The sequence below is a fragment of the Ovis canadensis genome, chromosome 17 (genome assembly GCF_042477335.2).
Source record: "Ovis canadensis isolate MfBH-ARS-UI-01 breed Bighorn chromosome 17, ARS-UI_OviCan_v2, whole genome shotgun sequence".
Classification (NCBI taxonomy): Eukaryota; Metazoa; Chordata; class Mammalia; order Artiodactyla; family Bovidae; genus Ovis; species Ovis canadensis.
In genome coordinates, this window is record NC_091261.1 from 12,529,367 (window position 1) to 12,601,455 (window position 72,089).

Consider the following 72,089-nt stretch of genomic DNA (forward strand, 5'->3'; position numbering starts at 1 on the left):
TTACCCTGTATGGAGCAACTAACTGCTTCAGGATTGAGAAAAGGGTATGAGAAAACTGTTTATTGTCACCCTGTTTATTTAACTTATGCATAGAGCACATCATGTGAAATACTGGGCTGGATGAGTTACAAGCTAGAATCAAGATTGTCAGGAGAAATATCAACAACCTCAGATATGCAGATGATACCACTCTAATGGCAGAAAGTGAAGAGGAACTAAAGAGCCTCTTGATGAGAGTGAAGAAGGAAAGTAAAAAAGCCAGCTTAAAATTCAATATTAAAAAAAAAAAAAAAACAACTAAGATCATGGCATCTGGCCACATCACTTCATGGCAAATAGAAGAGGAAAAGGTGGAAGCAATGATAGATTTCCTCTTCTTGGGCTCTAAAATTAATGCAGATGATGACTGCAGCCATGAAATTAGATGAATGCTTCTTGGCAGGAAAGCTATGACAAACCTAGACAGTGTGTTAAAAAGCAAAGACATCACATTGCCAGCAAAGATCAATATAGTCAAGGGTATGGTCTTTCCAGTAGTCATGTACAGATGTGAGAGCTTGACAGTAAAGAAGGAAGAGTGCCAAATAATTGATGCTTTCGAACTATGGTGCCTGAGAAAACTCTTGAGAGTCCTTTGGAAAGCAAGGAGATCAAACTAGTCAGTCTTAAAGGAAATCAACCCTGAATTCTCTTTGTAAGGACTGTTGCTGAAGCTGAAGCTCTAATACTTTGGACACCTGATGTGAACAGTTGACTCACTGGAAAAGACCCTGATACTGGGAAAGACTGAAAGCAGAAAGAGAAGATGGTGACAAAGGATGAGATGGTTGGATGGCATCACCAATTCAATGGACATGAACTTGGGCTAACTCTGGGAGATGGTGAGGGATGAGGAAACGGCATGCTGCACTCCATGAGATCACGAAGATTCAAACATGATTTGGTGACTGAATGACAACAACCTTTCTAAAAGCTCAGGTTCAGGTTCTATTTTGAAATTAGACTTGAAAATAAATTATAACAAAAGTGATCAATATTATGGCAAAGGAAATCACAGCACATAAACGGCAACATTAAGAAGAAGAAGCATCTGAGCACGTCGGAATACCTTGGGAGTTCAAAGCAAATGAAAATATCAGACCCTACCTCAGGAAATTACATGACACTTTTTTGGCATAGACATTTTTAAAGTGCCTTAAAAAGAATACTGAAGGATCCTAACATAGAGCCAGGACTGAGAACACTCATAGAGGAGATAATTTGATACCAAGCAAAGAGCAGTGGGAAGGTCAGACATTTTAGAAAGTGGTAACAACACAAGTGAACTCTGGAAGCCAAAGATATGTGGCTTATTTAGGGAATCCCAAGTAGTTAAGATCTCTGGCAGAGTAGATTTTGGACGAGGGCTGATGGGTATAAAGTATTAAGAAATAAGGTTAGTAAGATAGTAGGAGGAGAGAGCACACCACGATGGTGTGTTCAGGCTCTCTCGCCCCACGTTTTGTAAATAATGACTAAGTAACAGCTGAGATCATTCGTAGCACTGCCATGCGCGTCAGGAGGCACTCGCTCAGTCCCAGGTTGTGTGGAGTACACGTGTGAGCGCCACCTGAAGAATGACGGCAGTACTGCTGCCTCCTGGCTGTGTCTGTTGGGTCGGCCAGGAGAGGAGAGAATACAGCGTGTCTACCGCTATGCCTGCCGCGTCAGCCGGGAGAGAATACTGTAATGGCTGCTGTGTCAACCAGAAAAGAAGTTGTGTTGGGTTAGTTTTGTTACGGCTGCTGATACAGCTGCTGCATCAGCCAGGAGAGAATAAATATGTCTGCAATTCCTGCAGCTCCTCGAGTCTCCTTCCAGCCTCTTAGCTTGCACCTTGCCTACACTGGGCTCATTGAACAGTGTGGACAATGTGAACAGTGAAACAATTGACGTCAAGAACAGAATCAGCAATACAACTGGTGTTGTTAGCAGGATACACAGGAGGTAGGAGAGCCTGTGGCCCAGTTGGATGGAGGAAGCCCGTGGCCACCATACAGCATGTGGTACCATGTGGCTGTGATCCTCTTGGTGTGGGCTCTGGTGGAAGACTGGGAAGCAATGGACAGTTCACCAGAGAGAATTGAAAAGGCATTAGAGGTGGTGAGTTCCTGTTTACTGAGCAAGGCAGCGTGGACTGCCACTGGCACTGTGGGCGGATTTTCCTGACTGCCCTGAAGGTTAATGTGGATAGTGCTCTCTGTGATGTTACACCAGTGCACAATGTGCAGAGACACGTGGAGGAATTAGAGCAACGTATACTGGCATTAGAGCAAGAACCCCGTGGCCCTGAAGAACCCAGCATCTCTGACAGCGAGGCTGTAAGTGACGACGATGATGAACATTATGAGACTAAAGGTCCCTGCTTGGCAGCGAGGTCCATTGTGCAGCAGAAAGTGGAGCATGAGCAGCTATGGCCCAGGGGGGTGCATCCTCAAGGGGCCCCCACACGACTGAGTTCATGACATATCGACCATACACTCAGGCAGTTGATTGACTTGGGTAAGCAGTTTCGGCAAACGCAAAGGGAACCCTTGGCAGCTTGACTTTTGCAACTCTGGGACAAGGGGTGGGCCCAGCGCCTAGGGATTTTGCGGGTCCTCACTGACAGAAGTAGAGGGAGAGCATGTGAGACACCATCTGGAAGTGTGAAGACCCTGAAGGGGGCCCGGGCTGGCAGGGGCCCTCTCCAGTTTACGCAGATGCAACTGTGGGCTTATTTGCATGAAGGTGTACTATTAGTAGTGTCAGTCGCTCGGTTGTGTGTGACTCTCTGCGACCCCACTGACTGTAGCTCGCCAGGTTCCTCTCTCCATGGGATTCTCCAAGCAAAAATACTGAAATGGGTTGCCATTCCCTTCTCCAGAAGATCTTCCTGACCCAGGGATCAAACCTGGGTCTCCTACATTGTGGGCAAATTCTTTACAGTTTGAGCTACAGGGTGTACTGCCAAGGCTGTATTCTACGATGTAGACAATATGTTGTAAAGGCTGTGTCCTCAGATTTGGAAAAGGGTGATCATGTGGGAGGACTGTGAATGCCACAAAAGATACCCTCCTTGGAGAAGTGGACCTGGCACCTGTAGTGCTTTTGTGGGTCCTTAATAAAAACCCCTGAAGGGATGGAGTTGCCCCTGTGGAGGCTTTCTCACAATTTCACAGGATCAAATGGTGAAATGGACTTGGCCATGGAAGATAAAGGCACTCCACACATGGAGGGTGGCTCTTCTAGCCCCGTGAGAGCAAAACCTGCAACACTGAGTTCCAGGTGATACCTGGCTATGTGGGTTTTGCTACTTGTTTGGGATGTAACTGGGTTTCGCTATGTGTTTGGGATGTAATTGTTTGCTGTTGTAGCATCTAGTGTTGTTGCAAGATGTAAATTCAAGGGTCACTGTTACCCACCAGGGGACAAAACAGAAAGTGGAGTGCACACAGAATGTGAACTGAGTGACCCTGAAGGGGTGAAGTGTGGGGAGAGAGCAAACGAGCCACGACGGTGTGCTCAGGCTCTCTCGCTCCACGTTCTGTAACAGCTGAGGTCATCTGTAGCCCTGTGCATGCGCATCACGAGGTACTGGCTTGGTCACAGGCTGTGTGCATTATTACGTGTGTGAGCTCCACCTCACACACGTGGTGTGTGCGGAGTGGTGGCATTACTCCTGCTTCATGGCAGCGTCCGTTGGGTCAGCCACGAGAGGAGAGATTGTAGTGTGTCTACTGCTATGGCTGCTGCATTAGCCATAGAATATTGTTCTGGCTGCTGGGTCGCCCAGGAGAGAGGCTGTGTTGTGCTAGGTTTTGCTACGGCTGCTGTTATTCTCAGCCAGGAGAGAATAAACATGTCTGTAGTTCCTATGGCTCCTCGAGTCCCCTTCCAGCTTCTTAGCTCATGCCTTGTCTACGCTGGGTTTAGCAAGCAGTGCAGACAATGTGAACAGCGAGACAATTGGTGTCATGGACAGGATGAGGAGCAATACAGATAGAAAGTAGCCGAATCATAAAGGGCCTTGTGTGCAAAGAAAATGATATCAGATTTTATTCTGTAGCTGCTGAGAACCCCCTGAAAAATATTGAGCCGCAGAGTAACAGAATCATGTCCATGTTAGAGCCATTGTCTTGGCATCATTATGGGGCATGTATTCCAGGGAGGCAAGACTATATGACACCAACAAGGGCCTATTGTAGAAGACCAGAAAGGAGAATAAAAGATCTCAAGAAAGCCAGTGGAAATAGGAATGGAGAAGGGAGGAGGATGGCAAGAGACTTTTATAAGGGGCAATGTGGCTTAGTGGAAGGAGCAGCCTCTGAGATACAATGCTTCACCATCTGTAGACAGAAGGGTTATTGAACAGGTTAAATGTGATATGGAGCTAAAATAGCATGTCATATCAGGAAAGTAGTCATTGTTTTCATTTGCAAGTAGATTAGGTGAGCTCAGTGACAAAATGTTATAGAAAGGGTGGGAGAATGGGAAGAAGGGTTGGGGAGAATTCTAGGAGGATACCATGTTTCTAAGTAGGAGACAAGATTCTTGGCATTATGAGGATGCCTAGTATTAAGATAAGAATTCACTTAAGGGCTCAGTTTTGGGATGGGGTAGGTGATGGTAGGTATATAATACTTGTGAAAAGGTCTAGAAGGAGGGATAGAAGTTTACAAATTGTTTGAGATCAATTTGTATTTCAGGGACTCACAAAGTATCCGGTTGAAGATATCTGGGAAGATGAATATCTGAAGCTAGAGTATGGATGTTTATATGAAGCCCTAACATGAGTAACAGAGATATGAATTTGAATTTAACATTGTCATCAACATCATTTTTGTCATTATCATCATCGTCATCATTATCATCATGAACATCACTACCAGTAATATTTAGAGATGTGTCAAGCAACTAATTGAGTCATCCACAATATTTGTTCTAGAAGGATTCTGGAGGTTATACTCTGATTCCATGAACAAATTTGTAAACCCAGTTTTCAAGTCTCAGAAACAAGCTGTATACAAATCATTTGGGAACGCATGTAAGAATTAAAGATTTTAAAATTAAAAAAAAATTTTTTTTAAAAAAATTAGACTGTCCTTTCCAAGTTGCCTGTCTCCTCTGCTGCTTCAGTTCAGTTCAGTTCAGTCGCTCAGTCGTATCCAACTCTATGCGACCCCATGAATCACCGCACGCCAGGCCTCCCTGTCCCATCACCAACTTCCGGAGTGACCTGGGGGAGTTCCTCTTTCAGTATCCTATCATTTTGCCTTTTCATACTGTTCATGGGGTTGTCAAGGCAAGAATACTGAAGTGGTTTGCATTTCCCTTCCCCAGTGGACCACATTCTGTCAGACCTCTCCACCATGACCCGCCCGTCTTGGGTGGCCCCACGGGCATGGCTTGGTTTCATTGAGTTAGACAAGGCTGTGGTCCTAGTGTGATTAGATTGACTAGTTTTCTGTGAGTATGGTCTCAGTGTGTCTGCTGCTTACCAAACTATATAATTCCTTCTTACTTATGAAAATGCTCAATGTTGAGAGGAATTTCTTACCCTTGGAAATTTTGATATGAGAATTATGTTTCTTTACTAAAAATGTCAAGATATATCGAACAAAAATTCACAAGAGGCACTAGTTAATGTTAGTTTGGATAATATTTGCATTGTTGCTTCATCATATTACAAATATTAATAAGAGCAGAAAATTCTCAAGTAAATCTGTTTCAAAGAATAATAAGTATGAATAACCTGTTGATCTGAAACAAACAGGCTGCCAGATATCTCTCTAGCAAAGATGGTTTATACAAGATCAAAAGAGAACTGCTCTTCAAGGTCTACAACCATGGCAAGCCATGTGTAAGTCCTGCACAGAATGGGAACAACACTGTTATAGAAAGGCAAAGGGAGTCAGGAGGCTGTGTTAACAAAGAGGCCATGGGTTTTCGTTGGCTGAATCCTTTCCAGGAAAGAAGAGGAGTCCTTCCTCTTTCTATTGGGCTCTACTATGATCAGAGGACATGATAATTCCCCTGTAGGTCACCCAACTTTATTTAGTTAAGGTTTTCATTAAAAAAAAGAAAACAAAAGGAAAGGAAAAATTAAAAGGAGGGATGAGGAAGCATGAGGGGAACTTAAAAGAGGAAGGAAGAGAGGAAAATCTGTGGGGAGGTTAAACAGAAGAATAGGGAAATGGAGAGGGGAATGGGGAAGAATAGGAAGTGGATGATAGATATAGATAGATGGATAGATAGTTAACAGGTTGATAGATATTGGATAGATACATAGACTAAAAGCTGTATATCACCACCCTGCTTATTTAACTTATATGCAGAGTACATCATGAGAAACACTGGGCTGGATGAAACACAAGCTGGAATCAAGATTGCCAGGAGAAATATCAATAACCTCAGATATGCAGATGACACCACTCTTATGGCAGAGAGTGAAGAAGAACTTAAGAGCCTCTTGATGAAGTGAAAGAGGAGAGTGAAAAACTTGGCTTAAAGCTCAACACATGACATCCAGTCCCATCACTTCCTGGCAAACAGATGGGGAAAGGTGGAAACAGTGACAGGCTTTATTTGGGGGGCTCCAAAATCACTGCAGATGGTGATTGCAGCCATAAAATTTAAAAGATGCTTACTCCTTGGAAGAAAAATTAAGACCAGCATAGACAGCATATTAAAAAGCAGAGATATTATTTTGCCAACAAAGGTCCATCTAGTCAAGGCTATGGTTTTTCCAGTGGTCATGTATGGATGTGAAAGTTGGACTGTGAAGAAAGCTGAGCACCGAAGAATTGATACTTTTGAAATGTGGTGTTGGAGAAGACTCTTGAGACTCCCCTGGAATGCAAGGAGATCCACACAGTCCATTGTAAAAGAGATCAGTCCTGAGTGTTCATTGGAAGGACTGATGTTGAAGCTGAAACTCCAATACTTTGGCCACCAGATGTAAAGAATTGACTCATTTGAAAAGACCCTGATTCTGGGAAAGATTGAAGGCAGGAGGAGAAGGGGACGGCAGAGGATGAGATGGTCACTGACTCAATGGACATGACTTTGGGTAAACTCTGGGAGTTGGTGATGGACAGGGAGGCCTGACATGCTGCAGTGCATGGGGTCACAAAGGGTGGGACACGACTGAGTGACTGAACTGTACTGAACTGAATAGACAAAAGATAAATAGATTGATAGGAAGATGAGGTATAGAAAATAGCTAAAAGATGATGTATTAGATAAATGGATATGTAAAGATTCAGTTTTATTTGTAAAAATATATGTTTCTGGCATACAAATATTTGTACTATATATTGACTCAGTGGACATGAGTTTCACCAAGCTCCAGGAGATGGTGAAAGACATGGAAACCTGGTGTGCTGAAGTCCATGGGGTTGCAAAAAGTCAGACATTACTGAGCGACTAAACAACAGCAACACAATGTATTTGGTATAAAAATTAAAAAAAATAATAAAGCCTGATCATGTTCAATTTTCCTGATCAAAAAATTTTTGAACCATAAGTCATTAATTACAACTAAAGACAATGAAAAAAACTTACTAGGACATGTCGTGGTAAAAATGTTATTTGTTCTGGTGCTTTAAGAAGATAAAACTTTCAGTTCAGTTCAGTTCAGTTGCTCAGTCGTGTCCTACTCTTTGCAACCCTATGAATTGCAGCATGTCAGGCCTCCCTGTCCATCACCAACTCCCAGAGTCCACCTAAACTCATGTGCATCGAGTCAATGATGCCATCTAATCATCTCATCCTCTGTCATCCCCTTCTCCTTCTGCCCCCAAGCCCCCCCAGCATCAGGATTTTTCTAATGAGTCAACTGTTTGCATGAGGTGGCCAAAGTGTTGGAGTTTCGGCCTCAGCATCAGTCCTTCCAATGAACACCCGGGACTGATCTCTTTAGGATGGACTGGTTGGATCTCCTTGCAGTGCAAGGGACTCTCAAGAGGCTTCTCCAACACCACAGTTCAAAAGCATCAATTCTTTAGCACTTAGCTTTCTTCACAGTCCAAATCTCATATCCATACATGACAAATGGAAAAAATATAGCCTTGACTCGATGGACCTTTGTTGGCAAACTAATATTTTTGCTTTTTAATATGCTATCTAGGTTGGTCATAATTTTCCTTCCAAGGAGTAAGCATCTTTTAATTTCATGGCTACAATCAGCGCCTGCAGTGATTTTGGAGCCCAAAAAAATAAAGTCTGTCACTGTTTCCCCATCTATTTCCCATAAAGTGATGGGACCAGAGGCCATGATCTTAGTTTTCTGAATGTTGAGCTTTAAGCCAACATTTTCACTCTCCTCTTTCACTTTCATCAAGAGGCTTTTTAGTTCCTCTTCACTTTCTGCCATAAGGGTGGTGTCATCTGCATATCTGAGGTTACTGATATTTCTCACAGCAGTCTTGATTCCAGCTTGTGCTTCATCCAGCCTAGGGTTTCTCATGATGTACTCTGCATATAAGTTAAATTAGCAGGGTGACAATATACAGCCTCGATGTACTCCTTTTCCTACTTGGAACCAGTCTGTTGTTCCATGTCCAGTTCTAACTGTTGCTTCCTGACCTGCATACAGATTTCTCAAGAGGCAGGTCAGGTGGTCTGATATTCCCATCTCTTAAAGAATTTTCCAGTTTATTGTGATACACACAGTCAAAGGCTTCGGCATAGTCAATAAAGCAGAAATAGATGTTTTTCTGGAACTCTCTTGCTTTTTCCATGATCCAGCAGATGTTGGTAATTTAATCTCTGGTTCCTCTGCCTTTTCTAAAACCAGCTTGAATAGCTGGAAGTGCATAGTTCATTTATTGCTGAAGCCTGGCTTGCAGAATTGTGAGCATTACTTTACTAGTGTGTGAGATGAGTGCAATTGTGTGGTAGTTTGAGCATTCTTTGGCATTGCCTTTCTTTGGGATTGGAATGAAAACTGACCGTTTCCAGTCCTGTGGCCACTGCTGACTTTTCCAAATCTGCTGGCATATTGAGTGCAGCACTTTCACAGCGTCATTTTTCAGGATTTGAAATAGCTCAACTGGAATGCCATCACCTCCACTAGCTTTGTTCATAGTGATGCTTTCTAAGGCCCACTTGACTTCACACTCCAGGATGTCTGATTCTAGGTGAGTGATCACACCATAGTGATTATCTGCATCGTGAAGATCTTTTTTGTACAGTTCTTCTGTGTATTCTTGCCACCTCTTCTTAATCTCTTCTGCTCTGTTAGGTCCATAGCATGCAGAAGCTCTATACAGTCAGCAAAAAGAAGACCGGGAGCTGCTGTGGCTCAGATCATGAATTCCTTATTGCTAAATTCAGACTTAAATTAAAGAAAGTAGGGAAAACCACTAGACCATTCAAGTATGACTTAAATCAAATCCCTTATGATTATGCAGTAGAAGTGAGAAATAGATTTATGAGACTAGATCTGATAGACAGAATACCTGATGCACTATGGACAGAGGTTCGTGACATTGTACAGGAGACAGGGATCAAGACCATCCCATGGAAAAGAAATGCAAAAAAGCAAAATGGCTGTCTGGGGAGGCCTTACAAATAGCTGGGAAAAGAAGAGAAGCAAACAGCAATGGAGAAAAGGAAAGTTATTCCCATTTGAATGCAGAGTTCCAAAGAATAGCAAGGAGAGATAAGAAAGCCTTCCTCTGCAATCAATGCAAAGAAATAGAGGAAAATAACAGAATGTGAAAGACTAGAGATCTCTTTAAGAAAATTAGACATACCAAGGGAACATTTCATGCAAAGATAAAACTTTGGATTAACTATTATAATTGTTTATAAAATTAAGAAAACATTGGTGAGTGTTTACATGTCATCATAACATTTGAATTATTATTTGTTGTTTTATTATGATAAAGTTGAGTTTCTAAGTCTGTTTAATAAAGAAAGACAAAGAAAATTTCTATAATATTGAATGCCATGGCAGAAAAATTTCTATCAAGTGATGATTTGTGATGCTGAGACTTATAAATGTTTGTTTCAGAAAGCATATATGTTAGCATTTCTTTTTTGTAGAAAACTGTTTACATTCCATTTTGTATTGATAAATATGTTTCTCACAGGGGATTTTCTTCACCAAACTTTTGGCAGTTAACCCACTAATTCTCACCTCACAGGTCTACACAGACCTAGTTCTAAAATGTCCAGCGAGTAAAAAACAAACAATCAAACAACAACAACAAAAAAAAAACCAGGACGATCTATCACTGGAAGATTGGAGGATTTGCTAAGAAAAAGTAAATTTTCTGCATGGCATTTCTCCAGTGTCTATAACTTTTTTTTTTTTTTAGTGAGACTACATGCTGTGACACGCAGCGCTTGGTTTATGAGTAAGCAGATGAGTTTCAACTCCAGATCTGCACGTAGCATGCAACTTTGAGTTGGTTACTTATTTTTGAGTTTCAGTCTCACCTTTGGTAAAAGAAGGATAAAGTACGATAATGATAATGATACTTCTTATTCACAGCTTTAAATTATTTAAAACATGCAGCCAAATAGCTAATGTCCAAAATTTCCATGTCTATCGTTTCTTTTCAAATTCAGCCCAAACCATTCTTTCTAAGAATCTCTCAAACTTGGAGCTCCATTGTCTCCTTTTGATACTTATGTTCCTCTTGTAACACAGTGCTTTGCTTTTGTTGACTTTCCTTATTGTTTTCAAACCATTTTAAGTGTCTTCTTTTTTTCTGAATCATACTACATCTTTAAAGACCAAATATATATATTTTACTTATATCACTATCAAAAAGGTTATGTCTGGACACACAGCAAGCAGACAGAAATAAAATGTATATTATCTAGCCCCAGGTGGTACACACAACTTCTTCGTCATCCTCAGCCTAGCTGAGATCGCATGTGACATGCCTGACTTCAGCAGCACAGACTGAACAGTTTTGAACAATGATGGCAATATTTTTCTGCTATGATAGAGACCTATAAATAACTTTGATGCCTGTCTTATCTAAAACATAAGATCACTACAACTTAAGAAAAACTGAATACACTAGTTGCACTAAATCAAAATGAGAAAAAAGAAAAACAACCATTGGCATACTGAAGTGGATCAAGCTAATAGACCTTGATAACAATACCAATTTTTTATATTTATTATATGCTCAACTGACTGCTTTTAAACATTGCATCATTGAATGCTCCTTGTTGCAACCCCCAAAAGTGGATGACTATCCTTACTTTACAAATGAGGAAAATGAGACGCAGATAGGTAAAATATATTTTCAAATTCAGCCCTCTCATAAGTGGTAGAGTCGGGATACACTCGTGTTTCTAACTCCAGAGCCTATTTTGCTTTTCCCATGGTGCTTGACTGCCTTTCACAGTTTACAGGCATTATTTACTTAGAAGAATATGCAGTGTTTATGTTAGTAGCTGACACAAAGCTACCTTGTGTACTTCCTGATACATGAAGTACATCAAAATGAGACACTGAGGTACATCAAAATGGAAAGATAAGGGAGGATCGCTTTCTGATTCATCTCTAAAAATGAAGACCTCCAGTTAAAACTAACAGGGTAAAAACTGAGTCATTGTTTGCTAGGCTGCAAAGATCTAATGAGTCTGTTTCTACTAAATTGTTCTCACTCTTGGAGGACTGATAACTTTGAGTCTCATGAGTTCAGTTTAATAGCAGAACTGCACAAATTTCACACGTTCAGAACAGAAACTGTGACTTTCTAAAAGGAACTGCTGACTACAGTTCCTTTTATTTGGGGGGTTCGTCAAAGAGCCATCCATAGGTTTACAGTGTATGTCACATAAGGAAGAAGGCAGAGCAGACAGTGTCATAGATCAGTTGTATCTAAAGATTTCAACCGAGACAGAATGCTTCACCCAAACTTCTTGTAAGGGCTAACAGTTTCAGTGTGGTGGCTAACCTTCCTACAACAATTTAGACCACAATCCTCATTTAAGACAATTGCATTCCAGTGTTAGTAAGACACAGGTGACTTATGACTCAGGATGGATATCACATTCTGATCATTATTACTGAAAGGTGAGGTGTAGGGGCTGAGTCATCTGATGTCCCACCTTGTAGTCCAGAAAATATTACTTCAAGCCAATAACTAAGGTTAATATTAATGAAAATCTCCATTACTCTGTTCTAAAGTTTATAAAATAATGCTTTTTATAGACATCTTACTTTCAAAACCAAGCCCCAAATCTCCAATTCAAAACAAGGTTGAGAACGCCAGGCCATGACAACTTAGTTTCCTTTAGTGTTAAAGGTGCACTTCCTTGATCTGGCTGATTAGGTGTGTATCCTCTTTCCTCTTACTGCTCCAAAAGTTGCACTTCAGTTTAGGGTAATAGCTTTTTCCTCAAGAACGACATTATTCTTTGGCAAGTCTATATGCATGAGACTCCAATTCTTTAAGTTGTTCATCAGTGAAGCATGGTTTAAATAATAAACTCAAGTCCGTGATTTCACAACAAGTTCAACAGGATTTCCCATTTTCCTTTTTAATTGAAATGTACAGTCTTAGTGTATCTCCCCAAAGGCTGAAATGCCCAATTTGAGAATTCTTTGAGATTATCCTGTGCTTTGAGTAGTATTACACATAACTTCATTTCTCACGTTCAGTTCAGCTCAGTTCAATTCAGTTCAGTTGCTCAGTCATGTCCGACTCTTTGCGACCCCATGGACTGCAGCATGCCGGGCCTCCCTGTCCATCACCAACTCCTGGAGTTTACCCAAACTCATTTCCTTTGAGTTGGTGATCCCATCCAAGCATCTCATCCTCTGTCACTCCCTTCTCCTCCTGCCTTTAATCTTCCCCAGCATCAGAGTCTTTTCAAATGAGTCGGTTCTTTGCATCAGGTGGCCAAAGTATTGGAGTTTCAGCTTCAACATCAGTCCTTCCAATGAACACTCAGGACTGATCTCTTTTAGAATGGATTGGTTGGATCTCCTTGCAGTCCAAGGGACTCTCAAGAGTCTTCTCCAACACCACAGTTCAAAAGCATCAGCTTTCAGTTCTTCAGTTCTTCAGCACTCAGCTTTCTTTATAGTCCAGCTCTCATATCCAGACATGACCACTGGGAAAACCATAGCCTTGACTAGACGGACCTTTATTGACAAAGTAATGTCTCTGCTTTTTAATATGCTGTCTAGGCTGGTCATAACTTTCCTTCCAGGGAGTAAGCATATTTTAATTTCATGGTTGCAGTCACCATCCACAGTGATTTTGGAGCCCTCAAAATAAAGTCTGCCACTATTTCCACTGTTTCCCCATCTGTTTGCCATGAAGTGATGGGGCTGGATGTCATGATCTTCATTTTCTGAATGTTGAGCTTTAAGCCAATATTTTCACTCTCCTCTTTCACTTTCATCAAGAGGCTTTTTACATCTCTTCTTCAGTTTCTGCCATAAGGGTGGTATCATCTGCATATCCGAGGTTATTGATATTTCTCCCAGCAATCTTGATTCTAGCTTGTGTTTCATCCAGCTGAGCGTTTCTCATGATGTACTCTGCATATAAGTCAAATAAGCAGTGTTAAATTCACCTTTATTCCTTGCTTCACCAGCTTCCGAACTTTTCATGAATTAGGAAATAGGCTAAAATTTGTAGGATCAGGTTTAGGTTGAGGGTTACAGAGGGAGGTACCATCACAGGATATGGAACAACTTGCTAACCAATCTTTTAATTTCTCTTGTGCTCATCTGCCAGGAGGGAAAAGGTACCACAGACTGGGTACTTGTACAGTGGACATTTATTTCCTTACAGTTCAGGAGTTGTGCTAGCATGGCTGGTTTCTTCGAGCCTGTTCTTGGCTTAGAGATGGCTGTCTTTTCCCTGTCCTGTTGATAATTCCTATCTCTATGTCTTGATCTCCTCTTCTTAAACGTCAGTCATTGACTTAGGGCCCATCCCATTGACACCATTTAACTTAAACTACCTGTTTAAAGGTTGGAGAAGACTCTTAGACTGGATGGAGATCCAACCAGTCAATCCTCAAGGAAATCAGTCCTGAATATTCATTGGAAGGATCAATGCTGAAGCTGAACCTCCAATACTTTGGTCACCTGATGTGAGAACTGACTCATTGGAAAAGACCCTGATGCTGGGAAAGATTGAAGGCAGGAGGAGAAGGGGCCAACAGAGGATGAAGATGGCTGGATGGCATCACTGACTCAATGGATTTGAGTTTGAGCAATCTTTGGGAGTTGGTAATGGACAGGGAAGCCTAGTGTGCTGCAGTCCATGGGGTCACAAAAAGTCGGACACAACCAAGTGACTGAACTGAACTGACCTCTTTAATGAATTTACCTCCAAATATACAGTCACAGTCTGAGATACTAAGGGTTAGGACTTCAACATATAAATTGGGTGACAGGGATATAATTCAATCCATTAGCCTCACCTCACTTTTTCTTTCCTCTGTGTGCCCAAATTTTCTTCTGCCATCACTTCTGACTCATCTCTTCCATAAGCAACTGACTGGTAAGTGTAATTCAGCACCCTTTCCTCAGCCTGCTTCATCCACCATCTTTCCCTACTCTCTCTAAACTCATTTTGAGACAAATGTGCTAAAAAAAATTTGAATTTATTTCCTTTTTGCCTTCTAATATCAAGAACAATGAAATGAAGAAGTAATAGGCAAGAAGGCAAGAAAATAAGAGATCCATTTGCCCTCTGAACAAGCTACTGTTAATTTTGGGACTGGAATCAAACTGCTAAGTATCACATATGTGTCCATGCTTACTCACTGTAGAATATTTTGTAAATGAAAAGAATCTTATAGTCACATGTTTACAAAAATGAAAAGAGTTTTTCCTTTGCTCATTTTCATACTGCTTTAAATCTACACATTTATTTCATTTTGGGGTAAAAATACAGCTAAAACAAAATAGCTAACATTCATTTCCCCTAATTAGTGACTTTGCTTGTAAAGTAAAGATTCCATTTAGATAATTAGCAAAGTAAACCATTAGGATTTAATTGAATTTTGAGGTTGCTTCCAACTCTTGGAGTTTTGATCACTGAAATATCTATGATTTAATATTTGGCATTCAGGTAACCAAGGTGAAATGAAAGCATACTCTTCATTAGCACTGTGGTGTTTTTTTGGGTTTTTTGTTGTTGTTGTTGGTTTTTTTTTCAGATGAGCAAAAGGTATCCATGGGAACATATTATATGTTGTAGTAGAGAAAAAAAGTTATGACTCTGTCATAGCAAAATAAATATTGGTTATTTCTCCCCCTTAGATAATCAACTTAATGATGACAGTCTTTAATGTAGCTTCTTTCTTATAATGAAACTCAAGGGTATCTCTATTCACACACATTATCTCTATTCACACAGTATATCTATTTGGGTTCTTCAGCAGGTAGTTTAAAGTGAAAGTGAAGTCGTTCAGTCGTGACCAACTCTTGGCGACCCGTGGACTGTAGCCCACCAAGCTCCTCCATCCACGGGATTCTCCAGGCAAGAATACTGGAGTGGGTTGCCATTTCCTTCTCCAGGGGATCTTCCTGACCCAGGGATCGAACCCAGGTCTCCCACATTGCGGCCAGATGCTTTAACCTCTGCACCACCAACCATTCATGTTTTCCAACCTGATACTTTCATCACTCCTGGATAAATTATTTGGAGTAAAATTAAGGAAAGTTTAAGTTCTAGGTAGTAAGAAGTCTCATGAGAGCAACCTGCAATTTCTACCCCAGATCATTTGCCTTTATCATGCAATAGTTGAGATATTTTTAATTCTTATTGAGGTCAGTGTGCAGTAGATGCCAAGAACACTAAGTGGATCCTGCTTCTTATTTGCCTGTGCATGTTTGCTAAGTTGCTTCAGTTAGTTGTATCTGAGTCTTTGTGACCCTGTGGACCGTTGACTACCAGGCCCCTCTGGCCATGGGATTCTCCAGGCAAGAATAGTGGAGTGGATTTCCATGCCGTCCTCCAAGGGATCTTCCAAAGCCAGGAATCCAACCCACATCTCTTATGTCTTCTGCATTAGCAGGCAGGTTCTTTACCACTGGTGCCACCTGGGAAGCCCTCTTATTTGCCTAAAATGTCTCTTTTTGTGTCATGATGGTTTTGAATTACATTACTCTGAAAGTAAACCTGTATGAAAGAAGAAGAAAGAAATTCAATAGGTGAAGCTGAGCAAACATAAAGGAAGGTTTGTTAAATGAAAAAAAAAAAAGACAGAAAAAAAAAATCAGAGCAGATGCCTAATGATTTACTGTGGAAGTGGAAGTACTGACCAGTCTGGGAGTGTCCCTATCTTTGATCCTGGCCCCAGGCAGCAAGCTGATCTAATGCATAAATGTTCCCATCTCTCAAGTTAAAAATCAAACAGGTGAAACTTGGAAGCACCTGTGGGAAAGGGTAAGGATACCCCCTGACCTTTCCGCTGCCCCTGATAAGGACTGGTCTTGTTTGTCCACGCCCCGCTTCTCTGAATGCCTGAGACAATGCTCTTACCTTTTATTATCTAAAGCCTATGTGTTCTATAAAAATACAAAAGTTGGGGGGAGAGTCTAGAAACTGAATGTTTGTGTGCCCACACAGATCATCTTAAATTTTAACATCCAATCTGGTGGTCTTTCAGAGGTGATTAGGTCAACAGGGTGGAACCTGCCTAAATGGGATTTGTATTCTTGTAAAGGAGACCCCAGGGCACGCCCTCATTCTGCCAGGCAAGAACACACCAAGGAGACAGCTGTCTATGAAGCAGGAAACAGGCTCTCACTAAATACCCAGACACTGAATCTGTCAACGCCTGGAACTTAGATTTCCCAGACTCCAGAACTGAAATTTCTGTTATTTGTAAGCCACCAGTCTACAGTGCTTTTGTTTTAGTAACCCCTAATGGAGAAGGAAATGGCAACCCACTCCAGTGTTCTTGCCAGGAGAATCCTAGCCACAGGGGAGCCTGGTGGGCTGCCATCTATGGGGTCGCACAGAGTTGGACACGACTGAAGTGACTTAGCAGCAGCAGCAGCAATGGACTGAGGCAAAATGAAAAATAGAAAGACTACATGGTTTTGAATACTTACTAGACATTTCACAAGAAATGTCTCAGAATTCTGTGAGCTAATCAATGTTGCTGTTCTCATAATAAGGATGAAGACATGGAGGCTCATAGGGCATAAATAACTTTCCTAGGGCCATTGAATTAATAAGCTATAAAAACATCTGAACCCACATCTGTATGACTCCAAAACATATACTCATCCCATTCACCCTCTCCCTGCAGCTTCAGCGAGTAACATGTACAAAGACGTAAAGTCACAAAAAAGCATGAATTTAGAAAACTAGAAAATAAAGCATGCTAAGGACATAGGTTATAATCTCAAATTAGCAACCCTCACAAAGGAACTTTCTGAACCCTTGAACCATGACCAGAGGAAAGTTGTCTACTCTTGAATTACACTGTCACATTGTATGTGTGTTATGCACATATGTTGTATACTTTACTTTCATGAAAATTTCATGAGAAATTTAACCAGACTGATTTGAGATCATGGCACCAGATAGGCATTTTGATTTATTTTCATAGAGTTTGATTTTCAAAGAAATTAATTTATATTCTGATTGAGCAAACAAAATTCAATATATATTTAAAGTATCACATGGAGAAAGGTCATTTCAAGGAAAAGAGCCTTATCTTCCTAACCTCCACATCCTGTGCATGGGTCTCCATTGAGATGGTGCCTTCATGAAAAATGAGCAAAACAAACTCATTCTTTGAAGAAGCAGACTTTTGCAATTAGATGAAATGAAAATAAGTTTATTGATAGAAAAACGTGGGGATAAAAGCTGAATTTTTTCTTTTGAAATAATCATAGTGAATAACAACAACTTGATAAATGCATGAGCTTATATGCACGAGTTTTACCTATTACATGCTTTTTTCCTTATTTGGCAAGTCAAGTTATGATCACAATAAAAATAGAGAAAAAGACAACTAAAAATCCTTAATTTTATTTATTTAACATGCTTGCATAATGTAGGATCACATAGAATTTTACACACATCTGTCAAAAGCAACAGTTTTGAAAATGTGATTTATTTCTTATGATTGGGCTTTGATTTTTATTTATTTTTATTTTATTTATTCCTTGTGACTGGGCTGGAATTAAAACCAGCAAGTTCATTTTAAAGAGAGCACTCATAATTTGTCTTTGCAGTACACTCTTTCTGATTAGAAAAGAATCATAAAAATGTAAAAGTATTAAAAAACAGAAAGCTTGTTCTGCAGTCCCAATGTTGTCGTTCGCAAAGTCTTGTCTGACTATTTGTGATTCCATAGACTGCAGCACGCAAGGCTTCCCTGTCTTTCCTTATGTCATCCAATCATCTCATCCTCTGTCACCCCCTTCTCCGCCTGCCTCAATCTTTCCCACCATCAGAGCCTTTTTCAGTGAGTTGGCTCTTCCCATCAGGTGGCCAAAGTTTCAGCTTCAACTTCAGCATCAGTCCTTCTAATGAATATCCAAGGTTGATTTCTTTGAGGATTGACTGTTTTGTTCTCTTTCCAGTCCAAGAGACTCTCAGGAGTCTTCTCCAGCACCGCAGTTTGAAAGCATCAATTCTTCAGTGTTCAGACTTCTTTATGGTCCAACTCTCACATCCACACATGACTATTGGGAAAAACCTTACCTTTGATTGTACATACCTTTGTCAGCAAACTGATGTCTCTGCTTTTTAATACACTGTTTAGTTTTGTCATAGCTTTTCGTCCAAGAGGGAGTGTCTTAATTTCATGGTTGTGGTAACCGTCTGCAGTGATTTTGAAGCCGAAGAAAATAAAGTCTGTCACTGTTTCCATTTTTCCCCCACCTATTTGCTGTGAAGTGAGGGGACCAGATGCCATGATCTTAGTTTTTGAACGTTGAGTTTTAACCCAGTTTTAATCTTGCAGATTAAGAAACCTCAAAGGAAACAGGTGCTCAGCCTGGAAGAAGCATAGTCTCACTTCCAGCAGGCAACCTGAGAATTTCTCAGTGCTGTTTCTACTGTTTTATGTCTCTAGAACTTGGCTAAAACCCAGTTGTCATCCATCAGGGGCCTTCTCCCTCTGAACAAATAAAACTAAACACAGCAAGTGACCACTTTGATCAACAGGCAACGTTTACCAGAGTAATTGTACTCATAAGGAGTTAAGGAAGACACATGTTGAAGGCACTTACAGAGGTTATGTTGTCTGCCAGAGACAAACCAATGATACAGAGAAAAAAAAAAACATGGAAGAGATTAAGATGCATATAGTTCATAAGATAACTTTAACACTCAAGAGATCTCTTGAGTCAAAATGTCTCAAGTAGAGTTAAGCAACCAGGTTTTATACATCACTATCAGAGGTGGAGATAAAGTGTCAACAATTTGAAAATAACACTGGCGCCTAATTTTAATAAGGGAACAAACTGATGAGGATGTCTCTAATACATGTCCTACCTACCTTGGCATGTAATTCTGTAAGGTATGATCCTTACAGAATTATAAAAGTAGGAGATAAAAAGGAGGTAATGTCTAGTCAAAACTATGGTTTTTCCAGTAGTCATGTATGGATGTGAGAGTTAGATTGTAAAGAAAGCTGAGTGCTGAAGAATTGATGCTTTTGAACTGTGGTGTTGGAGAAGACTCTTGAGAGTCCCTTGCACAGGGATGAGATCAAACCAGCCAATCCTAAATTAAATCAGTCCTGAATATCCATTGGAAATACTGAAACTCCAATACTTTGGCCACCTGATGAGAAGAGCTGACTCAATGGAAAAGACCCCGATGCTGGAAAGATTGAAGGCAGGAAGAGAAGGAGGATGAGAGGCTGGGATGAGATGAGGATGAGATGGTTGGATAGCATCACCAACTCAATGGACATGAGTTTGAGCAAGCTCTGGGAGTTAGTAATAGACAGGGAATTCTGGCGTGCTGCAGTTCAGTGTGAAGCCTGGGTCAGAAAGAGCTGGACATGACTGAGCGACTGAGCTGAACTGGAAGTCCTAAAGCCCCGCTGACCATCCCCAAATGGATTTTATGCAAGTGCCCCAACCAATGAACTATAAATTTCTTCCAGTTTTGTTTACTTTTTCTTAGAATGACTCAAGTGCTTTCCTGACCAGAGAGCTATGGTCCTAATAATAATAAATAAATAATTTGACTTTATTTTCTTGGGGATCATAAAGGTCAGGAAATTCAGTTCTGTCTTCATTGACATAGGCACATATTTTGCTGGCATTGCTTTTAGATAATTCTGTAAATATTCACCTTTTATTAAGAAACTTCATGGTCACTTTCATACAAAAGCATCAAAAAATTAGAGTACCAATGGAATCCTAAAATGATTATAAACAAAGCCCTCAGAACTCCTTGAAATTCGAAGGCCTAAAGTATTACCATTTAGACTTGACCAGAACGAGATTAACACCTTTCAGGACCCACAGGTTGTCCTTTCCATATGTTTGGGACTTTCATTTCCAATATCTGATTCCACTTATTGCAAACAGATCTGATTAAATAATACAGGAGGCTCATATTTAGCTCTGTTGACAAGCGATTCAAACTCCATTATTAGAACAGTCACCTAAACAGCCCCAGGATGATCTGAAGCCTGAAGAGCTGATCTTCAGGGAAAGACATCAAGAACTCTGCCCTTGATCTATGTTGGAAAGAACATTATGATGTACTGTTAACAACTGACATGACAGCAAAACCCCAAGATACTTGTAGATTCACGTTTCTTGATTAAGAAGACATACACCACTTCCTCTGCAGCACTGGCTGCCCAGTCTGTCAGTAGTCCTTAAACTGATAGCTATTGGCGTAGAGTATCTTCTCAAGGCTCTGTTCAAGTTGACTCCAGAAGACATAGACATTTTTCTGTCCAAGGCAACATGCTTTTCTGATTCCTTAGTATACTTCTTCTTTGGTCACTTCTTCTTGCTTATTATTATTATAGTTTGACACCGTCTGTTAAGTGAATACAGGTTTTTCAGCATACTCTCCATTATTTGTGGCTTCTCTTTTCCAGTAGTCATGTACGGATGTGAGAGTTAGACCATAAAGAAGGCTCAGCACCGAGGAATTGATGCTTTCAAATTATGATGCTGGAAAAGACTTTTGAGCATCCCTTGCACAGCAAGGAAATCAAACCAGTCAATCCTAGAGGAAATCAAACCTGAATAGTCATTAGAAGGACTGATGCTGAAGCTGAAGCTTCAATATTTTGGCCACCTGATGCGAAGAACCAGCTCACTGGAAAAGACTCTAATGCTGGGAAAGATTGAGGGCAGCCGGAGAAGGGGGCAATAGAGGATGAGATGGTTAGATAGCATCACCAATTCAATGGTCATGAGTTCGACCAAACTCCAGAAGATAGTAAGGGACAAGGAAACCTGGTGTGCTATAATCCATGGGGTCCCAAAGAGTTGCAGAAAACTTAGTAACTGAATAATAATAAAACTCCATTTTTTATATTCTACTATTTTTTCACTCCCTAAGGAAAACATTGGAAACAGTGTCAGACTTTATTTTTGGGGGCTTCAAAATCACTGCAGATCATAACTGCAGCCATGAAATTAAAAGACGCTTACTCCTTGGAAGGAAAGTTATGACCAACCTAGATAGTATACTCAAAAACAGAGACATTACTTTGCCAACAAAGGACCGTCTAGTCAAGGCTATGGTTTTTCCAGTGTTCATGTATGGATGTGAGAGTTGGACTGTGAAGAAAGCTGAGTGCCAAAGAATTGATGCTTTTGAACTGTGGTGTTAGAGAAGACTCTTGAGAGTCCCTTGGACTGCAAGGAAACCCACCCAGTCCATCCTAAAGGAGATCAGTCCTGGGTGTTCTTTGGAAGGAATGATGCTGAAGCTGAAACTCCAGTACTTTGGCCACCGCATGCGAAGAGTTGACTCATTGGAAAAAACTTTGATTCTGGGAGGGATTGGGGGCAGGAGGAGAAGAGGACAACAGAGGATGAGGTGGCTGGATGGCATCACCGCCTCGATGAACATGAGTTTGGATGGACTCCGGGAGTTGGTGATGGACAGGGAGGCCTGTCATGCTGCGATTCATGGGGTCGCAAAGAGTTGGACACGACTGAGTGACTGAACTGAACTAAACTGAAGGAAAAACAAACTCTGTTGCTCATTTGTCTCTTAGCTACTGTGGTAGTTAATTTTATGTATCACTTGACTGAATCAAGGGATGCCCAGATATCTGGTAAAATTTTATTTCTGGGTTTGGTCTGTGAGGGTGTTTCTGCATGAGATTACACCTGAGATGGTGAGCTCAGTAAAGTAAATTTCCCTCCCTAAAGTGAGTGGGCATCATCCAATCTGCTTAGGGCCTGAATGAAACACAAAGGTGGAGAAAGGAGACAGCTGCACCTTTTTCCTGCCTCATTGCTGGTGAGCCAGGACATCTCATCCCATCCTCTCCTGCCCTTAGGCTGGAGTTTATTCTATTGGCTTCCTTTGTTCTCTGGCCTTCAGTCTCAGATTGAGCTATACTACTGACCTCCTGGGTCTGCAGCTCATGAATCATGGGCTTCCTCAGCCTCCAGAGCTACATGCCCAATTCCTCATAATAGATCTCCCTTCATATCTTATTGGTTCTATTTCTTTGGAGAACCTCGACTAACACAGCTACAATTTTGAGTTAATTCATTGCTAGGCTTGTCTTCCTCCATCTGATTCTGCTGACAGAAAAATGTAATAGTAATTCCTTTTAACATTTCAGAAGGTAGAGTTCATCTTATCAGCACCTTCTTATTCTTAAATGTCAATCACATAGTGCACCCGAGACCTCAGCCTTCTGAACAGTGGACATTGCCTCAACAGAATGACTTTTCTCAGGTCATCCCAACCCTGTCAACGAAACCTACCTCAGCAGGAATGGGAAATATTACTGGAGCTAAAATAACTGTAATCAGTCTGTGCTCTTCTGAGAATTTGTAGCCAAAAATCTTTTTATTTTATTTTATTTATTTTTACATTGATTGGATTGATACACATTTTTTTAAACTTTATTTTTACTTTATTTTACTTTACAATACTGTACTGGTTTTGCCGTACATTGACATGAATCCGCCAGGGGTGTATACGAGTTCCCAATACTGAATCCCCCTCCCACCTCTGATGATTGGCTCACTATTGTTGATATAAACAGGATGCCCACCCCCAGTAGTGTCTGTGCCCCTTTCTGGTACTTCTTATGAGACTGCCTTCTGCTCTGGAAGCCCCGCAAACTAGTTTAAATTCATTACCCAGTTGATGAAATAACATTTATGTTTTAATACAGGACAAGAAAAAATTAAACATAAATTCTCTCTGTGTGTTAGTTTGGGCCTTCTCCCTCCCGAATGTGCAGTGTGCATCTGCTTTACATGATAACCAGAGCTCCTCATAGATGAGAGTGTCGACTTAGCTGTAAAGATCAATTTTTTTCTTCCTTCTGATGAAATGTAATTTCTTAAAAGAGTAATATTCTTCCCCAGCTCAGTAGGGTGTCATGGTGAGTTGCTGTTTGCTTTGACTGTGTTTACCTGGACTATGTATCATTAGTGAACTTTATATAAACTATCATATTTGATGTTTGATCTTTGTATCAAAATGTATCTGTTTATGCCTTTGGCTTCCAACAGATTTACTAGTTCTCAGAGCTTTCTCAGAATCTGTCTCCTAGATTATAATCATCAGTTTGCCTTGAATAATATTCCCTTTTATTTCCTTCTTCTTAATTTGATAATTAATTGAATTTTCATCAACACAGTATTGTCATAGATAATCACATAGCCATTGATTTCCTCTCTGCTAGCCAAAGGAAAATTAATGATATAAAGAAACGCTTCTAACATAAATATTACATCTGAGTAATTAGAAAGCATCACTGTGAACAAACCTAGTGGAGGTGATGGAATTCCAGTTGAGCTGTTTCAAATCCTGAAAGATGATGCTGTGAAAGTACTGCACTCAATATGCCAGCAAATTTGGAAAACTCAGCAGTGGCCACAGGACTGGAAAAGGTCAGTTTTCATTCCAATTCCAAAGAAAGGCAATGCCAAATAATGCTCAAACTACCACACAATTGAACTCATCTTACATGCTAGTAAAGTAATGCTCAAATTTCTCCAAGCCAGGCTTCAGCAACACTTGAACTGTGAATTTTCCGATGTTCAGACTGGCTTTAGAAAAGGCAGAGGAACCAGAGATCAAATTGCCAACATCTGCTGGATCATGGAAAAAGCAAGAGAGTTCCAGAAAAACATCTATTCCTGCTTTATTGACTATGCCAAAGCCGTTGACTGTGTGGATCACAATAAACTGTGGAAAATTCTTCAAGAGATGGGAATACCAGACCACCTCACCTGCCTCTTGAGAAATCTGTATGCAGGTCAGGAAGCAACAGTTAGAACTGGACAAGGAACAACAGACTGGTTCCAAATAGGAAAAGGAGTACTTCAAGGCTGTATATTGTCACCCTGCTTATTTAACTTATATGCAGAGTAGATCATGAGAAATGCTGGACTGGAAGAAACACAAGATGGAATGAAGATTGCTTGGAGAAATATCAGATATAACCTCAGATATGCAGATGACACCACCCTTATGGCAGAAAGTGAAGAGGAACTATAGAGCCTCTTGATGAAAGTGAAAGTGGAGAGTGAAAAAGTTGGCATAAAGCTCAACACTCAGAAAACGAAGATAATCCTGTCCCATCACTTCATGGGAAATAGATGGGGAAACAGTGGAAACAGTGTCAGACTTTATTTTGGCGGGCTCCAAAATCAGTGCAGATGGTGACTGCAGCCATGAAATTAAAAGACGCACACTCCTTGGAAGAAAAGTTATGACCAACCTAGATAGTATATTCAAAAGCAGAGACATTACTTTGCCAACAAAGGTCCATCTAGTCAAGGCTAAGGTTTTTCCTGTGGTCATGTATGGATGTGAGAGTTGGACTGTGAAGAAGGCTGAGCACTGAAGAATTGATGCTTTTGAACTGTGGTGTTGGAGAAGACTCTTGAAAGTCCCTTGGACTGCAAGGAGATCCAACCAATCCATTCTGAAGGAGATCAGTCCTGGGATTTCTTTGGAGGGAATGATGCTAAAGCTGAAACTCCAGTACTTTGGCCACCTCATGCAAAGAGTTGACTCATTGGAAAAGGCTCTGATGCTGCGAGGGATTGAGGGCAGGAGGAGAAGGGACGACAGAGGATGAGATGGCTGGATGGCATCACTGACTCGATGGATGTGAATCTGAGTGAACTCCAGGAGTTGGTGATGGACAGGGAGGCCTGGCGTGTTGTGATTCATGGGCTCGCAAAGAGTTGGACACGACTGAGTGACTGAACTGAACTGAACTGAACTGAAAGACTATAGGTAAGTGAGTGCATTGTTTGAGACATTACTCACACCCCAAACTCTAAAACAAATCAGGATAATTTAATAGGTCACTATCACCTTCACCCCTTATTGTTTGTCTCTGAAACATCTTTCAATGTTGGGCCAAAAAAGGTAAGATCAAGGAATACAGTGGTGAAATAAGGCGCCAGAAAGCAACTTGCTTAACCTTCATACACTTAAGGACAGTAATTTTCGAACATGGAATTTTTCAGTATTTTCTTAGCTTTCCTAAGATTTTGAATATCTTTTTTTCTAATCTGAACCAATCCAGAGGAAATGGTTTTGAGAAGCATTTACTCACCCTTCAGTTTTACTTGCAACAACTCCCTTACAGGTAGTATAGTATCTCATTTTATGTCAGGCAAGGAACTGAAATAAAATCTTGGAGTATTTATGAATAGGGTGTGAACTGGCAATAGTCAAACCACTAAGCCACCCTCACGTCCAAGCTTTTTTCCTACCTTCCAGCTATATTTTATATTCTCCCAATATGAGTATGTGCTCATGATGTTGTTCTAACATCTCTGAACTACTGTAAGAACAACTCCATAAATAATATTCCTTCCAGGGACTATCACAGGCTTTTATTTTTGTCTGAGAATGATTAGATTGCCCTCAACATGTCCAAACATTCAAATCTTTAAAGTCCTCAATTCATAATGTGATCTTCTCCAGCAAACCAGTTTTTATTTTAAAAAATATTGTCCTTAAGTACAAAAATAATATGAATCTATTTATTTCACCTTTATTATTTAATATTTATTATAGTATTTCAAAACAAGTATGTATTGATTTATAAATCACTTTTTTGTTATGACTCAATGGTATTATTTATTCTAAAGGTGTTGATCTAATAACTCAAACTTGGGTGAGAGGAAATGCTAAAAGTGTGAAACTTTAACATTTATTTGTGTTTATACTCATTGAGAATCTTTATAGGGCAATAAGAAGAGCTTGGACTCTGAATTCCAAATATATGATTTCAGTTTCTAGGAGTATCACTTGTTGTGACCTTGGTCAATTTAACTGCACCTTATTTAAAAAGAAAAATTGAATATACTCCAATATAACTCAAGAGGAGACATCTTACTCTCATTAATAAAACTGATAAGGAGAAATTATAGCCCAGGATGCTTTATAGACAGATTTGGGCATAAAATATCCTTTCTAAGAGGGCAGTGTGCAAATGAGTTTTCCATGCCTCCCAATGGTAGGAGTTGGGGAGGGAGGTGAAGAACCTAGGAGAATACTTCAGAAAAAATGCTTATCTACCTTCCCCCTTCCAGGGAATCTAAAATCAGGAAGTGAGAAGACTTGATCCGATGACAGATTGAGACTTCAATAGCCATCAGATGTTTAATACTGGAAAACGAGATAGGAGTGATGTAAAACTCTGGTATTTATGCAAGATTATCTGTCAGAGATGAGAAAACTAACAGAGCTAGTTTAAAGGGCAGTTTTGAGAGCAACACTGAGACAATTTCCTCGTTGTACAAGGCTGAGTCTAGATGCCTGAATAAACATTCTACCAGTGCAGCACACAGCGCAAAGTCTGGACTCAAGGTGTGGTGGTTCCTTCCCTCTAACTAGTTCTGGGTCCTTCCCAAGACGGTCCCTCTGAGGGTCCTCTCTTACAACACACATGGAGTCACTGCGATTAGGGGTTTAAATGCTGCCTCATTCACACACTTTCTGGTTCCTTCGGTTCCTTTCATTCTCTACATCCATTCACTTAATATGAAGCCTTAAAACTAGGGAAATAATGTCCAGAAAGAATAGGAAAAAAAGAGAGCGGAATTTTAAATTGGCCATATTCTGAACCTCACAATTTAGGTCAAACAGATTTTAACACCGTTCAGGTATTACAAGTTTCCCAAGGAGCCAAGAAAAAAAAAGTCCTTCTCTCTGTCAGTTATATCAAATTGAGGCTTTAATTCCTATGGATTTTTCATTACATGTGATTCTATAAACTCACAAATCTATAAATGTTAACATGATTAACAGTTTTGAACTATTTCAACAAGCTCTTGTTAATTTTAACTAAGTGAAAAGAAACAGCAGGCCATTGGAGAAAATTAATAAAAATATATATTTAAACAATTTTTTTAAAAATACAGTCTTATTATTAATCAACAAAATAAGTGTATTTTATTTGAAAAGTATTTTTCAGAGCAAGTGTTTTGTTGAGTACATGAGATTCCCAATGAACATATTAGTATTTATGTAAATACTTGAAAACAGCTTCAGTGTGTTTGGAAAGTTCATTGTCTCATAAAATTTAAGTATTCTACCTGAAACAATAGCTATTTTGTTTAGCAGATTTTGTCCTAAACTAATATGATATCAAAATTTAGGCTAGCCTCAATTCTAATCATCCCAGTAGAATACAGTCAGTAGAATTGAGCGTAAAATTTATAAAAAATGGTTATTTGTTTCAGTTATAGTTTCCATCAACATAAGGAGATACTGGGTAAACAGAAAAGGTAGTGCTGGATGGGGTAGAACCCACGAGAAAGCAGAGCACAACTAAAGCAACGCTATAGCACAGCTGAATGGAAGTCAGGACCTGGATTCTAGGCCTGGAGCTCTGAAATCAACGCTATGGTGGCCTAGGGTGTAGGCAGAAGGCTTTCACCAGGCAGGCAGGCAGTCACCCGGAGTCCGAGAGGGTGCAGCAGCACGCTTCCTCCACTGTGAGGAGCAGAGACCCAGAGGCTAACACAGAACTCGCTGTCAAGAGGTCTGGCAGCAGAAAGCAGAGAACCCAGACAGTGGGCTGGGATTCAAGGCAAAAGCTTCAGTCTTGAGTGCACCTAAAGACAGGCAGGTACGTTCCTGAAGATTCTGGGAAGTTTAGTTCTGAAAATGGCATCGTAATTAGCACACAAAATAAGTACCAAATTAATTCCAAGTGTGTTTAGTCCCAGATCATGGCACTAGATAAATTTCTTTGGCCTAAATGAGAAATGACTCTAGCAGCTGGGGCTACATTGAACCTGAAAGTGGGTTCAAGAGAACAGGAGTTTAGCGGGGGGTTTTGGGGTGTGTTTTCATATTTGTGTTAGATCCTTGAGAGGACTATTCATCATCTTGACTCACTTTTTTCCAGCTCCAAGATGAGATTATTTTTGTATACATGCCTTAAGGGAAAGTTGAGAGAATTTAATGTCACTATGGCTCTAGAGTTCTTTCCAGTTATTTTTCTCCTTTGGAAAGTCTCAATGTTAAGTTTTCATTTAGTCCAAGGCATAACTGGAAGCAATTTATGATACTACTGTGAAGTGTGCCATCCTTAGAAAGTGTCACATTAAGCTTTTTTGAATGAAAAATCCTGTTCTTTCCATCACCAGAGTCCCCCATGTAGTATATTTATATACAAATATGAACATACAGAAACACACTCTTTGCAATTGCACTCTTTTTCTCTCTTTATACATTAATAAATATGTGTGTTTAAGTAGAATTTATACTCGAGTACTTTGGCCACCTCATGCAAAGACTTGACTCATTGGAAAAGACCCTGATGCAGGGAGTGATTGGGGGCAGGAGGAGAAGGGGACGACAGAGGATGAGATAGTTGGATGGCATCACTGACTCGATGGACATGAATTTGAGTGAACTCTGGGAGTTGGTGACAGACAGTGAGGCCTGGCGTGCTGCGATTCATGGGATCGCAAAGAGTTGGACACGACTGAGGGACTGAACTGAACTGACTGATATACATGTATACGCCATGCAAGCCATCTGTTAATACAATATGAAAAAAGCAATAAGCTTCTAAAAGTAAACAAACAGAAAGAAGAGTGTTTACTCTGTCCAAAGCTCAGTGCAATCACTTCTTAGCCTTTTACAGTAAAAAGGCCAGAACTCAATTGCAAGTTTTCTATACCCCTTATTAAGGTAGAAGATAAAATACTTTCTCCAATCAGAGAGAAAAACTGAGAATGAAAAAAATGTAAACTCTGACAAGAGTTGCCTGCAACCCTTAATGGATTGTTAGTATTGCTAACATTTTGAGTAGAAATAAAAGTAATTTCTACAAGAAAATGGAAACAGATTCATTTCACTGGAGTTCTTCCCCTTCTAATGTTTGTTTTTGTGAAACCAAAACATCCACTCTTGCTTCTCCTGTTGCCCTTTTCTTTTCCATCATGCTCTGTAAAAAGAACTCCGGTTATCAATTTATTTGCTCAGCCACCCTTTGCCTTTTTTTTTTTTCATTTATTCTCCCTTTAGTTTTATCCAGTCATATTCTTCACTTTCCTCTTCAGCCTTTCTCTCTTTTTAACTATTAATAGTCAATAGAATACCACTCTCTTATTCTTTTCCCATCTATTTCCAGCCAATACTATACATAGTTGAAATATATCAATGGAATTTGTTTTAATCTCAAATATTCAATGGAATCTCTTTTTTCTTCTCTCCTCTTCTCTTCTTGCTCCCTTTCCCTCTCTCTCATCAATTAGAAAATATGTTGTACCAGCTACACTTTCTTATGAACCATCATGTTATCCCAGAAGCAATCTAGTGCACTTAGCTCCGTTGGGTAGGCCTCTACTTCTACCGGACATTGTAGATTTCTTCTTTACCAGCTCCTCATGGAATTTACTTTTTATTGTCTAGATATTTTTGTTAGAGTCTCCAGCTGAGCCTGAGACTCTTAAGTTTCTCAGAGTAACACTCGATCATCTAATATGGTTAAGAACTGGCACACTTCCAACCTGATGGTTTCCCTTCTCTTTAGCCTCGAACCCTGCTCCTTCTCACACTCTGTGTCCTTGGAAAACTCTAAGCAAGATCTCCTCCGGAGATCTCATTCACTCTCATGATTTCAACTCTATGAGTTATTTTCAAATCTACTATCATTCTCTTAATTACCAACAGAATTTCTTTTCCCCACATTCCCAGTTGTCTGTAAATGCTTTCCACAAAACTTTGAGTTTCATGTTTTCTAAACCAATAACTTTATTTAAAAAAAACAACAACACAGATTCCTTTATCTGTCTTAAATGGAAATCCAGTATTGCATCACATTAAAGCTAATAGGATAGCAGACACTTATGAAGGCCTTAAAGGCGACACATGGGCCATTCTGTTCATGTGCACACATGCATACAGAAGGAGCTATGAGTCACTGGTGAGTTATATTTCTGTGGCTGGGTTTCGCATGCACAGTGTAGATGGACAGTATGCACATCTCAGCAGGCCTAAATTTGGAAAATATCATTGAGAAGCAACAGTGTCTCAGCAATATTAGAGTTTCAAATATGAACTCATAGTGGGAAAAGGCAGATTTACTCTGAAGTATGAACAAGGAGTGAATTGGCATTGAAGCCCAGGTTAATGCCATTAGTGGGCTCATTGAGCTTAAATGTAGATATTATGAATTTACATGAATGCGTTGTTTTATTTATTAAAATCTTTAAAAGTTAATTTTTAAATTATGTTCTGTGACTTTTAAAAACTGTGAAATTTCAGCTTTTGTAGAAGCATAGCCATTTACAAATCACAGTTTAAAAGGCATTCTTTTATTTGAGTAAATGAAATCATTCCTTACTAAACAATATTTTCTCATCCTAATCTCTGTTTTGGTAAAATAATCACTGGGCTTCCCACATAGCTCAGCAGTAAAGAATCCACCTGCAATGCAGGAAACACAGGTTTGATCCTTGTACAGAAGAGCCAGGTAGGTTTCAAAGAGTCAGACGCGACTTAGTGACTAAACAGCAACAGTAACAAAATGATCCCTGCTGCTTATTTTCTTCATATATAACCCCAATTCATTTTACCGCTAACTGCAATATATAGTCCACCAGGTTCCTCTGCCCATGGGATTTCCCAGGCAAGAGTACTGGAGTAGGTTGCCATATCCTTCTCCAGGGGAACTTCCTGACCCAGAGACCCCTGCATTGCAGGTGGATTCTTTACCGCTGAGCCACTGGGTAAGACTTAAGTGCCAAATACTTCCAGTCAATTTATAAGGTTACGCATTATTTAAAAATCTTAGTCTTTACATATTCAACAGGCACACAAATACACATACACACACACCCCTCACTAAAACGTTTTGCTCTCTCTCCGTATTTGTCAGATCCACGCCAAGATCTGTTTAGGATCTTCCTTTAATTACCCAGAATCCCTTAGTTTTCTCCTATCTCCAAGTTCTCTTGCCCTTGTGGTACACGCCACCCTTTGGCAAGAAATTATACACTGTGACTTATTCTGTTCATTCCATATGCCTGTCTTCTCCAACCTAGACGACGCACACTTCGAGCAAAGGAGCCTCTATTCTCTTCATCTCTACTCCCTTCCACCTGACACATGTTCAGAGTGACTGAAATAGGCTAGGCATGTGCAAGTAATCTCCCAAAATGTTTTATGCTTGCCATCTTTTAGTCTTCATATTGAATACTCTTAATGCTTTTATTATTTTTTCTTTCATGTAACTTTAAAAAAATTACCTTTGTTACTTTCTTGGTATCTGTGTATACATTCTGTATAAATCAGTCTGGCTATATTGAATTTAACTCAAACCCTGGGATAGGGAAGAACTTTCAATACTAATGGTTACCAGATTTACTCATGAAGTAGATAGAATGCAACCTTCATAATCAAAATAGAAGAATTAAACATGACTTTTACACACACACAGAGATCCATGTGAGCCCCTAGGTGGGTCCTCTACCCTATTCTCATTCTGAGAACCAGTGCCTGAAAGGATTATTAATATGCTCTGTCAGCTCTCAAATGGATTGAAATGAAGGGGAAAAATATATGGAAGAATTTAAAATTAAAAGAACAAAGTATTTGGTTACATTAAAATTCAAAATTTTTACCATATCAGATTTAGATTTTTTTTTTCTTACTCCTTCCCTTAAATCAGTCCTGGAGAAACTACAGAAAATAGAAGGAATCAAGGATTAAAAATAATAATAATAACATGAAAACCTGTGAGAGCTCCAGACAGACTGAAAACATCTCAGAAGGAATAAAGAGGAATGGTGCTGCAGGCAGCATCTGCCTCTGGCTAAGAGAATCCAGGCACATCTCTGAGAGACTGTGTTGGAGATGTATTATGTTTTATTCTTCTCTCTACATCACCATAGACCATTATTGCCTGACTCATCACCACAATGGAGAAGGAAATGGCAACCCACTCCAGTGTTCTTGCCTGGAGAATCGCCAGGACAGAGGAGCCTGGTGGGCTGCTGTCCATGGAGTCACACAGAGCTGGACACGACTGAAGCGACTTAGCATGCATGCATGCATTGGAGGAGGAGATGGCAACACACTCCAGTGTTCTTGCCTGAAAACTTCTAGGGACAGGGGAGCCTGGTGGGCTGCAGCTTATGGGGTCCTACAGAGTCGGACACGACTGAAGCAACTTAGCAGCAGCAGCAGCAGCATCACCACAAAAATTCCCTCAAGCCTAGACTGCTTGGTCTGGAGGAAACAGATGAATATCAGACAAAATTCAAAGGTAGTACAAAATCCACTGGAGTGAGGAGCTGGTATAAATGGGATGGACAGCCTAGTACCCTCAGGCATTCATTATTTGTCTTCTCTCTGCTCCAGGCAGCAGAGTTCACATCACTCTGAAGAAAGTCTTGCCTTGTGGTTAAGACAGCAAAGAATCTGCCTGCAATGTTGGAGACCTTGGTTCGGTCCCTGGGTCTGGAAGATCCCCTGGAGAAGGGAATGGGAACTCACTCCAGTATTCTTGTCTGAATAATTCCATGGAGAGAGGAGCCAAGGGGTCACAAAGAGTCAGACAGGATTGAGTGAGTAACACTTTCACTTTTCAGGCTACTTCTATCTAGGAATTTTTTTTTTTTTAAGGTGAATCCTTCAGAACCTAGTGGGCTACCTAGTGATTTTGTAGTGCCTGGAGCTGTGTGTCCCTTCCTGCCCTTTCCTTAAATTCACAGAGATGACAGGCACTTACAGGACTTTGGGTTTTCCCCAACACATATTAAAAGTCAGAACAGGAAGACATTCTAAGAGAACATGAACTTAAAAGTCAACATGACTAGAATCTTAGAAGCACAATCTTTTCAACAAAGAAAGCAAAATCAACAAAGGATATCACATGAAGCAGCTTTTAAAATAAAAATTTGAAACAATCATGATAAATGCCCTTAAAATGATGAATATTAGTAATGCTTAGTTGGAGGAAATAAATAGAAAAAAGTAGAAATACTAATTCTGAAAAATAAGTTATAATAATTTAAGATGAATAGTAGGATAAAATATTAGAGAAATGAATTAGTGCACTTGTAGACTATCTTGAAGCATTCTTCCTGAGGGTTAGCATGAAAAGGAAAAGGGAAATAACACATAAATTAATAACATAAGATAAGAGATATGGAGAAGAAAAGCAGAACTGCCAACATATGGAAAATAGGAATAAATAAAAATGGAATTTTTAATGAAATATAAGGACATTAGTAAGTTCTAAAACCTTCCTATAAAGAAATAAAAATCAGATCTATTTTAGACTTCCTAACAGTAGCTTTGATGGCAAGATAGTTTTGAGGAATATTTTTGAAGTATTTGAATAAATCAACTTTGAATTACAATTTTTAATCAGCCAGATTGTTATTTAAATGTGAGGCGTATGCACAGCTACATTTCCCAGCTTTCCTTGGAGTTGTGTTGCCTTCTCTTTATATTTGGCCAAGGGAAAATAGGCCCAACTATGCTACTTCTAGGTCTTTCCAACAAAAGTATGTGAGTCTTCTGTACCCATGTGTTGGAGAATATTGATTTCCTTTGTCAACCTAGGTCCCCGAATGACCATGTGGAATACAACACCCTCCTTGCAGATGATTGTTCTTTGTATGAGGAAGAAATTATTTTTTATTATGTAAAAGCATTGTTGTTTTGTGGATTATTTATAACTTATGTTGTCTTGATGCAAATAATTTTAAACAGAGAAACATCATTTGACTGTACTTTGCTTTACTGTGCTTTGCAAATATTGCATTTCTAACAAGTTGAAAGTCTGTGGCAACCCTGAACTGAGCACGTTTATTGGTGCCATTTTTTTCCAACAAACATTTTCTCACTTTGTGTCTCTGTGCCACGTCTGGTAATTCTGACAATATTTCAAACTTTTCACTATTATTTTATTATTATTATCTGTAATGGTGATCTATGATCTTTTTAATTTCTGTTACAACTTGCTGAAGGCTCAGATGCTGGTTAGCGATTTTAACATGGAGAGAGTGGGTTGTAAGTACACATCTACTTAATTTTTCTAGTTACTCCCACATGCTCTTTGTAGCCACATACGATAGTTGTCACATCCCCACATCCCACTAATACAACATTATCAAACTTTCTAATGTTTGCCAGTTCTATGGTTTAAATGTTCTAATGCTTGAAGTCATACCGTATTGTTTTAATTTTATATCTCTAATTATTAATGATTTTGAGCATTCCAGTCACATGAGTTTGGTCCTACATGGGATTTTATTTGTTCAGGATAGATAGATGTGAATTCCCCACCTGCTTTCCTCCCGCAGAGAAGCATGCAAGTCCTGGGTGCTGCTAAATGGTGCATTATGTCTGGATTCTAAGGGAAGACACATGTCTTCAATCACTTTCCCCCTTACAGTTCCAGCCTGGGAGTAACCTTGTCAGTAGGGAACTGTGGTATACACAGTCATCAGGATTTAGATGGGAACTTTTTACAGTTGTTTGGGAATGACAATGGTTCATACTTAGAGACCTTGGACAAAGCTATGGACTTGTAGAACAACATGACTGGGTCAGAGACCCAAATCAAAAACTTCTTGAGCGTTGTTCTCTGACCCATTTTCTAGGCAATGAATTGTGCTCTCTACTTTCTGCCTAAAGAGTAGCCTTTTATTTACCAATTTAAAATTGACGCTGAGAAGCTGTTTAGCAATCTGCTGTAGTATCATCTATGCTTAGACCTACACTGCTGAAAAGGCCCCTGTCCATCAGGTATATTGTCAGAATCAAGTCAGGAAATCAGAGATCAATTAGGTATTTCAAATACAGGGAATGTGGTACAGGAAATTTGTGACATGGATATTAAAAACTGTGAGAGAGAAAAAGGGAATGGAGAGTCAACTCAGATATTAGTAATGTAGGGAAGTTGCTTATGACTCTTAGGTTTATGGAAACAAAAGAGGATGTGATGTTTCCTGTGCATACAAGTGGGACTAAGCCACTGGCTACTGGACCCAAGGAGGAGATCCCATGGTCTAGGCTGGAATTGATGAAGGACTACAATCCATTTCCATAAATATTCCTAAAACAGAGAAGAAGAAATAAACCCTTCTTCTCTCTTCCCCACCTCTGACAGTATACTAGGGACTTTCATTTGTTGAGGACAAGACAAAGGAAACAGGATAATGTAGTCTGCAGATTCTCAGACCCAAAATTGCAGTGAAAAGTGGAGAACAGATACAGTGCCAGGAATACTACGTAATGATGGACAAAATGGGCATGGGGTTTTGAAGTTTATATAATTTTGAAAGAACAATACTAGTAAGTTTGTAAACAGTTACATTTTTGGAGATGTTATTAGATATGAGCCAATGTTAGATTTTGGCTTATTACCCTGGTTCCAGTAAAACCTGAGCCTGCACTAACAGACAGAGCTTAGTCTGCTCTCTAAGGCTTCCATTGCCTAATAGAATAATCAGAACCTGGGCTCAACTGGTGATCTCTGCTTAATAGCAATACCCCCTGGCTATATGTGGAGACAATGGACAACCAGAATTCATTGTTTTATGAATTCCATAATAATGGCAGTTATATCATTACTTTCCTCCAATGGGACACAGAAAGATACTTTGGCCTAGGGTAAGTTGGTTTCTCCTTAACATTCTTTTTCTAATCACCAAGGTATACTATTCTCTCTTTCCAAATTTTATTTTATTTTATTATCTTAAAAATATTTGGAATATATAGTTGATTTACAACGTTATATTAGTTTCAGGTATACAGCAAAGTGAATCAGTTCATATATATATATATATATTTGACTCTTTCTCATATAGGCCATTACAGAGTATTGAGTAGAATTTCATGCGTTATACAGCAGGTTATATGTTATCTATTTTCTATATAGTGGTGTATATTTGTCAGTCCCAGAAAGACAAACATCATATACCACTTACATACGGAATTGAAAAAAAATTTAGAGAGTACAAATAGAAAAAAAAGTTTTTAACTTAAAATGAGTGTAAATGAACTTAGTTACAAAACAAAAGTAGAGTCACAAATGTAGAAAACGAACTTATGATCATCAGGGGATATGAAGAGGGGAGAGATAGAGTGGTACATTGGGAGTACTCCTCTTTTAGCCCAAACATTAAATTTTTCCAGAGGAATGAGGCCATAGCACAGAGCTCTAGCTACAGAGTACTTGAGCTTAATTTCTGTTCTAACCTCTCTACAGATATTGCTTAGATTAAAGGGACATATAAACTGTCATCTACCAAATCCAATAAGCCCATCCCAGCTCTGAACGAACTTGTCCATTTATTAACATTCAGCACAATGGATCGTTACTACCTCAGACACTTTCTTTTCTTGTTTTTTTCCTGTCTTCACCTTCCTTGTGCTCTACCAACCTGACTTCTCCTTTCCAATTTCCTGTGTTAGTTTGTCTGGTTTGTATTTAACATTGGGGTTTGTCTTAGGTTTCTTGTTTTGTTTTGTGTGTGTGTGTGTGTGTGTTTAATGTGTTTGTTTCAGTTCCCTTTAATGCCATAAGACATAATTTGTGAAATCTCGATTCACCAGTCAGAGATCAATGCTGAAACTTTGGAGGGGAAGTGATGAGTCAAGAAAACTCCCCAAGCATTATCAATTACTGAGAACTCCCATGAACACCTCCACCTGTATACAAGACCCACCATCTCCCAGCTGCCAGCAGCACCCAGTGTAGGATGTCTCACTCAAACTACAAGCAAGACAAACCCAATCATCAGCAGGCAGGATTCCTAATGGACACCACAAAATACCACCTCACACGGCCTTGCCCATTGGAGGAAAACCAAAAACCTCACCTCCTCCCAGAGAAACACAGGCACAACTCACTCCCAACATGAAGCCCACACCAACTATGAGGCCAAATTTACCCACCAAGGGCAGAAAATGAAAGGAAGAAGTAGTCAACTCTAATATCTGGGGAAAGGAGACCTGAAATACAGTAAGTTAGAAAAAAATGAAAAGAGAGGAAAACTGTGTAAACAAAGGAACAAGATGCAAACTCACAAGACCAAACAAATGAAGACAAAGTAGACAATCTACCTGAAAAAAAATTCAGAGATTCAGAGTATTGATAGCAAAAATGATTCGAAACCTCAAAAACAGAATGGAAAAAATGCAAGAATCAATTGACAGATTTAACAAGGACCTAGAAGTAACAAGAATAGGCAAATAGAGATGACCAACACAAGTAATGAAACTAAGAGATACTCGAAGGAATTAATGACAGAATGAGGTAGAAGAACAGATAAGTGAGCTTGAAGACTGTTGTTGCTGTTGTTGTTGTTCCGTTGCTCATTCATGTCCAACTCTTTGTGACCTCATGGACTGCAGCATGCCAGGCTTCTATGTCCTTCACCGTCTCCTGAAGCTTGCTCAAGCTCATGTCCATCGACTTGGTGACACTACCCAACCATCTCATCCTCTTCGTCCCCTTCTCTTCCTGCCTTCAATCTTTCCCAGCATCAGGGTCTCTTCTAACTAATCAGCTCATCACGTCAGGTGGCCAAAGTATTGGAGTTACAGCTTCAGCATCAGTCCTTCTAATGAATACTCAAGATTATTTCCTTAGGATTGACTGATTTGATCTCCTTAAAATCCAAGGGACTCTCAAGAGTCTTCTCTAACACCACAGCTCTAAAGCATCAATATTTCAGTGTTCAGCCTTCTTTATGGTCCAACTCTCATATCCATATATGACTATTGGAAAAACCATAGCTTTGACTATATGGAAACTTGTCAGCAAAGTAATGTCTCTGCTTTTTAATATGCTGTCTAAGTTTGTCATAGCTTTTCTTCCAAGGAGCTGGAAGATAGAATGGTGGGAATAGCTACTGAAGAGCATAATAAAGGAAAAAGAAATAAAATAATTGAGGATAATCTCAGAGACCTCTGAGACAATATTAAATGTCTCAACATTCAAATTTATAGGGGTCCCAGAAGAAGAAGAAAAAAAAAGAAAGCGTCTCGGAATATTTGAAGAGATTATAGTCAAAATTTCCCCTACATGGGAAAATAAATTGTCAACCAAGTCCAAGAAGTGCAGAGAGTCCCATGCAGGATAAACCCAAGGAGAAACACACCAAGGCACATACTAATCAAACTAACAAAGATTAAACACAGAGAAACACTATTACAAGCAGCAAGGGAAAAGCAACAAATAACATACAAAGGAAACTCCATACGATTAACAGCTGATCTTTCACCAGAAACTCTGCAGGCCAGAAGAGAATGGCATGCATAGTTAAAGTACTAAAAGGAAAAAAAAAATTACAACCAAGATTACTCTACTTGGCAAGGATCTCATTCAAAATTGATGGAGAATTCAAAAGCTTTACAGACAAGCAAAAGTTAACAGAATGTAGCACCACCAAACCAGCTTTAAAACAAATGTTAAAGGAACTTCTATAGGCAGGAAACACAAGAGAAAGAAATTACCTACAAAAACAAACCCAAACCATTAAAAAATGCCAATAGGACAATACATATCAATAATTACTTTAGATGTAAATAGATTAAATTCTCAAATCCAAAGACATAAGCTGGCTAAGTGGATACAAAAACAAGTCTCTTGCTGGCTACAAGAGACCCACTTTAGACCTAAAGACACATACAGACTGAAAGAGAGAGGATGGAAAAATATGTTCCATGTAAATGGATATCAAAATAAAGCCAGCATAACAATTCTCATATCAGACAAAATAGACCTTAAAATAAAGAATATTACAAGAGATTAAGAAGGACACTACATAATGATCAAGGAATCAATCCAAGAAGAAGACCTAGCACTTGTAAATATTTATGCACCCAACATAGGAGCACCTCAATACATAAGGTAAACAATAACAAACATAAAAGGGGAAATTGACAGTAACACAATAAGAGTAGGGGACTTTAGCATTCCACTTATACCAATAGGCAGAGAATCAAAACAGGAAGCTGATAAGGAAACACAAGCCTTAAATGACACACCAGGGCAGACCGATCTAATTGATATCTTTAGGATATTTTATCCAAATGCAGAAGAATACACTTTCTTTCTAAGTGCACATGGAACATTCTCAAGGATAGACCACATCTTGGGTCACATTTCAAGTCTCAGTAAATTTAAGAAAATTGAAATCATATCAGCCATCTTTTCTGACTGCCACACTATGAGACTAGATATCAATTACAGGGGAAAAAATCTGTAAAAATCACAAGCACATGGAGATTAAACAATACCTTTGTAAACAACAAACAGGTTACTGAAGAAATCAAAAGAGAAATTTAAAAAATTCCTAGAAAAAAATGACAGTGAAAATATAACAACCCTAAACCTATGGGATGCAGCAAAAACAGTTCTAAGATAGAAGTTTTTAGCAATACAGTCCAACCTCAGGAAACAAGAGAAACAGTCAGGGCTTCCCTTGTAGCTCAGTTGGTAAAGAATCTGCCTGCAATGCAGGAGACCAGGGTTTGATCCCTGGGTTGGGAAGATCCCCTGGAGAAGAAAATAGTAATGCACTCCAGTATTCTTGCCTGGAGAATCCCATGAACAGAGGAGCCTGGTGGGCTATAGACCATGGGGTTGCAAAGAGTTGGACACAACTGAGTGACTGAACAATAACAACAAACTTTACATACAAAACAACTGGAAAAAGAAAAAAACCCTAAAGTTGTAGAAGGAAAGCATATATATCAGAGCAGAAATAAATGAAAAATAAATGAAGGAAATAATAGTAAAGATTAATCAAACTGAAAGCTGGTTCCTTGAGAAGATAATACAAATTGACAAACCATTAGCCAGACTCATCAAGATAAAAGGGAGAAGAATCAAATCAACAAAATTAGAAATGAAAAAGGAGAGGTCACAACAGGCAACACAGAAACGAAATGAATCATAAGAGACTCATGAGCAACTCTACGCCAGTCAAATGGACAGCCTGGAAAAAATGGACAGACTCTTAGGACAGTTCAGCCTCCCAGGACTGAACCAGGAAGAAGAAGAAATTATGAACAAGATGATCACAAGCACTGAAATAGGAGCTGTGATCAAAATCTCTCAGAAAGCAAACCCAGGGCCAGATGGCTTCACAGGTGAATTCTGTCAAACATTCAGAGAAAAGCTAATGCCTATCCTTCTGGAACTCTTTCAGAAAATTACAAAGGACGCAATACTTGCAAGCTTATTCTACAAGGCCACCATCACTCTGATAGGAAAGCCAGACAAAGACATCACAGAAAAAGAAAATTATAGGCCAATATCATTGATGAACACAGATGCAGAAACCCTCAACAAAGTTCTAGCAAACAGAATTCAACAACACATTAAAAAGGTTACACACCACGATCAAGTTAGGTTTATTTGAAGGATGCAAGGATTCTTCAATATATACAATCAATGAAATATGCCATATTAACAAATTGAAAGATAAAAAACATATGATAATCTCAACAGATGCAGAAAAAGCTTTGGACAAAATTCAGCACCTATTTATGATAAAGCTCTTCAAAAATGGGCAGAGAAGGAATCTACCTCAAAATAATAAAGATCAGATGATAAATCCACAGTAAATATTATTCTCAATGGTGAAAAATTGAAAGCATTCCCTCCAAGTTCAGGAATAAGACAAGAGTGTACACTCTTACCACTACTATTCAACATGATTGTGGAAGTCCTAACTACATCAATAATAGAATAAAAATAAATAAAAGGAATCCAGGTTGGAAAAGAAGAAGCAAAACTCTCACTTTTTGCACATAACATGATATTATACATAGAAAACCCTAAATATGCCAGAAAATTACTAGAGTTAATCAGTGAATATAGTAAAGCTGCAGGATATAAAATTAACACAGAGAAATCACTTGCATTCCTATACGCTAACAACAGAACATCAAAACAGAAATTAAGGAATCAATGCCACTATTCCAACAAATAGAATAAAATATCTAGGAATAAATCTACTTAAAGAGACAAAAGAGCCATATACAGAAAACAGTAAGACACTGATGAAAGAAAGCAAAGATGACATGAACAGATGGAGAGATATATTGTGTTCCTGTAGTGGGAGAATCAATATTGTGAAAATGACTATACAACAAAATTCAATCTAAGATTCAATGTAATTCTTATGAATTACCAATGGCATTTTTCAGAGAACTAGAATGAAAAATTTCACAATTCATATAGAAACACAAAAGACGCTGAATAATCAAAGCAATCTTGAGAAAGAAAAATGGAACTAAAGGAATCAGCTTTCCTGATTTCAGACTATACTACAATGCCACAGTCATCAGGATGGTATGGTACTGGCACAGAAACAGAAATATAGACAAATGGAACAAAACAGAAAGCCCAAAGATAAACCTATGCATTTATGGGCACCTTATCTTTGAAAAAGGAGACAAGAAAATACAATGGGGCAAAGATTGTCTCTTCAATAAATGGTGCTGGGGAAACTGTAAAAGAATGAAATTAGAATACTTCCTAACACCATATACAAAAATAAACTCAAAATAGATTAAAGACCTAATTGTAAGACCTATATATATATGTCTTACAGAAGACCTATATAATTAAAGAAACTATAACTCTTAGAGGAAAACATAGACAGAACACAGTGACATGAATCACAGCAAGATTCTCTACGACCCACCTCTTAGAATAATGGACATAAAAACAAGTGGGACATAATTAAGCTTAAAAGCTTTTGTACAGCAAAGGAAACTATAAACTACGGGAAAAGACAACCCTCAGAATAGGAAAAAACAATAGCAAATGAAAAAACTGACAAAGGATTAATTTCCAAAATATACAAGTAGCTCATGCAACTCAATACCAATAAAACAAAAAATCCAATCAAAAACTGGGCAGAAGACCTAAACAGACATTTCTTCAAAGAGAAGCAGATGGCTAAGAAACCCATGAGATGTTCAACATCGCTCATTGTTACTGCTAGAGAAATGCAAACCAAATCTCAGTGAGATATTGCCTCACACTAGTCAGAATGGCCACCATCAAAAAAAAAAATATGCAAGCAGTAAATGCTGGAAACAATGTGGAGGAAAAGAAACCCTCTTGCACTGTTGGCCGGAATGTAAATTGATACAGCCACTATGGAAGACAGTATGTTGATTCCTTAAAAAACTAGGAATAAAAGTACCATATGACCCAACAACTCCACTACTTGGCATATATCTTGAGAAAGCCATAATTGAAAAAGATTACCTGTACCCCAGTGTTCACTGCCACACTATTTACATTAGCTTGACTATGCCAAAGCCTTTGACTGTGTGGAGCACAATAAACTATGGAAAATTCTGAAAGAGATGGGAATAGCAGACCACCTTATCTTCCTCTTGAGAAACCTATATGCAGGTCAGGAAGCAACAGTTGGAACTGGACATGAAACAAAAGACTGGTTCCAAATAGGAAAAGGAGTACAACAAGGCTGTATATTGTCACCTTGCTTATTTAACTTATATGCAGAGTACATCATGAGAAACGCTGAGCTGGATGAAGCACAAGCTGGAATCAATATTGCTGTGAGAAATATCAATAACCTCAGATACACAGATAACATCACCTTTATGGCCGAAAGTGCAGAGGAACTAAAGAGCCTCTTGATGAAAGTGAAAGAGGAGAGTGAAAAGGTTGGCTTAAAGCTCAGTCCCATCACTTCATGGGAAATAGATGGGGAAACAGTGTCAGACTTTATTTTTTGGGGCTCCAAAATCACTGCAGATGGTGACTGCAGCCATGAAATTACAAGACACTTACTCCTTGGAAGGAAAGTTGTGACCAACCTAGATAGCATACTCAAAAGCAGAGATATTACTTTCCCAACAAAGGTACATCTAATCAAGGCTATGGTTTTTCCAGTGGTCATGTATGGATGTGAGAGTTGGACTGTGAAGAAAGCTGAGCACTGAAGAATTGATGCTTTTGAACTGTGGTGTTGGAGAAGACTCTTGAGAGTCCCTTGGACTGCAAGGAGATCCAACCAGTCCACCCTAAAGGAGATCAGTCCTGGGTGTTCATTGGAAGGACTGATGCTGAACCTGAAACTCCAATACTTTGGCCACCTGATGTGAAGAGTTAACTCATTGGAAAAGACCCTCATGCTGGGATGGATTGGAGGTAGGAGAAGAAGGGAAAGACAGAGGATGAGATGGCATCACCTACTTGATGGACATAAGTTTGAGTGAACTCCGGCAGTTGGTGATGAACAGGGAGGCTTTGCGTGCTGTGATTCATGGGGTCGCAAAGAGTCAGACAAGACTGAGTGACTGAACTGAACTGAACTGAAAAGATAATGCTATTAAAATACTGCACTCAATATGCCAATAAATTTGGAAAACTCGGAAATGGCCAGAGGACTAGAGAAGGCCAGTTTTTATTCCAATCTCAAAGACGGGAAATTCAAAAGAATGTTCAAACTACCTAACAATTGCATTCACTTCACATGCTAGCAAGGTAGTGCTCAAAATCCTTCAAGCTAGGCTTCAGCAGTACGTGAACCAAGAACTTCCAGATGAACCAGTTGAGTTTTGAAGAGGCAAAGGAATCAAGAGATGAAATTGCCAGCATTCCAGAAAAACATCTACTTTTGCTTCACTTACTACATTAAAGCCTTTGACTGTGTAGATCACAACAAATTGGAAAATTCTTAAGGAGATGGGAATACCAGGTAACTTATCTGCCTCTTGAGAAACTTCTTTGCAGGTCAAGAAGCAACAGTTAGAACCATACATGGAACAACAGACTGGTTCAAAATTGGGAAAGGAGTAAGTTGCTGTTCAGTCACTCAGTCATTTCTGACTCTGCCACCCCATGGACTGCAGCATGCTGGGCTTCCCTTTCCTTCACTATCTCCCAGAGTTTGCTCAAATTCATGTCCTTTGAGACAGTGATGCCATCCAACCATCTCATCCTCTGTCATCCCTTTTTCCTCATGTCCTCAATCTTTCCGAACATCAGGGTCTTTTTCAGTGAGCTGGCTCTTTGCATCAGATGGCCAAAGTAATGGAGCTTCAACTTTAGCATCAGCCCTTCCAATGAATATTCAGGGTTGGTTTCCTATAGGATAGACTGGTCTGATATCCTTGGAGTTTAAAGGATGCTCAAGAGTCTTCACCAACACCACACTTCAAAAGCATCAACTCTTTGGTGCTCAAGCTTCTTTCTGCTCCAATTCTTATATCCATACATGACTACTGGAAAAACCATAGCTTTGACTATACTGACATTTTTCAGCAAAGTGATTTCTCTGCTTTTTATACACTGTCTAGGTTTATCATGGTTTTTCTTCTAAGGAGCAAGCATCTTTTAATTTCATGGCTACAGTCACCATCTGCATTGATTTGGAGTCCAAGATAATAAAGTCTGTCACTGTTTCCATTTTTTCCCCATCTATTTGCCATGACATCATGGAACTAGTCGCCATGATTTTAGTTTTTTGAATGTGGAGTTTTAAACCAGTTTTTCTACTCTCTTCTTTGACCTTCATCAAGAGGCTCTTTAGTTCTTCTTCACTTTCTGCTATTATTATCATCTGCATATCTGAGGCTGTAGATATTTCTCCTGGTAATCTCAAGTCCAGCTTGAGCTCCACCCAGTCCAGCATTCTGTATGATGCACTCTGTATATAAATTAAATAAGCAAAGTGATAATATACAGCCTTGACATACTCCTTTCCCAATTTTGAGCCAATAGTTTGTTCCATGTCTGTTTCTAACTGCTGCTTCTTCACATGCATACATTTTTCTCAGGAGGCAGGTAAGGTGGTCTGATACTCCCACCTGCTTAAGAATTTTCCATATTTTGGGGAGGGAATATGGTAGGGTTGTATATTGCCACCTTGCTTTTTTAACTTAGACACTGAAAACATCATGCAAAATGCCAGTCTGCATGAATCACAAACTGGAATCCAGATTCCAGAAGAAATATCAACAATCTCTAATGTGCATATGCTGCTACATAAAGGCATAAAGTGAAAAAGAACTAAAGAGCTTCTTGAAGGTGAAACAGGAAAGTGAAAAAGCTGGCTTGAAACACAACATTCAAAAAACTAAGATCATGGCACCTGGTTCTATTGCTTCTAGGGAAATAGGGGAAAAATGGAAACAATGACAGACTTTATTTTGGGGGGCTCCAGAATCACTGCAGATGATGATTGCAGCCATGAAATTAAAAGACACTTGCTCCTTGGAAGGAAGGCTCTGACAAACCTAGACAGCATATTAAAAAGCAGAGACATCACTTTGCTGAAAAAGGTCCATCTAGTCTGAGAGACCTCACTTTCACTTTTCACTTTCATGCATTGTAGAAGGAAATAGCAACCCATTCCAGTGTTCTTGCCTGGAGAATCCCAGAGACAGGGGAGCCTGGTGGGCTGCTATCTATGGGGTCGCACAGAGTCGGACACGACTGAAGTGACTTCGCAGCAGAAGCAGCAATCAAAGCTTTGGTTTCTCCAGTAGTCCTGTATGCATGTGAGAGTTGGACCGTAAAGAAAGATGAGTGCTGGAGAATTGTTGCTTTTGAATTGTGGAGCTGGAGAAGACATTTGAGGGTCCCTTGGACACCTAGGAGGTAAAACCAGTCATCCCCACAGGAGATCAATCCTGAATATTTGTTGGAAGAACTGACGCTGAAGCTGAAGTTCTAATACTCTGGTCACCTGATGCCAAGAGCTGACTTGCTGGAGAAGACCTTGATGCTCAGAAAGATTGAGGGCAGGAGGAGAAGGGGGCAACAGAGGATAAAATGGTTGGATGGCATCACTGACTCAATTGACATGAGTTTGAGCAAACTCTGGAAGGTTGTGAAGGACAGAGAAGCCCGGTGTGTTGCAGTCCATGGAGCTGCAGAGAGTTGGATGCGACTCAGCAACTGACCCACAGCAATGGTAAAAATTTGTACATATTTTGATGTATGTGTAAATTGTGAAATAATTACCATACTCAAATACAGAAGTATATCCACATATAGTATTTTCTTGTGTGTGTGTGTGTGTGTGTGTGTGTGTGTAGTGAGAACACTTAAGATCTACCCTCTTAACAAAGTGAAAGCTGCTCAGTCATATCTGACTCTTTGCAACCCCATGGACTGTACTGTCCAGGGAATTAACAAATTTGTATATAATACAGTATTGTTACCTATGGGGGAGGAGGGGGTCCCAGGTGGCTCAGTGGTTAAGAATCTGCCTGTTTGATGCAAGAGACATGGGTTTGATGCTTGAGTCAGGAAGATGCTGTAGAGGTAGAAATGGCAACCCAGTCCAGCATTCTTGCATGGAAAATCCCATGGACAGGGGAGCCTGTGGGCTAGAGTCCTTAGGGTCACAAAGAGTCGACATGACTGAGTTACTGAGCACATTGTTAACTATAGACATATTTCTGAGTATTAGATCTCCAGAACTTCATTGTACATGACTGAAACTTTCTGCCTTTTGACCAGCTTCTCCATATTTTGCCCTCCCTTGGGGTCTAGCAACCACCATTATATTCTCTGCTTCTACGAGTTCTACTATTTCAGATTCCACATTTAAGTAAGATCATGGATTATTTGTCCTTGTGTGTATGGCTTATTTCACGTAACAATATCCTCCAAGCCCATCCATATTGTTCTAAAAGGTAGGGTTTCATTTCTTTTAATAATATTTTGTGTGTGTGTGTGTGTGTTACAGATTCTCTTTGTGATGCTAATTGTCTTACTGTTCGCACTGACTGCACTGTTCACTGAAGCCAGGGTAGGCAAGGCTTGAGCTGAGGCTGAAAGAAGATGCAAGTAGCCATAGGAGCTGCAGACATTTTATTCTCTCCTGGCTGATGTGGCCACTGTAGCAGCAGCGATAATGTAACCATAACGGAGCCGTAACATAACCTCACATAAGGTACCCATGATGTCGCTCCAGTGTAGCCCCAGTGAGGCAGCAGCCAGGGTTTTCATGGTGAAGCTCATACAGGCATATGGCACAAAGCAGTGTGTGACCGAGCAAGTACCTTGTGACCTGCAAGTGGAGTGCTATACGTGATCTCAGCTGTTACATAATCATTATTTACAAATTGTGGGGCAAGAGTGAGAGGCCATGGCACAAGAGCGCCTGACCATGCCACCTTGGCTAATTTGCTCTTTCCCTATGATATATATATGTACATCTCTCACATTTTCTTCATCCACTTTATCTGTCAATGGATGGCTTCTATATCTTGGCTATTGTGAACAGTGCTGCTGCAATAAGCATGGAAGTGAAGATATTGCTTTAAAATACTGATTTCATTTCCTTGGACATATACTCAGAAGCAGGATTTGCTAGTTGATTGCAGCTTTTTTTTTTTTTTTTGAGAAAGCTTCACTCTATCTTCTATAGTGGCAATTACCAATTTACATTCCCACCAGTATTGTTCACAACTTCCCTTTTCTCTGCATCCTCAGCAAAACATGTCACAATTTATCTTTTTGACAACAGCCATTCTACAAGGTGTGAAGTGATTGTGGTTTTGATTTCATTCCCCTCATGATTAGTGATGTTGAGCACATTTCCTGTAGCTGTTAGCTATTTATACGTTTTCTTTAGAGAAATGTCTATTCAGGTCCATAGCCCATAATTTTTACTTACTTTTGTTTTTTAGTTGTTTGAGTAGTCCAAGTTTCTCATACATTTTGGAAATTATTCCCTTATCAGGTATGCAATTTGCAAGTATTTTTTCCCCATTCCATAGATTGTGTTTTTCACTTTGGTGTCTTCTTTGCAGCGTAGAGCTTTTCACCGTGACTCAGCACCACTTTTCTGCTTTTGCTTTTGTTGCCTACTTTTATGTGGGCCTCCCTGGTGGCTCAAATGGTAAAGAATCTGGCTACAATGAGAGAGATCCGGGTTTGATCCCTAGATAGGGACAATGCCCTGGAGAAGGAAATGGCAACCCACTCCAGTATTCTTGCCTGGAGAATTCCCTGGACAGAGGAGCTTGGTGGGCTACAGTCCGTGGGGTCACAGAGTCAGACATGACTGAGTGACTGACACTTTCACTTTCACTTTGACTTTATATCCAAGAAAATAAAAACAATATACAATCTTTATCTTGTTGAGGAAAGTTTTTTCTATACCTATTTTACTGAGATTTTATCATAAATGAATGTTGAATTTTGTCAAATACATTTTCTGCATTTATTGAGAAGGTCATTTTAATTTTCTTTCATTCTTTTAATGTAGTATATCCATTGATTTGGGCTTCCTGATTTTGTGTGTTAAACCATCCTTACATCCCAAGGATATATCCCACTTGGTCATGGTGTTTGATCTTTTGAATGTACTGTTTAATTCAGTTTGCTAATATAAAGTATCTTTGGATCTGTATTCATCATTTATATCATTTGTAGCTTTATTTTCTTCTGGTGTCTTTGTCTCACCTTTATTAAGGTGATGCTGGCCTCATAAAATGAGTTTGGAAATGTTACCACTTCTTAAATTTTTGAAGAGTTTATGAGCTGATATTAATTATTCTTCAGGTGATTGGTACAATTCACTCGTGAAGTCATCTAGTCTTGGGGTTTTCTTTGTTGGGGGAGTTGCTGACTAAGGATTCAGTTTCCTTATTTGTTCAAATTTTCTGCTTCTTCAGTATTTCTGTTTCTTGCTTTCAGTAGGTGGGTTGTATGTTTCTAGGAATCTGTCCATTTCTTCTAAATATCCATCTTGTGAGTATATCATTGTTTAAAATAGTCCTTTTTGATCCTTTGTATATCTGAGTCATCCATTGTAATGTCTCTTCTTTCATTTTTTTACTTATTTGAGTCTTTTTCTCTTTTTCTTAGTTGAGTTAAGTAAATATTGTTTATCTTTTCAAAAACAAAGTTTTATGTTTGTTGATTTTTCTATTGCTTTTTATTCTCTATTTCTGCTCTAATCTTTACCATTTTCTTCTTTTTGCCAACTTTATTCTTCTAATTTTTTGATGTATAAATTGTTTGAGTTTTTCTTTATATTGTTTGAGTTTTTCTTCATTTTTAATGTATCCATTTATCACTCCACTCCCCTCCTAGTACTGATTTAGCTGCACCCCATCAGTTTTGGCACATTGTGCTTTTGTTTTCATTTGTCTAAAGATACTTTAAAAATTTCCTTTTGATTTCTTTTTTGACCCAATGATTATTCAAGATTATGTTGTTTGGTTTCCACATAGTAGTGAATTTCCCTCTCTTTTTATTGTTATTAATTTTTAGTTCCATTCCATTGCATTTGGAAAGGATAGTTGAAATATTGATCTTCTTAAATTTGTTAATACTTGTTTCATGATCTAACATGTGACCTATCTTGGAGAACATTCCTTGCATGCTTGAGAAGAATATGTATTCTTCTACTGTTGGGTGGAAAGTTAAGTGTATTTCTGTTAGGACTATCAGGTCTATAATTTTGTTTGAGTGAATTGTTTCTCTGTTGGTTTTCTATCTGGGTGTTCTATCTGTTTTTGTAAGTTGGATAATAAAGTCTTCTGCTATTATCGCATTGCTGTCAATTTCTACCTTCAGGTATATTAATATTCATTTTATACATTTAAGTGCTCTGATGTTTAACATATATATATTATAATTGTTATATCTTCTTATGAACTGACCATTTGCAGTGTATTTGTTTCTAGAGACCCTTTTTGACTTAAGGCTTTATTTCTAGAGATGCCTTTTGACTTAAAGCTTATTTTGTCTAAAAACGCCTGCTGGAGTTCTCTGTGGTGAAGATTGCTGTGATTTTCTTATTCTTCTTTTCTACCAGGCAGTGGAAGAAGGGACTAGTTGAAGAAACTCCTCTTGACACTGAGCTCTGCTAGCCTGGGTTATGAGGTAACACATGTAAAATGCTGTAGACGTTTTTTAAGTGACCATTCTCAGATTCTGTGTTCCATGTTTCTGAAACTTCCAAATATTATTCCAGAAATCTCCCAGAGCTGTTTTCATAAATGAATAGGCCCCAAGTAACCTTTTTGTGGGGATACTAGGGCTGGGACTTCCTGGTCCACCATCTTGCTGATGTCGCTCTCCCAACTTTCAGCAAAGTTATCTTTGCACTGTTGGTATTTCTTAACTGTTATCCAGTGACATTTTAGAATTGGTAAAAAAGGCATTTACCCAACATTTGAAACCACTGTAGGATGTATGATGGAAAAATCAAGATGGTTTCATAAAGTTCTTAAAAGTTGTTAGTAGAATACTAAACATTATTTTTTTAAAAGTCATTGATAGTAAGATATGAATTCTGGAATGCAAGCAAGATATTCCTTAGAAAATGTCCACTTATAGTTTTTTCACTTGACATGTTATTTGAGTAAAATTGATATTTTTAACGAATTTATGCTGAAAATTCAATATACATACTCTTCTTGGATATTTTGAGAGAAATAGGGAATTTTTAAAGTGATATTATTTGTGAAAATGCATTATTGATGCTGAAATAAGTTAATATCAAATATTTAGCCAACTGTTCAAAATAGAAAATCTTTAAAAAAAGAAAGAATATTCACTTCAATTACATATCCTAAGATCAGCTTATCTTTAATCCAAAATTGGTTTTACAAATAAGTTTATTTTTCTATATTGGATAAACTTATACATTTTTAAAGATGGGCTTATAACCTGAAAAAACACTGTGGTCTTTCATTGTTTAGATGACTTAGCTATATAATAAAATTATAATGAATGTAAACTAGACAAATCATGTAAAAATTAATAATTCATGTTACTGAAAATAATAAGGAATAAATAATATGGTAAAGTATATTGATGCAGTATGGTGCATCATATATGATGATGATTATTTTATTGAGAGATTTTGAATTTCCATCTACTATGATTAAAATAAGAATGTTATTCAAAAGTGTACTTGTATTTCCAGAATTATTTGCCATTTGTAACTGTCATATAACAGGCAATTGCTACAATCCTACATAACATATAATTGTTATATAAATAGTGTACTGACTTAAGATATACTTTATTTGATGAAGACGTGTTTTCTAAGATCTTATTCAAAAATTTAATGTGGGTTGATAGCAGCCCTTTCCAAGTCAAATTTTTTCTTCATTAGGAATTGTTTGGTTTTTAAGGAATAGAACTCACTCAACTGGTTTAAATTCTAGAGAGAAACTTATTTTAGGTTAAAGAGATACTTGTGGAATAAAAAATAATTGTAATAGAGCCAGTTTCCTGAAAGCCTGACACCAAGCACTAAAGAATAGTTGAATACCAAGAGGTCCAAGGACTCTGTTTTTCTGGCTTTCTTTCCAAATTACCAAAAGGCCAGACTACCTTATCCAGTTTGGGTCAGCCAGCTCTGGCTAGAAGGGTAAATCAGTTTGGTGAGGTGACACTTGAAAGAAACCATGAAATCTCATTCAGTGGGTAACACAGACAAATGTCACAAATGAGCTCCAACTGTGCTGTCTCTTCTCTTGGAGGCCTTTCTTCCTACCCTGCATTTTAAGGTTGACACCATCCTGCACAAAACAGAAAGCCTTTTAAGCTATAATGCTGGGCTTCTCATATAATCTCTGAGTTCTTTTAGTTTATGCAAACCCTGCCATTATTTTTGGTTGTCAAAGGGATTAGCATGAATGGGGACATAAGTAGGGTTCAATTCATGCTCATAAGGCAAAATTCCTAATCTTTGGACACTATAAATGAAAGGAGGCCTTTTGATTTAAAATTAGTTCTGATCTCTTAAATTCTGAATGCCCCTTAAATGCCCCTGAAAGGGCATCTGGAACACCCAGAGGTACATGGTCTATACCTTAATAACTGTTGGAATACATTATTCAATTTTCCTGTGGGTTTAAGAATACAGGAATATCTAATGGAATCAAAGAGTTGGAATTAGAAATGAAGAGAAGGTTGTCACACATGAGTGACTGGAGGAAAGAGATTCTGGACCTGAAGTATGTATTGTTGTTGCTCAGTCACTAAGTCATGTCTGACAACCCAATGGACTGCAGTACAACAGGCTCTCCTGTCCTTCACTATCTCCCTGAGTTTTCTCAAAAGCGTTTCAATTGAGTCCATGATACTGTCTAACCATCTCATCCTCTGCTGCCCTCTTCTCCTTTTTCCTTCAATCTTTCCCATCTTTAGGGTCTTTTCTAATGAGTCAGGAGAAGGAAATGGCAACTCACTCCAGTACTTTTGCCTGGAAAATCCCATGGACGGAGGAGCCTGGTAGGCTACAGTCCATGGGTCACGAAGGGTAGGACACAACTGATTGACTTCACTTTCACTTTTCACTTTCATGCAATGGAGAAGGAAATGGCAACCCACTCCTGTGTTCTTGCCTGGAGAATCCCAGGGATAGGGGAGCCTGGTGGGCTGCCGTCTATGGGGTTGCACAGAGTCAGAGACGACTGAAGCGACTTAGTAGCAGCAGCAGCTAATGAGTCAGCTTTTCAGAGCAGGTGGCCAAAATATTGGAGCTTCAGCTTCAGTATCAGTCTTTCCAATGAATATTCAGGGTTGATTCCTTTAGGATCTACGGGTTTGATCTCCTTGCTGTCCAAGAGACTCTCAAGAGTCTTCTCCAGCACAACTTGAAAGTATCAGTTCTTTAGTGCTCACCCTTCCTTATGGTCCAATTCTCACATCTATACATGACTACTGCAAAACCATAGCTTTGACTATATGGACATTTGTCAGCAAAGTGACGTCTCTGCTTTTAAATATGCTATCTAGGTTTGTCATAGCTTTCCTTCCAAGGAACAAGCATCTTAATTCCATGACTTCAGTCACCATCTGCAGTGATTTTGGAGACCAAGAAAAGAAAATCTGTCACTGCTTCCTCTTTTTCCCCTTCTATTTGCCATAAAGTGATGGGACCAGATGCCATGATCTTAGTGTTTTCTTTTGAATGTTGAGTTTCAAGCTAGCTTTTTCACTCTCCTATTTCACCCTTATTAAGAGGCTCAAGAAGGCAAGAAGCATCAAGAAGCATGATCTCACAAAAAATTTTATTAGTCCTCATGCAATTGTGCTTGAATCTATGCAAGAGAGCCTGTACATAGAGTCTGAAATAGCTGTTTACACAGGGATTCTGCAAGATGTGGGAACCTTGTTGTTCTTAGGCAAGGTGTCATGATTCTGTACATTGAGAACCCCAATATACACAGGACTATTTGGAGAATCATAAACTAAAACTCTTCATACAGATATTACCATTCTCAGGGCAGGTACTGTCAGATGTGGTAGTTGTGTGATGCCTTCGTGGGGTGTGAAAGGAAATAGGCATCTGGAAAGGGTCAAAGCAGAACCTGGCGTACAACACATTTATGGTCTCGTGTGTAATAACCCCAGAGGTGCTCAGCAGTTATCCTATGAGAGATTTTAAGTGATGATAAAAGCGCTTTCTGACCAGGTAGGTTCAGAGGCCAGGGGAATACTGGCATCATTTCATTTGCACTCATAGCTGGTGAGGTTTACATAAAGGGTAAACCTTTATTTTACATTTATGATCATTTACTTGAATGCATTCCCTCCATTTACTGTCAAGAATCCATGAAACCTTTGGTTGAATCAGTACATTTTTTAACAGTAATCAAAGCTTAATATTTACAGTGCCCTCCCAAACTTGCATTCTTTGATAAATGAGACATTTGTGGTGCTGCACTGTTCCACTTTCTAAGCTGTAGCTAATAAGCTTACAGTCCCTTCAGTTTAACAGGAAACAAAGTAGAATATGGGCCATACTTACTTCTTGATTTATTTTTCTTTGAATTGGTTCCTATAATGAATTCTCAATTGTCCTTTTCCTGGCAGAAGTCACTTGGTTTTCCAAGGTATTTTCAAACCCAGTTTATTGGGACTTCAGCATGAGGGCCCCTATAAAGCCACGTATGAGGGAAATGCTCAACTAAAGCACATTCATGGGAGACCTCATTTCCTACTTGAGAGAAAAACAAATATCTCTTGGCCTTGGTTTTAGTCATCTCATTGCTATAGCAATACAAATTGTTTCTACTCAACAACAATTTCCAAAGGCAAGAGAGAAATGTGTTGCCAAGGAGACCACTGACATTCAGAGGAAGAGGGGGTTGATGGTATCTATGACCAAGCAGCTATGATTTCTCCTGCCTCCAGCTCTCAATCTTCAGGAACTCACAAAGGCTTCTCTATGAAACTGCAGTAACACAAAGTTATAGGTAAATTCTTCCTGCTCTTCAGATCATATTTCATGCCAACTCATCTCAATCCAGTAACTGTGATATACATCTTGAATAACTTCCTTGGTGGCAAATGTAGAATGAAAAAATAGAGAGCTCATATAATTTTACTTTTTGATCAGCATAACATAGTGAGAAAGTGGAAGCAATATGTGGAATTACCTAAGAACTTGAAGAGAAATATACTTGGTGTCACTGTATCCTGAAAAATCATGGGGGACTTCCAAATTCAGCAAATCTCTGTTAAAAGAGCTCAAAGTTATAAATGTTGATATATTCTCCTTTTAAAAAAATAATTGCACTTAAAATGAAGTGGAAAAAGTAAAAGAGTTAATCATTTACTTGTGTATGACTCTTTGTGACCCCGTGGAATATATAGCCTTCCAGGCTCCTCTGTCCATGGAATTCTCCAGGCAAAAATACTGGAATGGTTTGCCATTCCCTTCTCTAGAGGATCTTCTTGTTCCAGGGATCAAACCCAAGTCTCCTGCATTGCAGGCAGATTTTTTACCATGTGAGCCACCAGGGCAGCCCTTAAATACCACATAATTAACTTGTCATTTCCATATTAAGGAAACATAAAATTCTTAAAGGCAATTAAGAACAGTTAGTGTTCTACACACTAGCAATGTCAAATTACACTGCGAAGAGTCCAGGGTCTGCTCATCAGATAAGAAATGTGGGGAAGAGGTAAAGAAATGGCCTCTCAGGGATGGAGAAGTTCAGGTGGAATGTTTACCTGAGATGGCCAAAAGCAGCAAATCTAAAAATCACAATCTTGAAGAGAAACTAAAGATCATAGTCAAATAAGCTGTTCCAAGTTTTCAGACCAAAAGGCAACTTGAAAGTAATCCTATTCAGTAAGCAGGGCTGCGATGGTCTCTCTTTCAGATTTGAGATGCTAGGTCTACAAGCGCTTTATTTTACAGCTTTTATCAAACTTTTATCTCTTTACATTATTTTCAGCTTTGTGTTCTATATTGAATATTTTTTGCCTAGAAAATGTTAATTTGCCATATAAGACCCACATCCAAAATCATTTACTCATTCTTAAGTAAAATTAGTTGATCCAGCCCCGGTGCTTCTTCAACACTTACTGTGTACTTTTATAACATGTATTAGCATGTTCCTCCATGACATGTGTTATCAAGTATATCCATGGCATGTACTAGCATGTACTTCCACAACATGTATTAACAAGCACATGCATGTGTTAATATGCACCTCTATGCCATGCGCCACCTTAAATTACGCTAACATGTACCTCCATAACTGTGTTAGCTCCATAATGTGCTTTAATGTGTGTCTCTATAAAATGTGTTAACATGTAATGCCACCATGTACGTCTATAGTATGTATGAGCACACATCTCCATTATATGTTAATGTGTACTCCTACAATGTGTTAGCATGAACCTCTAGGCATGAGTGTGTGTGCTAAGTCGCTTCAGTTGTGTCCGAGTCTCTGTGACTTTATGAAGTGTAGCTTGCCAGACTCCTCTGTCCATGGAATTCTTTAGGCAAGAATACTGGAGTGGGTCGCCATGATCAAGGGGACTACACGACCCAGAGATTGAATCCACCATCTCTTATCTCTTGCATTAGCAGGCGGGTTCCTTACCACTAGTGCCACCTGGGAAGCATTAATGTGTACCTTCGTAACATAGGCTTACATGTACTGCTATGTGTTAGTCCTTTTGGGCTACTAGAACAAAAATACCACAGACTGGGTAGTTTATAAACACCAGAAACTTATTTCTCATAGTGGTTCTGGGAAGTCCAAGATCAAAGTCTTAGTAGATTTGGTGTCTCGCTAGGACTCACTTCTTGGATTGTAGATGTCCATCTTTTTGGCTGTGTGGAAGAGGTGAGGACCCTCTTTGAAGTTTCTTTTATAAGGGCTCAACTCACCCACCATTGGGCTTCCCTGGTGGCTCAGAGGATAAAGAATCCACCTTCAATGCAGGAGACTGGGGTTCTATCTTTGGATCAGGAAGATCCCCTGGAGAAGGGAATGGCAACCCACTCCAGTATTCTTGCCTGGAGAATTCCATGGACAGAGGAGCCTGGTAGGCTACAGTCCTTTGGGTTGCAAGATTCAGACATGAATGAGGGACTAATACTTTCACCCCCACTATCATGTGCCAAACACCACCCAAAGGATTAGATTTCAACATATGAATCGGGAGGGGGACACATATGTTCAGTCTATAACTCTGCATGACATGTGTTAACGTGTACCACTATAACATGTGTTAATATAGCTATATAATATGTATTAGTATGTATTCTTGCATATAGATAGGTGTACATGATTTAGTTCTTATAGACTGTCTGATTGTTTCACTCTAACTACTTTATGTCATTAAGAGAAAAGCTCCTATTTACCTTAAATGATCAAATCATACTATCTTAACTAATGCATGTCTCTTTCATGCATTAGTTGAGCAGCTAATATGTTTACAAACAAGGTATGCAAGGCTTCATAAAGCTTACCTTGTGAAGGACAGAGGTCTAATATTTAATAGACAAAAACACTAGTGGTGATAATCCTGGTGATGATAAGTCCACAATCAAGATTGTCAGAAGAAATACCAATCACCTCAGATATGCAGTTGACACCACACTTACGGTGGAAAGTGAAGAGGAACTAAAGAGCTTCTTGATGAAAGTGAAAGAGGAGAGTGAAAAAGTTGGCTTAAAACGCAACATTAAAAAAACTAAGATCATGGCATCTAGTCCCATCACTTCATGGCAAATAGAAGGGGAAACAATGGAAACAGTGACAGAATTCCTTTTCTTGAGCTCCAAAATTACTGCACATGGTGACTGAAGCCATGAAATAAAAAGACACTTCCTCCTTGGAAGAAAAGCTGTGACAAACCTCAACAGAATACTAAAAAGCAGAGGCATTACTTTGCCAACAAAGGTCCATCTACTTAAAGCTAAGGTTTTTCCATGTCATGTATGGATGTGGGAGTTGGACATAAAGAACTCTGAGTGCAGAAAAATTGATGCTTTTGAACTGTGGTGTTGGAGAAGACTCTTGAGAGTCCCTTGGACTGCAAGGAGATCCAACCAGTCCATCCTAAAGGAAATCAGTCCTGAATATTCACTGGAAGGACTGATGCTGAAGCTGAAACTGCCATCTCATGCGAAGAGCTGACTCATTGGAAAAGACCTTGATGCTGAGAAAGATTGAAGGGTAGGAGAAGGGGAAGACAGAGGATGGGATCACTGACTCGATGGACATAAGTTTGAGCAAGCTCCGGGAGTTTTTGATGGACGGAGAAGCCTGGTGTGCTGCAGTCCGTGGGGTCACAAAGAGTCAGACACAACTGAGCAACTGATCTGAACTGAACTGAAATCTTACAAAGGAAGCATGCAAACACTGACAAAACAGTTACTGTGAAAATTAACTTAGATGGGGCAGTCAGGGGAGACCTGAGGAGGGGACATTTGGAGGTTGAGAATAGGCTAGTTATTTCCTTCATCTAAACTGCTCTGTAACAGCCACCATTGGCACAGTTCCTAGAACATGATGGGTGTTCAGAGATAAATCAAAGAAAACTCAGAACATCAGCCTCATTTTACAAATGTCTGTGTAATAAATGAGTGAGTGTATACTGAATTGTAAAATCTGTATTTGGTGAAAACTCCCTCAAACGTAATCACATGCAAATTGATCTAAATTAAACGTAATTTAGCTTGCTACACTTTATTTTAGTCAAATTTGTTTTAAATTAGGTAATTAACATTCTGATCATTTCATAACACTTTTACAGAATCCTGATTACAGTTGTTAAATGAGCATTATATTATGGATATTTAATATTTTTCTCGTAACAAAGGGGATTCCACACTCTTTAAAAGAATTTACAGTTGCAAAATGCTTTCAATAATTTTTCTCTCATGGACTATTGCTGTGTTTGTGTTTATCTTTTCTTTATCATTCATATCACTTAAAATCTCTCCCATATAAACACTAGTCATTTCTCAATTTTAAGTCTATTATTTCTTAAGTGGTGTCCCTGTACTGGTAAATTCCATTTCCTTTTGAATCTTAAAAGATAAGTAAAAATAGCAACATCTATGCTCTTCTGAGAGGTCAAATATCACCTGAAAATTGAATTCTTAATTAATATGTGCTATTTCTGGAATTACAATTATATAAATGATCATTAACATTATATCTGTGTCCAGAATTCATGATAAAAGTATCAAATTTTGGTCTTGACTTGAAAATGTTATTTAACAAGAAGAAGAGGACATAAAGACATAGGACAAACATAATTTTTCCTAGTTTGAAATGGAGAATAATATCATTTTCTTGTAGTAATCTCTTTTCTCATTTTATACTGCCCTTATCTTTCTTTATGACTTCTGTTTTAAATAATATTTTGTCTGATATGACTATTGCAATCCTTGCTTTCTTGTCATGAAATAAAGAATAAAATGAGCTGCTTCTTTAGCCAACTCTTTGAAAGGCTATCCTTCCCAAAAGAATTTATTTCTTTTTCAATATAAACCACACAGAAAAATTAATCTTAGTTAAAAAATTAATCAGTGATAGTAAATTGTCAGATTAGAGGGTAAGTTTCTTAGTGATAGCACTGGTCAATAACAGCATATTGGTAATTATTGGTAATACCTATCTTGCTTATTCAAAAGACACAGAGTGGTTGATAGGAGAATAGAAGAGATAACATCATAATTTAACCTTAAATATTTCTAACATCATCCACCCAGGTGGCCAAAGTACAGTGATTAGAAAGCGCAAAAGCTAAGAGATATGGAAAAAAGTGTTTTGGCTTTTATATAGCCAAAGTAACACTTAGGAAAAAATGAAAACAGCAAAATCCAATTTAGTCAATATACTATAAGGATTCATATATACTCCACCTTTCTTCTAATCATTTTTTTAACTTTACGTTTGAGCATAGAATATGAAGATATTTTCTGGAAGATTTATTGTTTTATAGCCAAAAGGAAGCAGAAATTTGAAAGGAATTTGGAAGGAATTTTCAGAAATTTGAGAGAAAGAGAAGAAGCTATAATAGCCAAGAAGAATGTCAGACAGAAGCTATGCGTGTGCCATTATCTTTTAAAAGCAATTTGCAAAAAAATTAAAAATAAAAATAAAAGCAATTGCATACTTGAGCCATAAATTCTGCTGAAAGCAGAATGAAAGCAGAATGCAGAAAGCAGAATGAAAAATAGTTATTAAAATCAATCTGGACCTTGAGTAGGAAGTAAAAGAAGTACATTTTCTTGAAAACCAAAACTTCAATTTTCTTATTTAATTACTGTTTTTAATACTGTCAGTTATAGTGAGGTAAGAGAACATGTTATCCTGCATATATTTTGTTTAATGAAGATATTTAGCATCATATCAGATTGTTTTTATTACTTTGAATCTAGAGAAAGTTTTGAATATTCAAATGGCTGTGACTTGGAAAACTTTTTTCTTATAATAAGAATATTAAATATTTGGGGCTCGTTATGAAATTATCTCCTAAGAAGACACTATGGCAAGCAGAGCAAATGGAATGTCATGTTTGGGAAGGTTTTGAAATTGCTCTCAGGGAGCTGGCTTAGAAGTTAGGTTTTGTAACAAAAATCATAAGACAAGCTTTTAAAACTCTAAACTGCCTGTTAAATTTTTAAGGAAACACAATTATCGTTTGCTTGTTGTTTGTATGAAGATGATTCCTTTAGAGAATTATGTATGTTTCATGAAGAGTTAGATTTTCTGCATTATTCATCTTCCTGTTTAACTGGAATCAAGCTCACATAGTAAACTTTTGTTACTTGTAACATTTGTTTTCTTGGTAACTTCTTTTGGTTAAGAACCTCTGTGCTTAGAGAAACATGTAAGGGCCATGGTAAAGTACAATTTTTCACCTTTCATTTTAATTCAGTTAGCAACTTGAAATTTCTCCCCAAACAATTGAAATATAGTTTTCCAAGCCCTCCTCAAGTTAGGTGCTCAGTGCCGCTGTTTTGATTGCTCTCGGTCTCTCACAGGTAATCGCTTGGCTGTCTTCCCCAACTTCCTTGCAGTTGCCACTTGCGTGGGCAGTGGGGCAGCACTGTAGCCCACAGACCAAGAGCAGAAGTGATTTGTGCCTCATTCACGTTGGCCTATAAAACGTCCGTAGTGCGATCCTCTGTGCTTTTTCCCCTCTGCAGAGACTTTGGAGGTCACATGAAGATTCTGGAGCACAAAGTGGAAAGAGTCAGAATCACAACATCTACTTTGAATGAAACGAACAGAGAAATAATCTTGTAGTGGATCGATGGATAGATTTGAGGGTTTGCCTGTTACTGCAGTAAGCAGTGCCTTAACTAATACATATTTATAAACAGAAATTTTACAGGATTGTGACTTGAAAGGAGCAGACAGCAATATGTAGAGATGGACAAAGATAAATAATGGAAAAAATTAGAAAAAAAGAGAATGTGTAGATGAATAAATAAATAATAGACACTATTATTATTAAAACATCTGTACTACTTACATTCAAGTCTCCAAAGCCAACTTTTGATCCCAGGATTAAAGATTTGAAGAGACACGAGATGAGACTGCTGGGTGTCTCATCTCCTGCCTTAGTAAGAGCTGTGGGCAGGAGGGCTGCACCAGGGGAGGCAAGGAGGAAGTTCTCAAGACGGACAAACTCCAAGACTTAGAGGAACTTGACAGGAAAGAGACACTCAGTAGTTAACACTACCATTAGGGCTCTCATTTCACCAACCTTGAAATGTAACCTTGAACATTTTGACCACATATCAAGGTTTTTGAAATGTAGGAAAAGAGTAGGAAAAAAGAAATTTTTTAATCTGTAGCCTTGATTTCTACTTTAAAGAAGATGATTCCCCTCTTTAATAATCCCATAAAGGTTATATGATTTAAAAAATTAAGTGTTTTATGGTCAAATAGCTATGGAAAAATTTAGCAATTTCTCAAATTTATCTGATCATAAGCTTGATTGTGGAGCCCCACACAGTGCACAAGGTAATAGGAGATAAAAATTGAAAAGAACATGAAAATACATGAGAGAAAGGAACAGAAACATACCATCCTAGTCTTGCCAGTAACCCACCAGGCTCCCCCGTCCCTGGGATTCTTCAGGCAAGAACACTGGAGTGGGTTGCCATTTCCTTCTCCATTGCATGCAAGTGAAAAGTGAAAGTGAAGTCGCTCAGTCATGTCCGACTCTTAGCGACCCCATGGACTGCAGCCCACCAGGCTCCTCCATCCATGGGATTCTCCAGGCAAGAGTACTGGAGTGGGGTGCCATTGCCTTCTCCTATTTCCACTATAGACTGCATGAAATTTCACCCAGCTATGTTTATTATCCTAGCATTCTCTGATTTCCTATTATAAGATAGCTAATCATGCCAACTGAAAGACTACTCATTTCACTGGGACCTTAGTTCAAACCATGTTTCAATATTCCAGGATGAGTTAGAGAAGAAACCACAATAACCAAAAGTGCCTCTGCTGCTGCTGCTGCTGCTAAGTCGCTTCAGTCGTGTCCGACTCTGTGTGACCCCATAGTCGGCAGCCCACCAGGCTCACCCATCCCTGGGACTCTCCAGGCAAGAACACTGGAGTGGGTTGCATTTCCTTCTCCAATGCATGAAAGTAAAAAGTGAAAGTGAAGTCGCTCAGTCGTGTCCGACTCTTAGCAACCCCATGGACTGCAGCCCACCAGGCTCCTGCATCCATGGGATTTTCCAGGCAAGATTACTGGAGTGGGTTGCCATTGCCTTCTCCGAATAGTGCCTCATATAAATGTAATTGGTTAATTGAAACAACTATATTGACCCATGTGCAGTGTTCTACAGCTCTGCCCTTGGCGTTATGGGCCCTATGTACTCAAGATGACTTTTAGAGCTGTAATAACCAGTTTGTAGCTACTTTTTTAAGCATCTGCTTCCTCTCTTCTATGTCTATCCTAATATATGTCATTGTATAGATTATTGTTTGATTAACATTTGGTTTGCTTATAGAATAATCCAAATTGGATACCAATGGCCTGGAAAATGACCTTGGGAAACAGAGAAGAGTTAAACAGCAATTTCCTTCATCTTTTGCTGCAACAGAGGAGAATCTGATGCTGTTCCATGCCAGAAACAAATTTGAAAAACAAAGGGGCTATGGAAGTGTAATTTTTAAATTTAATATCCTTGACTTTTCATGTTCCCATCCAATGACAGGAGGACTCTGCAGACACAAAAGCAGCATCTATGCTTCTGCTATGAAATATAGGTGAGTGTGGAGAAGTCAGCTACAGAAAACAGACACAAAGAAAGCTAGGCAACAGGACACCTCTCCATATAATCATACCAGATCTTCAAAGAAGAAAAGTGTCCATTTTAATGTATACATAATCCTTAAATTGAAATTAAAGCAAATCTCATCTTTGGCCAATTTCCTTACCTTATGAAAGAGAAAGTAAAATAAATAATGTGCCCTCAGAGTCTTCCTGAGGAAACATACCTACTTTTTTCAACCTCAATTCTGAGTGTTTGTTTTAATCTTCTTTTCAAGTAGAATTAATCTTTCATCCATGTAGCATTTTTTTTTTGAAGTGGTACTCTCCTGTTTAAGAGCTGTTTTTCTTGGCCTTTATGATTTGAAATTGTACTTTTTTGGTGTAATTCCCTTAAAATATTCTGTTGAGTAAGGAATAGAAAATTAAAACATAGGGAACTATAGCCATTATTTTATAATAACTTTAAATAGAATATGATTTACAAAAATGTTGAACCATGAACCACAAATAAAAAGAGAAAAGCAATAAAAAGCAAGCACCATCATGCACAGATTAGTCCACACTGTTTCAATATGATAGATCCCACATCTTTTTTGTTTAATGGCTGCCTGAGTCTTTGCTGCTGTGAAGGCTTTCTCTGGTTGCAGCGAGTGCGGGTACTCTTTGTTGCAGCGCACAGACTTCTCATTGTGGTGGTCTCTCTTGCTGTAGGGCTCTAGGGCACTTGGGTTTCAGTATTTGGGGCATGTGGACTCCGTAAGTGTGACTTCTGGGCTCTAGAGCACAGTTTTAATAGTTGTGGTGCACAAGTTTAATTGCTTTGCAGCATTTGGGATGTTCCCAGAGCAGGGATCAATCCCAAATCTCCTGCGTTGGCAGGTGGATTCATTACCACTAAGCCACCAGGGAAGCCCTACCCTTTTATTTTTAAAAAGACAGTAGGGGGAAATGACCAATCAGCAGCTGCTTCCTGCTAATACACAATGTAGGTCTTCTTGGGAAAGGAGTAAAACACCCGGGTGACTCTCCCTTCTCTCTTGGGAGAACTGTAAACCAATGGTGCATTGCTTAGTATCATCCTTTTAGCCCTCTTGTATGTTAAACTTCAGAAGATAAGTTTTAAAAGACATAAATTAAAAGATATGCAGTCATAAGCATTAGAGGAGCCATTGAAGGAAATTATAACCATGATTTTGAAGATTCAAACAATTTTTCCCCAAATAGTTTTCAAAACTGGGAAAGAGTCACTTAAGGCCTGAATCTGTATATTTTTAATCAGGCCCAGAATTGTAATGTTATATACTTCAGGGTCTATTGAGTCTTCTATCTCAGTTATAGATTTAATCTGTTCTTTATTTATAATTAATATCATTTGATGATAAAGGTGGCTTCTTTGTCCCTTGAGAGACAGAGTGGCCCCTAATTTAGTTAATAAGTCATTTCATTTAGAAAAAATAGGACAATCAGACACAAACAGAAAATAATATAGAAATGACTGGCCATTGATGTTGCAAAAAGGGGTCCTAGGGAAGTGTTCCCCTGTTTCTTTCCTGAAATTCCCTTCCACATTTCTTATGGTTGTTAAAGCTTCCAATCCCTTGGGTTAAGACCAAAAGTGTTGCACTGGTGTCTATAAGAAATTCTATCAAGTGGCCCACCATTTCAATGACCACCTGAGGCTCAACACTTGTTATATTGATGGTATTTTTAGGCAAAGTCATTTCTGGCCTTTGACCCAATCAATATTTTTTATTGTAAACCATCAATGGCTCAAAGGCTCCCATTGCTTACTGACATCTGGAACATTCCCTCTGCTAATGTCCTGGTTGTTTGGAAAGGGTGCAGTGATCTCAATCTTCCCTCCAGTGCCCCTTTTGCCCACACAGGGTACACTGGTTTTGTCTGGGTACCCATGGGTCTCGTGGTCTACTACAGGCAAATTGGCCCACGAAGGCCAGCCTCCCCTTCAGTGGTATCTGAGTGGAGAAGTTTCTCCGCTGCTATCATTTAGATCTTTTGTATATTTCTCTCTGCACATTCCTTGGAGAAGGCAATGGCAACCCACTCTTGTACTCTTGCCTGGAAAATCCCATGGATGGAAGAGCCTGGTAGGCTACAGTCCATGGGGTCGCAAACAGTTGGACACAACTGAGCATCTTCACTTTGACTTTTCACTTTCATGCATTGGAGAAGGAAACGGCAACCCACTCCAGTGTTCTTGCCTGAAGAATCCCAGGGGCGGGGGAGCCTGGTGGGCTGCTGTCTATGGGGTCAAACTGAGTCAGACACGACTGAAGCGACTTAGCAGCAGCAGCACCTATGCACATCCAGCCTTTTGGGTAGGTGTTGCAAGAGGGCATCAGAGAGCAGACACACTGAAATGATGCTCACAGAAAACTAGTCAATCTAATCACACTAGAATCACAGCCTTGTCTAACTCAATGAAACTAAGCCATGCCCGTGTGGCCATCCAAGACGGGCAGGTCATGGTGGAGAGGTCTGACAGAACGTGGTCCACTGGAGAAGGGAATGGCAAACCACTTCAGTATTCTTGCCTTGAGAACCCCATGAACAGTATGAAAAGGCAAAATGACAGGATACTGAAAGAGGAACTCCCTAGGTCAGTAGGTGCCTAATATGCAACTGGAGATCAGTGGAGAGACAACTCCAGAAAGAATGAAGGGATGGAGCCAGAGCAAAAACAGTACCTGGTGGTGGATGTGACTGGTGATAGAAGCAAGGTTCAATGATGTAAAGAGCACTATTGCATAGGAACCTGGAATGTCAGGTCCATGAATCAAGGCAAATTGGAAGTGGTCAAACAAGGGATGGCAAGAGTGAACATCAACATTCTAGGAAACAGTGAACTAAAATGGACTGGAATGGGTGAATTTAACTCAGATGACCATTATATCTACTACTGTGGGCAAGAATTCCTTAGAAGAAATGGAGTAGCCATCATAGTCCACAAAAGAGTGTGAAATGCAGTACTTGGATGCAATCTCAAAAACGACAGAATGATCTCTGTTCGCTTCCAAGGCAAACCATTCAATATCACAGTAATCCAAGTCTATGCCTCAACCAGTAACGCTGAATAAGCTGAAGTTGAACAGTTCTATGAAGACCTACAAGACCTTTTAGAACTAACACCCAAAAAAGATGTCCTTTTCCTTATAGGGGAATGCAAAAGTAGGAAGTCAAGAAACACCTAGAGTAACAGGAAAATTTGGCCTTGGAATATGGAATGAAGCAGGGCAAAGGCTAATAGAGTTTTGCCAAGAGAAGGCACTGGTCATAGCAAACACCCTCTTCCAACAACACAAGAGAAGACTCTACACATAGACATCACCAGATGGTCAACATCAAAATCAGATTGATCATATTTTTTGCAGCCAAAGATGGAGAGGCTCTATACAGTCAGCAAAAACAAGACCAGGAACTGACTGTGGCTCATATCATGAGCTCCTTATTGCCAAATTCAGACTTAAATTGAAAAAAGTAGGGAAAATTACTTGACCATTCAGGTATGACCTAAATCAAATCCCTTATGATTATACAGTGGAAGTGAGAAATAGGTTTAAGGGACCTGACCTGATAGATAAATTGCCTGATGAACTATTGACTGAGGTTCTTGACATTGTACAGGAGACAAGGATCAAGACCATCCTCATGGAAAAGAAATGCAAAAAAGCAAAATGGCTTTCTGGGGAGGCCTTACAAATAGCTGTGAAAAGAAGAGAGGTGAAAAGCAAAGGAAAAAAGGAAAGATATAAGCATCTGAATGCAGAGTTCCAAAGAATAGCAAGAAGAGATAAGAAAGCCTTTCTCAGCAATCAATGCAAAGAAATAGAGGAAAAGAACAGAATGGGAAAGACTAGAGATCTCTTCAAGAAAATTAGAGATACCAAGGGAACATTTCATGCAAAGATGGGCTTGATAAAGGATGGAAATGGTATGGACCTAACAGAAGCAGAAGATATTAAGAAGAGATGGCAAGAATACACAGAAGAACTGTACAAAAAAGAGCTTCATGACCAAGATAATCACGATGGTGTGATCACTCACCTAGTGCCAGACATCCTGGAATGTGAAGTCAAGTGGGCCTTAGGAAGCATCACTACGAACAAAGCTAGTGAAGGTGATGGAGTTCCAGCTGAGCCATTTCATATCCTAAAAGATGATGCTTTGAAAGCACTGCACTCAATATGCCGGCAAATTTGGAAAACTCAGCTGTGGCCACAGGACTGGAAAAGGTCAGTTTTCATTCCAATCCCATAGAAAGGCAATGCCAAAGAATGCTCAAACTATGGCACAATTGCACTCATCTCACATGCTAGTAAAGTAATGCTCAAAATTCTCCAAGCCAGACTTCAGCAATATGTGGACCGTGAAATACCAGATGTTCAAGTTGGTTTTAGAAAAGGCAGAAGAACCAGAGATCAAATTGCTAACATCTGCTGGGTCATTGAAAAAGCAAGAGAGTTCCAGAAAAACATCTATTTCTGCTTTATTGAGTATGCCAAAGCCTTTGACTGTGTGGATCACAACAAACTACGGAGAATTCTCAAAGAGATGGGAATACCAGACCACCTGACTCACCTCTTGAGAAATCTGTATGCAGGTCAGGAAGCAGCAGTTGGAACTGGACTTGGAACAACAGACTGGTTCCAAGTACGAAAAAGAGTACGTCAAGGCTATATATTGTCACCCTGCTTATTTAACATATATGCAGAGTACATCATGAGAAACCCTGGGCTGGAGGTAGCAGACACTGGAATCAAGATTGCCAGGAGAAATATCAATAACCTTAGATATGCAGATGACACCACCCTTATGGCAGAAAGTGAAGAGGAACTAAAAAGCCTCTTGAGGAGAGTGAAAGAGAAGAGTGAAAAAGTTAGCTTAAAGCTCAACATTCAGAAAACAAAGATCATGGCATGCGGTCCCATCACTTCATGGCGAAAGTTGGAGAAACAGTGGAAATAGTCACAGACTTTATTTTGGGGGGTTCCAAAATCACTGCAGATGGTGACTGCAGGCATGATATAAAAAGAGGCTTACTCCTTGGAAGAAAAGTTGTGACCAACCTAGACAGCATATTAAAAAGTAGAGACATTATTTTCCAACAAAGGTCCGTCTAGGCAAGGCTGTGGTTTTTACAGTGGTCATGTGTGGATGTGAAAGTAGGACTATAAAGAAAGCTGAGTGCTGAAGAATCGATGCTTTTGAACTGTGGTGTTGGAGAAGACTCTTGAGAGTCCCTTGGACTGCAAGGAGATCCAACCAGTCCATCCTAAAGGAGATCAGTCCTGAATGTTCACTGGAAGGACTGATGTTGAAGCTGAAACTCCAATACTTTGGCCATCTGATGAGAAGAACTGACACATTTGGAAAGACCCTGATGCTGTGAAAGATTGAAGGTGAGAGGTGAAGGGGATGACAGAGGATGAGATGGTTGGACGGCATCACGGACTCCACGACATGAGTTTGAGTGAACTTCGGGATTTGGTGATGGATAGGGAGGCCTGGTTTGTTGAAGTACATGGGGTTGCAAAGAGTCGGATACGACTGAGGGACTGAACTGAACTGAACTGACCTTATTAATTGAAAATTGAATAAGCCAATTGGAGTAAATCATTCATAGGGGTCTGAGGGCCAGCAGTAGCTTTCTAAATTTTGCACCTGATGTCTGAGACAGAGTGAGCTATGGAATGCATAATCAAAAAGATCTGTCCCTCCAGGGAGGAGGGATCTGCAATCATATAGTTTAAAAAAGATTTCCTTTAATGTCTCTTGAAAAACTGCAGGATTCTCTTCTGGTTCCTTTTTGGCTCAGGCTCCCATGTGGTTAGCATTGATTCTGGCTGTGAGTACTAGGTCCTGTTCTTTCTCAGGCTGTGGAGCCCTGGGATAAGATCTGTAAATCTACTCAAGTGAAAGCAAAAGATCTCATCAACCAGATAAGTCCTTTGTGAAAAGTTCAGTATACTCAGGAAACTTCCCAACTTATCCTCTACTAGACCTAAATTGGACATTGAAAAACAAACAAACAAACAACACATTAAACTCTTATTGTTCCATGATTTTTATCAGAAATTTCTCTTGAAGGGGGTTATTTTCAAATATCTTTTGATACTGAATTCTAACATAATTCCACAGTGATGAGAGAACAGATTCTGTATGATTTCAATACCTTTAAAGCATGAAAATGTGCAACTTGTTTTACGTTCTTGGATATGTTCCAGTTTCTCCTGGTTTATAGTCTATAAGAACTTGAATAGAATTTGCATCTTTTCTAAAATGCATATATATATATAATATATGTATTTTTGCATATGTATGTGTATATATATATTCTATTTTATATATACTATTTTGCATTTTAGAAATGATGCAAATATATATATATACATTTGTATGTGTATATATATTCTATTATACAAAAGCTTTTCTACTACACTTGATAAAGGCTTGAGAAAGAACAACAACAGAAAGAAGAGAGATGGAGAAGTTGGAAAACATAGACTAAATGAAATGAAAGAACTGATTATGAAATAGAAAAAGTGAAAAGACAGGCTTGCTCGATGAAGGTGAAAGAGGAGAGTGAAAAAGATTGATTTAAAACTCAACATTCAGAAAAATAAGATCATGGCATCTGGTCCCATCACTTCATGGCAAATAGAAGAGGAAACAATGGAAACAGTGGAATGCTTTATTTGGGGCGGGGAGGGGAGGAGGCTCCAAAATCATCATATATGGTGACTGCAGCCATGAAATTAAAAGACGCTTGCTCCTTGGAAGGAAAGCTATGGTCAACCTCAGTTCAGTTCAGTTCATTTCAGTCACTCAGTCATGTCCAACTCTTTGCATCCCATGAGTCGCAGCATGCCAGGCCTCCCTGTCCATCACCAACTCCCGGAGTCCATCCAAACTCATGTTCATCGAGTTGGTGATGCCATCCAGCCATCTCATCCTCGGTCGTCCCCTTCTCCTCCTGCCCCCAATCCCTCCCAGCATCAGAATCTTTTCCAGTGAGTCAACTCTTTGCATGAGGTGGCCAAAGTACTGGAGTTTCAGCTTTAGCATCAGTCCTTCGAATGAACACCCAGGACTGATCTCCTTTAGGATGCACTGGTTGGATCTCCTTGCCATCCAAGGGACTCTCAAGAGTCTTCTCCGACACCATAACTCAAAAGCATCAATTCTTCAGCACTCAGCTTTCTTCACAGTCCAACTCTCACATCCATACACGACCACTGGAAAAACCATAGCCTTGGCTAGACAGACCTTTGTTGGCAAAGTATTGTCTCTGCTTTTCAATATGCTGTCTAGGTTGGTCATAACTTTTCTTCCAAGGAGTAAGCGTCTTTCAATTTCATGGCTGCAATCACCATCTGTAGTGATTTTGGAGCCCCCCAAAATAAAATCTGACAGTGTTTCCCATGATCAACCTACACAGCATTCTAAAAACAGAGACATTACTTTGTCAACAAAGTCCATCTAGTTAAAGCTATGGTTTTTCTGGTAGTCATGTATGGATGTAAGAGTTGGACTATAAAGAAAGCTGAGCACTGAAGAATTGATGCTTTTGAACTGTGGTGTTGGAGAAGACTCTTGAGAGACGCTTGGATGGCAAGGAGATCTAACCAGTCTTTCCTGAAGGAAATCTGTCCTGACTATTCATTGAAAGGGCTGATGCTGAAGCTGAAACGCCAATGCTTTGGCCATCTGATGTGAAGAACTGACTTGTTTGAAAAGACCCTGATGCTGGGAAAGACAAAGCGAGAGGAGAAGGGGACGACAGAGGATGAGATGGTTGAATGGCATCATTGACTCAACGGACATGAATTTGGGTAAGTTCCAGGAGTTGGTGATGGACAGGGAAGTCTGATGTGCTGTGGTCCATGGGGTCACAAAGAGTTGGACATGACTGAGCTTTACTGAACTGAACTGAAACCATGCAAAAGAAGCATGAGGCATGCATCAAAATGATAAAGCAAAGGTGACATGAAACTACCTCTGGCCAAATGAGCTCAGTAAGTTAATGATTCCTAGGAAATGTTCCTATGAGAACTGTTTGACTTTGCAGTAATGAAAACTTGCATCCTTGAGTGATCATTAACTTACAAGGGTGTCCCACACCTTTTTCTTTACTTATAATCCCTTACTGAGATTAACTATTTAAGTGCCTACTTTTCCCCTTTACTCTGTCCCTATCAAAACTAATTTGGGGTGTATCAACTAGGTGCTGAGAATGAAGCCTATACAAACCTTTTCTGAGTGAAGGTAGTCAGACTCCTAGCAAAAAGTACAGATTTTCAAATAAAAACAAGGCTTTCTGCCAGGAGTAGCTGAAGACTTAAACAGGTCTGGCAAGCCCAGTTGGGTGAACACCAGCTTACCAGTCACAACCACAGGCCTAGATAAAATGGTTGAGTCTAGCTTTGTGTCAGGGAAATGTAGGTATATCCATATCTATAAATAGTGTTTATTTATGGCATAATCCTCTTCCTCCTGTTGTTAAGTGGTAATAATGGTCAGAGGAGTTTCATGTTATTTGGCAAATTTGATTATTCTGTTGTTAAATCATATTTGTCCTGAAGCCCTTCCCCAAAGTTGCATTTTCCCGGCCTTCTGCCGTCCTTATACAATACCATTTCTCCCTCTCTCTCCATAAACCAGTTTCTTTTCTTTTTTTTCATCAATCAAGATGACAAATTTTGTATATGTTTAAATGTGTACTGGTCATGGGTTAAGCAAAATGACTTTTTTTTTTAATTTCAATTTAATGAATATCATTGAGCTGTGCTTAGTCATGTCTGACTCTTTGCGACCCCAAAGGACCATAGCCCACCAGGTTCCTCTGTCCATGGTATTCTCCAGGCAAGAATACTGGAGTGGGGTAGCCTATCCCTTCTCCAGGGGATCTTCCTGACCCAGGG